This window comes from Helianthus annuus, chromosome 10 (genome assembly GCF_002127325.2).
Source record: "Helianthus annuus cultivar XRQ/B chromosome 10, HanXRQr2.0-SUNRISE, whole genome shotgun sequence".
Taxonomy (NCBI): Eukaryota; Viridiplantae; Streptophyta; class Magnoliopsida; order Asterales; family Asteraceae; genus Helianthus; species Helianthus annuus.
This window is the reverse complement of record NC_035442.2, coordinates 177,163,251-177,235,339: the sequence shown is the minus strand read 5'-3', so window position 1 is coordinate 177,235,339 and position 72,089 is coordinate 177,163,251. Positions and strand designations below refer to the sequence as shown.

The 72,089-nt window shown below is 38.4% G+C and overlaps 2 protein-coding genes and 2 long non-coding RNA genes across 4 annotated transcripts; 2 read left to right on the top strand and 2 right to left on the bottom strand.

Moving 5' to 3' along the window:
• Nucleotides 1-35,730: 35,730 nt before the first annotated feature.
• LOC118483249 lies at nt 35,731-36,882 on the bottom strand. Its single transcript, XR_004870051.1, has 3 exons — nt 36,848-36,882; nt 36,359-36,435; nt 35,731-35,958 (listed from the first exon to the last, which is right to left on the bottom strand). It is a non-coding gene; the product is annotated as an uncharacterized LOC118483249 (long non-coding RNA).
• Nucleotides 36,883-36,891: 9 nt separating this feature from the next.
• On the bottom strand, nt 36,892-38,136 carry LOC118483248. Its single transcript, XR_004870050.1, has 3 exons — nt 37,984-38,136; nt 37,115-37,144; nt 36,892-37,050 (listed from the first exon to the last, which is right to left on the bottom strand). It is a non-coding gene; the product is annotated as an uncharacterized LOC118483248 (long non-coding RNA).
• Nucleotides 38,137-44,324: 6,188 nt separating this feature from the next.
• LOC110886845 (probable inactive receptor kinase At2g26730) lies at nt 44,325-47,980 on the top strand. Its single transcript, XM_022134695.2, has 2 exons — nt 44,325-45,525; nt 47,068-47,980. The coding sequence occupies exons 1-2, from the start codon at nt 44,346-44,348 to the stop codon at nt 47,790-47,792; spliced, it is 1,905 nt and encodes a 634-aa protein (XP_021990387.1). The 5' UTR covers nt 44,325-44,345; the 3' UTR covers nt 47,793-47,980.
• Nucleotides 47,981-49,402: 1,422 nt separating this feature from the next.
• Nucleotides 49,403-52,373, top strand: LOC110886844. The gene is made up of 2 exons (XM_022134694.2): nt 49,403-52,001; nt 52,107-52,373. The coding sequence occupies exon 1, from the start codon at nt 49,632-49,634 to the stop codon at nt 51,963-51,965; it is 2,334 nt and encodes a 777-aa protein (XP_021990386.1). The 5' UTR covers nt 49,403-49,631; the 3' UTR covers nt 51,966-52,001; nt 52,107-52,373.
• Nucleotides 52,374-72,089: the final 19,716 nt, after the last annotated feature.

Here is a 72,089-nt window from a genome sequence, read left to right as displayed (position 1 = left end):
CACATGATATAAAACATAACAAATGAATACAAAACCGATTTATCCTATAAGCAAATATTTGAGTATTATATGCCGTTAAAAAAATCATACTTAACACAACATCACCTAAACTAGATGTAAGGTCATCGATTTTAATAATTAAAAGATATTGTGTTGTTGCAAAACCGTATAACCAAAATACTTTCTACAAATATGACTACCTGATCGAAACAACTTTTATAATTACAATTCTTTTCCAACGACGACAATATGTTAAAACAAAATTAGCCAGGAGCTAGATACAAACGAGCAAAACGACAATTAAAGAGACATGAAATATCTAAGGACTTTTAAGTTCTACCTATGTTTCACCCACAAATAACCAATTGATTTGCTCCTCTAGCATCTACTACAAAAGCTAGCACAATTGCACAAGTGTTTTGACTATAAAGATTATTAAATTATGACACATAAAAAAGTCGTTTAGGGACAAACAATCGATGGCTAAAAACAGATCTTGAGTCAAAAGTTCTGGAAGTTAATGTTCCAAGACAACGACCACTAAAAGGAACCTTCCTGCTTAGGGAATTTCACCAAAGAGGGTATTTTATCAATGGAGTGGTTGGTTTATTTAGAAAGACAAAGTCTTTAAATACGTGGGTTTAAGTCCTATTGACGATAATTAAAAGAAATTTGCCGTTAAAAAGGAATGATTATTGGGTCAAAAACACACAGATACGGACTGGGACTGCGAAATCAAATATACAAGAACGAATAACCGGATTGAGAGAGTGTGAGTTGATTAAGGGTAGAAACGTTTAGTATATGGGCTACAACAACAACAGTCCCAAAATTCACAATTTTTCCCAAGCTACAGATCATAAAACTCAGGGCTGTCTTCGAAAATGTTCGAAAATCTTTAAGTCCAATCATTTAATCATTTGAATATTATATATATAAAAAAATAAATATATGAAAATGAATTAATGTCATTTGAATCAACACCAATCATTTAATGTAACTTGACAAAATTAGGCAATAGATAAATATATGAAAATGAATTAATGTCATTTGAATCAACACAAATCATTTAATGTAACTTGATAAAATTAGGCAATAGATAAGAAACAAAACTGAGGACGCCCGAGATTAGAACCCGTGTCTTCTTATTATTAAAGTGACTTTCAAACCACCAAACCAAGTGCTTCAAGATGGTGTTTTTTCCGATTCATTACGTATATATTCTAACATTACAGTGTAAAACTAATGCAAAAACAAAAAAATTGGGCCCCTAATGGGTTTGGGCCCTGAGCCGTCGCCCATCCCGCACACCCTTCGGACCAGCTCTGATAAAACTCATATCAAGAAGAAGCAAGTTCCCTCACAAGTCACAAATTGGATATTTGATTTTAGGTAACAAATCAAGGATCGTTTAAACTGAGAAACAAGTTCCCTTAGAAACCTTACATGTATTCGAAGAACTATATAATTATTTTATATTATGTTGATAAATACCCAGAATAATTACAAGAATTCAAAAGAAACAGGCAAATAAATGTTAACGTGTCAGCCCAACCCGAGCAATAATAAGAAGTACCCCGTTTGACCAAAAACGTTTTAACTTGTAACCCAACCCACCAATTCTTTTTTTAAAACTCTACAAATTAAGCATAAAATTTATGCTACCTGTTGAGTCAGCACTTTGATGATGTTGTTCAAGTTCTTCAATTAATTAAAGGAATTCAAAATCCTCCCAAGTTTTGAAGGAATTCAAGTAAAGTCATTGGAATTAGGGGTGCTAAACGGGTCGTGTTCGCGGGTTGGTGGGTTCAACCCGACCCGAACCCGAAAATTTTATACGAACCCGGACCCGACCCGAACCCGAAAATTGTGTCATACCAATGAACCCAAACCCTACCCGAATATTCGTAGGTTGACCCGAACACGACCCGTTCAACCCGAAAACTTTTATTTTTTAATTTTTTACACAAATTAATGTTTTAAATTTAAAGTTTACTTAAAAACACAAATATATATATATATATATATATATATATATATATATATAATACAATTACATTTAAATTATAAAATCTTATATGAATTTCTTTTTCTTTGTTATACTTATAGCATAAAATACATACCCAATTTAATTCATAACATAAAACATATTGTAAACAAATATAATATAATATAAAGGGGTTAAACGGGTCAACCCGCCAACCTGACCAGGTTGACCCGAACCTGACCCGTTTAGCTAAACGGGTTCGCAGGTTCAACCTGAAACTGACCCGAACCCGTTTAGACTAAACCTAAACCCAAAAATTTCGTGTTAGGTTCGTGTCGTGTTTTCGGGTCGTGTCAGAAATTCACACCCCTAATTGGAATCTTCAACTGGCCGTCACCGATGTGGAAAATGTTCAGACCTTAACTAGTCGGTCGCCGACTGAAACGCCTCGCCCCGACCCGGCCCGTTACTAACCCGAAACTCTTGACACAACCCGACCCGTTACGAACTAGAAACGTCTCGAACCGACCCAACCCATTAACGACTCGAAACGTCTCAACCCGACCCAGCCCGTTAATGAACCGAAAAGTACTGAACCGACCCGACCCGATAATGACCCGAAAAGTCTTGACCCGACCCAACCTATTAAAGACCCGAAAGGTCTCGACCCGACCCAACCCAATGTGTCCTGAAACGTCTCGACTCGAACCGACCCGTTAACGGCCTGAAACGTCTTGATCCAACCCGACCCGAAACGTCTCTACCCGACCCAGCAGTTGCTGACCCGAACTGGCTCAACCGATAACGAGATGAGATCGGTAGATTCCATTTCATTTCCCAACTGAACAATCAAGAATGGAATTAAGATTCCACTTCCTATTGGAATGTTTAAATTCCAAATCCAAATCCAATTCCTTCCAATTCCATTACATTCCATGAAACGAACACAAAACACTACCTTATTGTTCTTCAAGCCTCCAATTTGTAGGTCTCATCTTTATTTCACCACAACTACGAGAGGTAATATGTTAATGGGCTAACTAGTAATAGTGCTGATGTGAACGAAATAGTATATGTTGGATCAGTTCTGTTTAAATGTAATGGAAAACATGAATAATAATACCTGATACAGCATGCAGGCCAGCAGAGAATCCAGTCAGAGACGCAGCCACGGGGTTTGACATAGTTGTCAACTTGATCTGGTTCCCCTTTAGGATGTATCTTCTTGATGGTAGTACCGAGTTCTTTAGGGTTGAAGAACTCGTAGTAATGGAGAGAGAGGGGGGGATATTGTGTGTGATGTTATGAGAGTCTAACCCTAATCCCTCTCTAGTAATCTCCTTATATACACCCAAGGGGAAACCCAATTAGTTAATTAGGGTAATCTGGCCCATCAACAATTACCAACTAATTTATTATAGGTTTTAATATATTTTGATCCATATTATATAAATGATAATGATGGCTACTAGATTAAATATAAATAAATAAATATTTAATCTTACATTCTCCCACTTAGCCGAATAATCATTTATCATGAGTATTAGATAAGTCTGATCAGAAGTTAATACTCATTTTAGCTTTAAACAAGTACTATAGCAGAGAAATACAGCCGTTGAATCATTATGCGACTCAGGACCCCCATTAGTCATACTATAGCCTTAATTTAAAACCTAACAGTTATGATCAAAATACAAACAAGCCCTTTAGCGTTTGATTTGTATTTATAGTTGTCTATATGTCATTACACCGGCAGAACATATGTAAGAGACATACAAAATCAAACTGATGAGGAAAATTAATTAATAGTTAGTCATTCATAGTACGATATGCAGTTGTACATGGTCATCTATTAAAACCCGTCTCTTTTATGAGTACTCTTAATAAGACTTATGGGTAATAGACCTTTAGTTATAGGATCCTTAAGCATATCACGAATGCATTCGATACAAAGATTTAGTTTCCTCAATTCGTTCATAAACGAATAATTAATTGCGTATCGAAATTTAATGCAGCACCTCTCGAACTGTTACTGTTCAAGGAGACATGGTAGCTGACTTTATCACAACAAGTCTTCAATATATTAATTATATGGAGTTAATAAACTTATGAGTCCACTGATAAATTTTCAACAACATTTAGTGACTATATTATGTCGTTATAACTTAGGTTGTTATTATCAGTTTATTATGACTCCTCCATAAGATAGGTTTTGTCTGCTGACATAAAGATATACCCGAAATTACATTTTATCATCTTTGAATATTACAAAGTTAGAGTAATAAACCGGTTTTAATTCTCACTTCTTCTTTAAATTATAGTCTCTCGTTTCCTTTTATAGATATTTTAATACTCCATAAGATGCTTCACATTAATCTAGACATATCTAGTGTGTTGCAATGTGAGTAATATCTAAACGAGTATAGACTTAAACTTACATAAGGCTTCTAATTAATGAAGCGTAAGAAATAATCTCATTTAGCCTATTATCCTCTAAAGGAGAGCAGTATTGTTTGTTACATATGTAAGGACCAATTTAATGTTAAACTTATGGAACGGAAGTAATGTCCCATTTGGTCTTTCTCAACATGTTATGATATCTATTATGTAAGAGATATCTCTGAGATCTATTATATCAAAGTTTGTGTTAACAATGCTTTGACTTATGTAACATATACCTGTCAAAAGAATATCATCTATATAGACAAGTTTAATTTAGTTGCTCCCACTCTTCTTGAGGTAGGTACATTAATCCACTTGGTTGTTGATGAAAATAATTACGTTAAGATTTCATCACATTATGATGTTTGCATTAACCCATACGTGGATTTTATTGGCTTATAGACAAACTGTTCTTTAACCTTAAGTTTAGAACTTTCAAGTTGTTTTATGAACATGTAAATATGTCAGCCAATTGTTAGGGAAAGTTGTTTTAATGTTCATCTAATGTAGCTTTAAACTATTATAAGCTACTAGAACAGTGATGATCCTCAAAGAAATCTTTTGTTAGATATGTAATAAAGATTCTTTAATAATATATCTCTTCCTGAGTATAACCTTTGACAATCAATCATGCTTCTTTGTGTCTTAACGTTTATATCAGGATTTGGTTTAATTATGAACACTCTTAGGTTATTCAATCAAATCCCACACGTTATGCAAACACATAAAATCAGTTTTACTAGAAAACAGTTTTATTCCATTCAGAAGATTGATTGACACTAATGGCTTAATTAGAAGAGATAGGATCGGTAAACTTTTCCAAAATCCATTTCAACTCCAAATTAGGGAGGTTATGTAATCATCAAAGTTAGTAGGTTTTTAAACCTAGATGACCTCCTGAGTTGATTATTGGGTTTGTTAGAAGTTTCAGTTTTATGGATTAGCTCTTGATTAGGTTTCTAACATTTTCAGGATTCTAAGTTTGTAAGAGTTGGTGCAGTATGGTGTACAAGAGGTGTAATCGGAGTTAAATTTGGAGTGAAATTTAATGACACTCTTCCCCCCGCCTCTTGTATTCCTTGCAAGTCATGATAAGGACTTTGACTGCTCGTACTGACCTTAGAAATCTTTAGGAACTCAGCATGCTTAGGGTCAATATTTAACGACCAAACAAATTCTAATAGAGAAAACATATTAATGAACATATTAATGACGTTAGTCGTTGTAATTTCTCTTGTTGAGGATTATGTTAGTTTAGGTGAGAAATCTAAGTGTGCCCACAATTAAACAACAATGAAACTTTTGTAAGAGTAGCATTAGATTTTATAGAGACAAGTTATGATAGAACAGTGTCAAGATGGAGCAGTGTCTTGTACAAGAGGTGTAAATTGAAGTAATATAAAGTTTTCACTCCCCACCTCTTGCAACTATTGCAAGTTATTATTAAGACACTTAATGCTCCCACTGATCTTTAATATCTCTAGAATGCTACAAGAGAAGTTTCAATGAGTTACGTGACGTGGGAACCTATCACATATACGTTAGACTTTATTTGATTCCTTTAATGTCCAGATATCATGAGAAACTTTAGGGACATATTTAATAGAAATCTTATTAAGTACATATATGAATAGATTTCTTTTAAAAACTGTGGGCAATATACGACAAATTTAGATACAAGTAAATAGTCTTTAAATGATAAATGAATTATGTCTAAATGTTTCATTTGGAATAAGTTCCACGAATGTCAATGAATGACCTATGATGGACCCATACTTATTCCTTGAGCCAAGTGATATTTAGGGCTATAACGTCATGATTTAAAAAACACTTAGAATGAGATTAGATAAGAAATCATCCTCATTAACCATGTCATGATTTCTCATGAATTTTGGTTATAATGGATGAAATTTGTAAGTCTCATTTTCCTTCTGTCAAATTTTCATTTGCATGATGACAAAAGTTGTGAAAGTGTAATGTATCATCTAGTTTTATCTTAATAATGTTTCAATCCAGGTATTTAGAACAAATAAGATGAGAGTTTAAGATAAGTGTGACCTTATGTTGACTATGCAAACCTCACAACCTTCATAACATTGCTTAATTATGATACTATATTCTGATTAATACTCAGAATATATGTACGGTATCGATAAAAACGTTGTTAGAAGATTGCTTATTATTTTTCTGATAGCCTTAATTTAATCATGTCACTAACTCTCATGTTAGTTATTTGTTTACTTCTGGTAAGGAAACGTTTAAAAACTAGAGTCAAGTAATCATGTGTTAATAGGAATATTATAATTAGTAGACTTAAATATCTTTTATAAGTGACTATCTAATTAATTCATCCAACTGTTCTTTAGAATAATGGATAGTCTCGTTGCTTATGTTTAGTCTAATGACATAATTATGCAGTGAGATTTTCCTTTGAAGAAACTTAGAGTTGGGATTTTGTACTTGTATTTTGTCAATGGACCTTAGAACAATCCTCTTTTAAAGTTTAAGTGGTTGTAGGGTGAGTAACAATTTATTTTCCAGCTTCAAACATTTATTTCTCTGTACATATGTTGCTTATCAACACACTCATTATACTTTAGTATTGTTGAGTGTTATAGTTGATTTATAAGGCATCAAATTGTACAAGTGAAAAACTTAATATGGAATGTACTGGAAAATGTACTTATTTCCATGCGTAAGCCCTTAACTTTATGGGTCATGGTATTGTACATTATTATGTATTCACATATACCACTTAACCTTATAATTTAGAATTTTAAATGAAGGCATGCATCTTAGGAGTTCTTGTAATTATTCCACAAATAATAGATTAGTCTTAGGAAAGACTTAATCTGGGATAACTTTAGTGATAGCATTATGTTAGAGAGTTCTCGATTATCATAAGAGACATCATGTTCGATTTATCCTAATCATCATGCTCTAATTTTCTTCTTTATAATCCTTATCAGAAGAGAGCAATAGGATTATCGTGTCTTAAGAAATAATCAAGGATTTAATTTAAGAGCTAATTCCAATAGAAACTTTAAATAAAGCAAACATTTTGGGTTTAGGAATTAGAGTGGATGAGATATATGTAGAAGTAAATTATAGTGAGTAAACTTATGGGTACTTAAAATAAGGCAGACGAAATGATCATAAAATTAAGTAAGGATCATTATGTGAAGTGATTGTGATATGTCTATTACTAACATCAAAATAATAGACTTAGTAAAGTCCTACTTAAACAAAGACAAATCAGCTTTGGCCAGAAGTGTAATCATTTAAGTATGTGTGCAAAGTAATCGTGACAAATCAGCTTTGGCCAGAAATGAGACAATCACTTTAGTTACGCACTTGTCAAGCATGCTAAACATAAATGAATTAAATCAGCTTTGGCCAGAATTAAGACATTTCACGTTTGTAATGCATACTCAACATAGCTTTCATAATACTTGAACAATAAATAGATGTATTAAATCAGCTTTGGCCAGAATTAATATATCAGAAGCTCATTCAAGTAAAGCTATTTTGGTTTTGCAAAAATTATCTGATTCTGATAAATTAATTTAGTTCACATTAAACAGCTAAAGTAATGAGGTTTCGAGTCTTGTGCGATCAGTAATGCCCAAATCTTGTGCGATCAGTAAAGCCCAAGTGTTGTGCGATTAGTGAGGCCCAAAACTTGTGCGATCAGTAAGGACTTGTGCGATCAGTGAGGCCCAAATAATTTGTGCAATCAGTAAGGCCCAATAACTTGTGTGATCAGTAAGGCCCAAAACTTGTGTGATCAGTAAGGCCCAAGACTTGTGGATCAGTAATGCCTTGTGCGATTAGTAAGGTCTTGTGCGATCCACAAGTATTGTGCGATTAATGAGTTGTACAAATTTTGTGCGACTGTCTTGTGCGATTAGATCATCTCTTATGTAATCTGATCTTGTGCGATTATCTTTTGCGATCAGATTATCACTTATGTGATCCAATCTTGTGCGACATGTTTAAGGCTGTTTAATTTCGAATCCTCTCTTTAAGGCTGTTTGTTGTGATAACTTAACTAAAATTCGAAAATTATGAATTTTGATAGAGTTTCCTATTATAACATTGATCTAATTTTATCATAAAATTTCGAAAATCATAATTGTTTATCTCATTAACAGATTTCGAAAACAACTTATTAGATAAAATAAGATCAAATTAGGAAAAACATTACATAATTCAAAACACATTCCAAAACATAAGGGAAATTTCGAATTTTAACTAAGAACATTATGAACCCTAAAAAAAAATAAAAACATAATTCTGGGTTCCGAAATCTTAATTTTAAGAATTTTGTTAACAGATTTCGAATATTAGGTTTGTCCATTAAGATTTCGAGTCAAAACATTAAGTCATTAACTTACGAAAACAGTGATTTCGGCAACAAAACTCGAAAACAGTCGTGACTTTTCAAGGCTTTAACAATTTCGTTTTCCAGATTTTTGATCCCAGAATAATGGATACAAAACCAGAACTGATTTATCAACATATGCTCTGATACCACATGTTGGATCAGTTCTGTTTAAATGTAATGGAAAACATGAACAATAATACCTGATACAGCATGCAGGCCAGCAGAGAATCCAGTCAGAGACGCAGCCACGGGGTTTGACATAGTTGTCAACTTGATCTGGTTCCCCTTTAGGATGTATCTTCTTGATGGTAGTACCGAGTTCTTTAGGGTTGAAGAACTCGTAGTAATGGAGAGAGAGGGGGGGATATTGTGTGTGATGTTATGAGAGTCTAACCCTAATCCCTCTCTAGTAATCTCCTTATATACACCCAAGGGGAAACCCAATTAGTTAATTAGGGTAATCTGGCCCATCAACAATTACCAACTAATTTATTATAGGTTTTAATATATTTTGATCCATATTATATAAATGATAATGATGGCTACTAGATTAAATATAAATAAATAAATATTTAATCTTACAGTATATTTACCATGTTTTCTGCAACAAAGGAATATAGCAAAAAGATTGGACTTAAAATTGTGCGTCTCATCCAAGATATTTAACCCGTTACACCAACCCGCCTGGCTGGCCCATTTGCCACCTCTAAACTGAAGCAATAAAAAGATTGCAAGACACCAACGGGAATGCCATATGTGAAACGTGGTGTCCAAAAGAAGTCCCTTTGACCCTGCAACCAAGAATTCCGGACTTCTATTGTATCACAAGATCAAAGATTTCGTCACAAATAATCACATATTAATGAACTGGTTGGCCCTGTAGTAGCTCTCATGATTTGGTGCTATTGAATCTAAATGTCCTTATAGAACAGAAAACAAAGTTAAAATATTGTACATAATGCATAGCGTTTAATAGAATATTCAAGCTGAACCATGAGGCTACACGGTATGCAACCGTCCTCCCTCCCGTTCCCACCCGGCGACGCCATGTACACCATACCGCCCCCCCCCCGCCCGTCCCCGTTCCTTTCGTTGATATTTGGACGTTGGCGATGGAACGAATTGTGGGCCCCTGCGACGAAAAGTTACCGTTTAAAAAAAAAATTAAATTTCCCTTTTCCAAAAAAAAAAAAAACAAACGGTCATATATTCAAATATATATATATTTCATTTTCATTTTCACCTCCATTCACAAATCTAACCCAAAATTTCATCTCTCTCACTTATTTTTTATAAATCTTCTTCCCACTTTTATAAACCTCATACTCTATCATGGAACCCTTCAACAACCCGAACAATCCGAAGAACCCGAACCGAAACGTTCGATGTTGAAAAAACTTCAAAACGACATCATGAAGAAGCATAATATTATTTAAGTCTATGTTTGTTTTTTTTAAGTTTATGTTTTGTTTTAAATTTATGTAATGTGGTTTTAATATTAATGAAAATATTTTGTTAGTTTATTTTTTAAATGTTAAAAAAATAGAAGATTAAAAAAAATATATAGAAATGGTGGGGAGGACTATGAGTAGGACCATCCTCCCATACCCTCTAGTTTTGGGTGATGGAGCATCCTTGGGAGGACTATGACGTGACGCCTACGTGGCAGATGGTCCTCCAAGGATGGGATGTCACCATACCCTCTAGCCTGAGTATGATATGAAATGATTTACTGGTCCCGAAATAGCTTGCTAATTTCCATAAAAATTCTTTTGAAGGCGCCATCAAGTTAAAGTTGAACCTAAATAAACCACAAATCAATTACAGATATATAATATGTATCAATAAATGAGAGTACCTATCATTCATGGCATACTTTGTTGTGAACCAAAATAACCATCCAGAGTTACTGACCGTGAGCTCAACTCGTCCTATAAAAGTGTGGATGATAGAGAACAAAGTTAATCATAAACACGAACATTTGAGGAGAAAATGAGTTGCGTAAAGTTGATTTGTGTACTCTCATTAATTCAACAATATGCATTAATATTGAACGTATTAGCATATTTATTTATGGCAACAGTATAACATTAACTCTAACTCCAGGTAGATATGTTAATTTGTACGGGTTGAGTGGGTTGGTTAACCTGTATCTGCCAAGTATTTGTTTTCAGGTTATAAAATAATTTGTCTTATATGATTAGAGAAAATATATTGTTACAACAATAAGAGTTTTTTTTTTTACATAAAGTCATTTCATAGTGAAGGGGTATGGTCCCAAAAAGCCGCGCAAACCTCCATCAAGGTTGCGCGTGGGACCATACTCCTTATCTTAATAAACTTCCTACCAAGAATCTCGCGCGAGATACACCACTTTCTACTCTACGTTGCGCGAGGTCTCGCCCACAAGAAGCTCTGATATCAACACTTAGCATACTAAAAGAGCACATGGGCATACTAACCCGCGCGGGTTAGTTAGATGCTCAGCAGGAACCGCATAGGAAGGCAGCGCAAGGCTACCTCCAGTGGTACACAAGGTACAAGTGGCAGTGAAAAGAGCCAATGAGCGTCCAGCAGGCTCTGGTCAATCGTGCGCCACGATCGTCTGACGAGAAGTACGTAAGGACGCCTACGTGGCACCAATCAGGGACGGAGACATTTGTCCCACGATCTCCACTTGTCTGCTGATGGCAGAAGAGCAGCAGGGCCGACAACAACAACACGTGGCTCCAATCAAGGTGTGCCAGCACCGAAGAACTTCTAGAAGCCACTAAACGGTCGACACTAGTGAGACAAAGAGCATATCCGTTATGTTGTCCATTTCCGGCCCAAGGCCCATCAGCCCATATCCTCTTACACCTCTCCGGCTATAAATAGAGACCTCATTCCACAGGTTAAACATTCGATTCCCTCTATTCTCACTCTTAACACTTAATTATCCTCCCAAAGCAGTCGCTTATTCTCACGCCGGAGCCCGGTTAAGAGGGAAACCCCCACATTCCCCTCTTAACGAGTAACGGTGTTCTGTTTTGCAGGATTAGACATCAAGTCGGAGCTCAAATATCCATTAGAAGATTAACCACTATGGTAGAAACATAAATCAAACTGATTCGTTTCCTTAATTAGTTCAGTGTTTCTTCATTGGCGCCCACCGGTTTTTTCTATAACCATCCTCATCTTCTTTTATTTGAGCCTTTGACATCTTTTCTTCCTTCGATCATGGCTGGTCAAGGAATCGTTCCAGAGTTCGGATTCGGAGCCAACTCTAACGCGGCGTTGGGTGAGGGAATCCAAAACTTCCAAGCCCAACAAATCGAAGAAATTGGTGAAGTCGAAGTAACCAATACTGGGGGCCCGCGCGGGAGTATCACCCGCATCACTCAGAGGGTCACCCTAGGAAACAATGGAGAAGGACCTTCGAACCCAACACCGCCTCAGAATGTTTCGGCATTACTAGGGCTACCAGAAGGCGAGACTCCAGCCTCATGGTATGCCAAGAACATCGCCACTATCAATGCAGCGTACCAGTCGCTAATTGCGCAGCAAGCAGTTTTGACGGCAGAACCGTCCTTGGTGACTCCTCATAGTCAAGGGGCGCGCCAGATGCCCCCACCGCCCAATCTCCAAGGAAGAATAAACAGGCCTCCCCTACCAGACGTTTGAGCGTACACGACACGCGCGACACAAGAGGGGAAACGGATAGTTATTACGACTATCCGTCAACCCTTCAATGAGGCCCTGTTCACAGCCGGCTCACGCCGCGCAACATGAACAACGAATGGGAAGAGACAGACCCGAACGATCCAACTTGGGTAGATGACGAGGGTTCGTCAGTCTTTAACCGCTTGCCGAAAAACCACGAGTACTTCAAGCCGAGACAGCACATCGGGTACACAGAAGAAGCTGAGAAAGATTTCCGCCTGGCATACAGACCAGCGGAAGCTGCAGAACATTCCAAGTTCATCCCGAAAATCGCACTCGCGCCGCTTTCACGAGAAAAGTTACCTCCGACCGTCGGGAATTTCAATGGATTGACGGATCCCGATGATCACGTCAGAACGTTCACAAGTGTAGGTTGCATGGGAGGTTGGAACATGCCTATGTGGTGTCACTTGTTTATTCAAACTCTTACCGGGGCTGCTCGCGCCTGGTTCGACAGCCTCCCTCTGGGAAAGATTAAATCTTGGGTAGATTTCAAGACGCGGTTTTTGAGCTACTTTAGCCAGCAGCGACGCTACCAGCGCGACACAGCTGAAGTAGAAGATATATGGCGAAGAGATGGTGAAGGTCTGGAGGACTTCATCACCCGTTTTAACAAGGAATGTTTGGAGATAGGTGGCGTAAGCGAACAACTCATGCGTTGTCATTTCAAGAAAGCCATTCGCTGTGATAGTCTCATCAGAACTATCACGGGCAAAGACGGAATGCCAAAAGAATGGGATAAACTCATGGAAGCCGCAAAGATTGTTGCGCAAACCGAAGAATCACTCGCTGGGAACAAGAGTTATTACTCTGAAGATCGATTCTCCAGAGGAAACACGCGCGATAACAACAAGCGCAACAAATACAAAAGTAACGATTGGAAGTCTGGGAGATCAAGAGGCCACGATGAAAGGCCGCGTTACAGGGAGGACGCGCTTGAAACAATTGACCGAATCGGTTACAAGAAAGCAGTCAAAGATGATAATCGTGACAAGCACTGGACTCCGCTCATAAAAACGCCAAAAGAGGTATTGATGACGGAGAACCACGATTTCAAGGCTCCCAGGCCTATGACAAACAAGAAGGGGCAAGACCCAACTTGCATTGTGATTTTCACAAAGACTCAGGGCATTTGACCGATGACTGCTATAGTTTGCGCCAAGAGATCGAGAGAGCACTTAAAAGTGGTAAGTTAAGCCACTTGGTGAAGAACGTGCGCAAAGAAACTCGCCAGCTCCAGCGCCACGATGAAGGAAATCACAAAAAAGTCCGACGCTTAGAGACCCACATGGTCAACGGACCGAGATATAGCGCAAAAGAGAAGGGCAAGCGCCCCTATGAGCCTGCATGGCAAGAGCAACAGGTCATCTTTCCGGTAGTGCGCGGCAGTCCTCGCGCCACACGACCCGTCGTCATTACCGGTATCATCGGCCATTATGAAACGGAGTACATATTCATTGATCCAGGAAGTACAGCTGACATCATTTATGAGCAGTGTTTTAACCAATTGGATGAAGAAGACAAGGCGAGACTCGAGCCAGTCGACTATCCCTTGTCTGGATTTTGCAATGAGATGGTTTTCCCACTCGGTCAGATCAGTTTCCCCGTCACACTTTCTGACGGGAAACATTCAAGAACAACAAGCGTGAATTTCATGGTGATGCCAGTGAAATCGAGGCATGATGTGTTAATTGGGAGGGAGACCCAAGGCGAGCTGAACATGGTGACTTCAACTCCCCACTCTGCGATAGGGTTCCCAACCAAAACGGGAGTAGCAATCATCTATGCCAAGAAGGAAGTAATGTCAACTGAAGAAGTGCGCCCAGCGAAAGCGGCGAAGGTTTCCACAACCGAGCCCGAGAAATGGGTTTTAAACCGCAAATACCCAGAGCAAACAGTGACAATTGGCCACGCCATTTCGTCAGACATCCGAACGCGTTTAAAGCAATTATTGTTCCGAAATATGGATATCTTTGCCTGGACCCCGGCAGACATGACCGGCGTCCCGCGCAACATAACCGAACATTGCTTAAACACTTACCCCTTTGTTGAACCAAAGGTCTAAAGAAGGCGCAGCTTAGGAGCAGACAAAACGAAAGCATGAATGAACAAGTATGCGAGCTGCTCAAGGCTGGGATCTTGCGAGAGGTACGTTATCAGAGTTGGGTCGCGAACCCGGTAATGGTTGAAAAGTCAAACGGCGGATGGCGAATGTGCGTAGACTACACCGATCTCAACAAGGCATGCCTAAAAGATTGTTATTCTTTGCCTGAAATCGACAAAAAGATAGACTCCCTAGCGCCATATAGATGGAAGTGCTTCTTAGATTGCTATAAAGGTTATCATCAAGTCCAGATGAAACTCGAAGATGAAGACAAGACAGCCTTTAGAACTGATCTTGGAATCTTTTGCTACACAAAGATGCCTTTCGGCCTGAAAAATGCTGGCGCAACATACCAACGCTTGATGGACAAGACCTTCGCAGGGGACATCGGGAAGCACATTGAGGTTTACATCGATGATCTAGTGGTTAAAAGTCCCGAAGAGGACTAAATGTTGAGGGACATCGAAAAAACGTTCAATTCATTGCGCAGTGTAAATATGAAGCTGAATCCAGCCAAATGCTCTTTTGGCATGGAAGAAGGGAAGTTTTTAGGCTTCATTGTCACAAACGGCGGTTTTAAAGTGAATCCAGAGAAAGTCCAGGCCATAGAGCGAATGCCATCGCCGCGAACAATCAAAGAGATGCAACGGTTGGCCGGCCGCCTGGCCGCGCTTAACCATTTTCTTTCCAATCATGCCGCGAAGTCGTACCCCTTTATCAGCACGTTGCGCAACTGTGTGAAGAAACAAGAATTCGAATGGACCCCCGAGGCAGAGACAGCTTTTCAGCAAATGAAAGAGTGTCTGATTGAGCTCCCTACCCTGACTGCACCGTTCGGCAAAGAACAACTCATACTGTACTTGTCTTCCTCGGATAAGGCAGTAGGGTCGGTATTATTGGTGGAGAGAAACGGAGTTCAAACTCCAATTTATTACGTCAGCAGGGTACTCACTGACCTAGAAACAAGATATTCCACGATGGAAAAATTGGTTCTCGCGCTGCTACACGCCTCCCGAAGGCTGCGCAGATATTTTACAGGGCATGTGATAACCGTGCTTACCAATTTCCACATTGGCACGATATTGCAAAAGCCAGAGACATCAGGGCGGTTAGCAAAATGGGCCATCGAGCTGGGGGGCCATAATATCTTGTACAGGTCGCGCCCAGCCATTAAGGGCCAGGTCCTAGCCGACTTCATCACAGAAGTGCCGGCCGATAAAATCAAAGAATGTGAGCTAGTGGAGACTCCCGAAAAAGACGTGACAGATGAGACTTGGATGCTTTATACTGATGGGGCCTCAAACGAGGACGGGGCGGGAGCAGGACTGCGCCTGGTGAGCCCTGAGAATCACGAATTTACTTACGCCATCAAGTTGGACTTTAAAAACACCAACAACGAGGCGGAGTATGAAGCATTTCTGGCAGGCTTACGCCTCGCCATCAAAATGGGAGCTAAAAACCTACGAGCACATGTTGATTCACTCCTGATAGCCAGCCAAGTTAATGGTATATACGATGCAAAGGGCGAAGTCATGGCCCTGTATTTAGAGCAGGCAAAAGAATTGCTTCAACAATTCAAGTCTCACAAAGTAATCCACATCAATCGCTCCGAAAACAAACCAGCTGATGCCTTGAGTAAGCTTGCTTCAACTTCTTTTCAACACCTTGCCAAAGATGTAAGAATAGAAGTACTCAAGAACCCATCAGTGTTGCTGCGACAAGTGAACGTGATTGAGATGGGGCAACCATCCTGGATGACCCCTATAATCCAATATTTGCAAGAAGGGATACTCCCTGAAAACAAAGCGGAGGCGAGGAAGATTCAAAACAACGCCCTGCACTACGAAATGAATGGCGATATTCTGTACCGAAAATCCTTCTTGGGGCCACTACTGCGCTGCGTGGACCCCCAGGATGCGAACTACTTGATCAGGGAGATCCACGAAGGGATCTGCGGCATCCATTCGAGACCACGCATGGTTGTCGCAAAGATCATGAGCGCGGGATATTACTGGCCAGGGATGCATGTCGATGCCCTGAAGGAGATCCGCAAGTGCTACTCCTGCCAGCGGCATTCTCCAAAAACCCTGCGCCCCAAGAACGACCTTATCCCTGTATCCACTGCATGGCCTTTCCAGCAGTGGGGAATCGACATGGTGGGACCCTTCCCAGAGGCTCCTAGCACCGTAAAATTTATAATAGTAGTCGTGGATTACTTCACAAAGTGGGTGGAGGCCAAAGCTCTGGCTTCAACTACAGCTATGATGGTGCGCAAGTTCATTTGGGAACACATCATCTGCAGGTTCGGCCTACCACTCAAGATTGTAACCGATAACGGTACCAACTTTGCATCTGAAGACCTCCAGAATTGGATGAAAGAGATGAAAATCGAGCACACTTCCACATCCGTTGCGCATCCTCAAGGCAACGGACAGGTAGAAAGCGTGAACAAATGTATTGTCGAGGGGATAAAGGCCTGACTGGGCACAAGGCGAAGAGGCTGGGTAGATGAGCTCCCGAGCATCTTGTGAGCTCACCGAACCATGCCAAAAACTAGTACCGGCGAGACCCCTTTTAGCCTAGTCTATGGCTCAGAAGCGGTTATCCCGGCTGAAGTTGGCCTACCCTCCCCGCGCTTGACAGCAGTCAACGCAATCGACAATGAGGCAGAGAGACGTCTTGACTTGGATTTGTTGGAAGAAAGGCGCGAAATCGCGCGAATCAGAGAAGCCAAGTACAAAACGCAACTGGAGAGGTACTACAACACAAGAGTACGCATCTGTACCTTCACTCCAGGAGAATACGTCTTCCGAGACAATGAAGCATCAAATGCCGAGCGCCCAGGGAAGCTAGCACCCAAATGGGAAGGCCCATACTTGGTCCACGAAGTGCTAGGCAAAGGGGCTTACAAGTTACGCACCCTAGATGGCCACATCTTACCGCGAACGTGGAATGCGCAACAACTGCGCAAATGCTATATGTAACTCACCTCGGCCTTGAGCCTTTAACCGCTACTATCGGCCACGCGCCTTTTTACTTTCCTATGTTGGCTATACGCCCTTTACAATTAATGTATGTTGGCCTAAGCGCCCGTTTCCAAGTCAATGAAAGCATACGACATGTTTTCTATTACTTCTTTCGTTACAAATGCATGTTAAACTTCTGATTAGCACAAAAACACTCCAGCAACTTACAAGCTCTCAAACAAGAACGCCTCCAAGGTCCTCTGCGAACAAAGCGCGAGACCGGGCAGTTCCACTTACTCGAAAAGACTTCCATTTATTCGAGCTAATTTAACCTAAGTTTTTAACAACAGTGCAATAATTGTAATGGGAAAGAACAAGCAAAATTCATTCAATATAAAACAAGCGCGACAGCGCAACGTTGTACATTCAAGGAAAGCAAAAAATTACAAGGCACAAAGCCTATCGACAAAGCCTATTCGAGTTCATGTTGATCACCATCATCATCGCCGTCATCATCGTTTCCACCGTCATCATCACCATCTCCACCATCATCGCCAGCTGGTTCCTCCTCATCTGATAACTCAACAGTCACCGGTGGATCGAGAATGGCCTTGAGACGCTGACACCAGTCGTCTTTCTTTAGAGCCTCCACAACCAAGTCCATTACAGGCAATGTAAGGTTATCATAAGCACTCTCAGCACGCGTCAACTCGGCGTTAGCCTGGTCGGTCACCGAGCAGTGGCTCACATCAAACTCTTGTCCAAACATCTCCTCAACGTGTTGGGCACATTCCAGATAGCCCCCTCGATGACCCACTGCGCGTGCAGCATCTGTCAGCGCAGCGACAGCGCGATCCAGCTCACCAGCGTTGAGGATAGAGTTGGCAACCTATAACGAAAACAGAACATTAAAGACAATTCCTAGCAAATTAAGCATATAAATATATATAAGTACAAACTTACCAGCACTACTCCGCGACTGCGCATCCACTCGGCCTCAGAGACAAGTGTATCAACGATACCTTGCGCCTCAGAGTAGTTAGTCTGCGCTACATTAAGGGCGGCGGCACTGACAGTGCGCGCCTCTTCAGCAGTGGCAGCCTTAACTTTTTCCGCTTCGAGGTCGATCTCCAAGGACTCGCATCTATCAATCTGATCATTCAGGCGACGTTTCAGCTTAGCAATTTCGATATCCTTGGCCTGTAGATCCTTATCCTTACTAGACAATTGCACCTTCACATCAGCCAACTCAACCTGAAAAGCGACAAAAGACTTAGGCTATTTTGTAAACAACATAGCAAGAAAGAAAATAAGTGGTAAGCTAACCTCAATCTGCTGCTTGGCAGCCTGTGCAGCTTGCGCATCCTCGACCTTCGCAGTGAGATCAGCAATCTTGGCTTCAAGCTCAACAATCTTGTTGCGAGCCGCGAACGCGCGCTCATTATCTTTCTCGCAGATGCGCTTAAACTCGGCCTTCTCCTTGGCCAGTTGCTGTTCGGCAGCTTGAAGTTTATTTTTCAGGCCCTCACGCCCCCATTCCTCCGCCTTCTTATCCGCATCAAACTTGGCCTTCTCATCATCAAAGGCGGCTTTGGACTTCTCAAAATCGGCGATACGCTTCAACATCCGCTCGCGATAACCCTCCCAATCCGCCCGCTCCCTAACCATCGTTCGCCACTCACGAACTATCTGATGATTCGCAGCGCGGGCATTGGCTTCCCCGATGACGTAAGTTCGATACAACATCTCATGGGTCTTCGCCCTCTGCCAGTTAACCTCGCCGGGAGTAAAAGAGTTTAAGAACCAATCGCGGCAGGGCCCAAACTCCTGAAAAGTGTCCCTTTGCTTCAAACCCCAGGGAGCTTGGTGAAGAGCGCTACCACGTTCTTCCTCGGTGTAGCTCTTATAATAGATATCACCGAGGGTATCCTTCGCCCCAATGACTTGTGGATTGTAGCCCCCAGCCCCACCAGAGCTCGCACCACTGGAAACATACCGACCCGACCCCTTGGTAGTAACTATCTTTGTGCTATCATGAGCCTCAGTATGCGCGGGGTGGGTAGGTTTCGTTACCTCAGGCTCCGTTCTCCTCTCAGGACCCTTAGTGATTTCAAAATCTGGATCGTTTACAGGCCTTTCCATAGCCTTCTTCTGCTCCCTCTCTTTCTCCAAATCAGAGGCTCTCTTCCTCTTCGCCTCTTCAGCCCGCCTCTCTTCCTCAGCCTTCTTCCTCTCCGCGTCTTCAGACCTCTTATCTTCCTCAGCTTTCCTCTTTTTCTCTTCCTCAACTCTCTTCCGACGCTCCTCAGCTTTTCTCTGCGCCTCAGCAGCCTTAGCCACATCCCCCTCAGTAACATTTTTGTCCTTAGCAGTCTGGGAAGATTTGATGGTAATCTTCGGCCTCTTCGGCTCTGGCTCAGTAAAGGTAACCCCCTTCTCAGGGGTTTTCTTCTTGATCTCTGCACGAACCAAGTGATTAAGCAAAGAAAATTACAATTAGGAAGAGAAGTCAAGAGCTTACCAGGAGAAAATCTATAGAGAGAGCGCAAGTTGCTCGTTTTCCCAACCAAGGGAATCGCACCAATCACCGATGCGGAAGCCACACCAGTGGTGGTCTCGCTTCTAACTCTTTTTCTGCTGACCAACTGTGCAGCAGGCTCCTCTTCTTCTTCAGCTTCCTCTTCTTCATGCGCGACAATGGAGGGAGTTGCACCAGCATCAGAGTTACGAGAACCCGCGCTTCCAGAGCTCCTTGAACCACCCGCTCCAGTCTTCGTCTCAGCTGTGCGCGACAAGCCTTTAAGTGAATCACTAATTATCACATAATTCTTTAAGTCACTCTGTCGAAGGCGAAGAGTACCTTTACGAGCTGCACCAGCGGTTGCGCGACTACTACCAGCCCCCTTTACTGGTCACCTCGGGATCCAAGTTGATTTTCTTCTTCTTTTTCAAGGGTTTTTTCTTCTTTTCTTCTGGGTCAACCCCCAAGTCGCGCAACACACCTGCAAAGATGTTAGACCACAGACTTAGCTCGCCGTTTGAAGACCCTACAGACTACTCGCTGGAAAGATAGAAAACCTCTTTCCCAGCAGAAGTCACAGAGCGCAAAGGACGAGGTTTAGGGAATTGCGCACCTTCGGTTGCAGTAGGCGGCGAGGCAAATGCATGAGCAACCGGGTACATGAAATTGCTTCTAATCTGCTCATACCAGCTTTCCTCATCATCGAGAAGGGGGCGCACGCCCATGGACCCCCCATAAGTAGCAAAGGCAGCTTGGTATAGTTGCGCCTCTGCGCATCAAAAAGCATAAATAAAATAAAGCAGGAGACATACAACAAGGGAAAGCAGGAAAATAACCGACCTTGATCACCAATCTTCAGAACAGGCACTTCCTTGCTGTCCGGTGACCACTGGTCACTCATGCGCGCCGCCACCAATACATTTTCCCCAAACACCCGGTTAGGGGTAGGGGTCAATTGTTGATACCACCGTTCATGTTTTGGGATCAGAAGATCCTCCTTCAGCACCGGCTCACTCCAATCCCTGAAAGGCATGGCGATCGGAAGCACTTCTTCTCGAATAAAGAAAAATTTGGGTTTCCAATCATGGAAACTCTTCGGTGGGTTCAGCAAGATCTTCTTTGCAGCACCACGGCTGGCAAACGAGAAGAAACCCATCGTCCTTTGAAGCTGATAGAAGGCCCGGAACTTCTCAACAGATGGCTCGATGCCATGAGCTCGACATAAAAACTCAAAATGACGAACCCTAACCATTCCAAGAGGACTCATCTGGGAAACATGGAAGTTGTAGTGATGCAATATACTCCCCATGAAGTTCGTCGCCGGCAGCCTAAAGTTGCCTTGAAGAAAAAAATCTTCAAACAACGTGATGTAGCCCGGCGGTGCGTCGGCTGACATCTGATTTTGAGCCGGGATCAAGGACATTAAGTTGTACTTGATTTTCTTACAAGTGTTTACTTACAAGTGGTACAGAGGTTTGTTCTGACAAAGTGATTCGCCAAGGTCATTAATTTGAACTTGATGTAATACTCATATACGTGGTTGAAAAACAAGGTGATGAACTGATCCCCGAACCTAAAAGTGATTAAAAAACAAAACTTATTTTCCAGAAAAACCATTTAGATTAAAACAAACTTAAGTGTTTTGAAATCTAAATGGGAAAATAGTTTGTTGAAAGGGGAAGTTCTGATTGTTTATGCCTAGTGGTGGGCGAATTGAAGCGATTCGACATTAGTTGTCATCTTTCTGTACAGTTTGTTTTCAAATTTCTTTAAATGTGTTTGCATTTTAGGGGGAGTAAGAATTTTCAGAAAATCCAAAAACATTAGAAAATTTGAAAAAGCCAAAAATATGATAAAACAAAAATGAGTTTTGTTGTGATAAAGAGGAAATGATAGTACATCGGTGGACTGTCACAACATGCTAAAGAAATGGAAAGCTAAAAATGTGATAAACAATCTCACTAAGGATGTGCCAGTAGTTTTTTGCACATTCAGTAGATTGTGACGAGATATAAACCTAAAATTTTGCTTATTTCGTGGGTAACATTTCTTGGATATATAGGTAACCCCTGAAATCTTGTTTGAAAGGTCCCTCTTTCTGAGATACTAGGTCTTTATACTCAGTTATATCTGGGGTATTATCTCGGGACTTCTTCTGAATGGAAATTCTGACCTAGTCCCCGTATAATACTTTCTGCAAATGCTTGAAACATAGCACCGCACTCAGCAAAATGATAAAACAATAAAATTGATAATCATTGCTGTTGAAGAAAAGATCCTCTAAAGAGGACACACCTAAAGTCGAGCCGTCATCTCTCTGCTGAACGAAAGTTCTGACCTGAGCTCTCACGGTTTCGCATCTAACCCCTTTACAGATATCATCTGTGGTATACTCACATGTAAGACTGAATATTAGGATCTGGATACGGGAGTATATTCAAGTGGTGGGACACGCGAATAGGTTTAAGTTCTTAAAACTCTAATATCGTATCTCGAAACAGTTGAACTTTGTGTGAAAATTTAAGTGGACCAATATACTGACAATCTAAGTGAATCGTTTAGAACTTAAAATGAAATGAAGCTTAACGGTGTTGGTGATTTGTCTCATAAACTGATATGATCCTCTTACACAAACTCACAAAAAGATTGTCTGTAAATATTTCTTTACTGCATTTCATATTATTCAAAAATCCAAAAAGATTGTGTTTTAGCATAAATTTTGAAAAATTCAAAAAGATTTTTGACAACTAATGTTGGAAAGCTGATTTTCAAAATTCTGAGTGCTGAACATGATGAACAGGTTTGGGACAGTTTGTTTCATAATGATCATTTTGAGGGGGAGTTGGTTAAATCTAAAAATGTTTGAATATTCTTCTGCAAGTGATCACAGATATTCTGATTGTTTTGTGTAGGAGAGTCTGAGTTGGTGCATACATGTTTAATCTTAAAATTGTTATGAAATTTATTGTGTGAAAGAGATTGTGCAGGTTTGAGTAAGAGCTGGTTTAATCAATCCTGAGAAGCTTGTGATTGGAGAAAGCCAGATTTGAATTCTGAGCACAGTATGAGCCAGGCAACGATCTTGAACCTGTGAGAGACAGATTTTGATCCTAAAGCTAATGATGCTGATGAACTTAAAGAATGCCAGCACATCAAAAGGGGAAGTCTGAAGACATCCGAGAGAAAGATAGATGATTTGTAAGAAGCCCAAAGACTGATAAAGACTAAAGATGCGAAGACTCGACACTTAAGACTCGTCAACATCTGAGGGGGAGTCTGTTGGTGCATACATCTGTCGACTTCGTCTTGTATCGAGTCTTATACTAGATATGTTAGATCAGGGCACGTTGTACGAGAAAATAAAAGTTTTAGGTGTTTATTAGGCCGATTCCGCTTGAAATAGCTGATTCCGCTTGAAATGACATGTGTCACTTTCAAGCGAAATCAACAAATAGTGATTCCGCTTGAAATGCACATTGTCATTTTAAGCGAAACCCCCATTCCTATATATAGGCAGTTCAAGCGAAATCTCTTAGTTAGTTGAAACAGTTCTGATTTTGGATACCGAGGTGCTGTCGGTTTATCCTTTGCGTGTAATTTGTGTTATATCAATCAGAAAGCTGTTTAAAGTGATTTGCAAGCTGTTTTGAAATCTATTTCTCTGTTTCCGCCTTTGAAATAGATAAAAACTCCTCTGAACGACTCGTTCGGGTCTGAAAACGATCCTACATATTTTTATCACTACACGTGGCTTATTCGTTTTTACGATTTTTGATCGATATAAAATACGTGTCGATATTCTTTTGTGCATATCAAGACTTTATTTATTAGGTTTTATCTTTCAGTTGCTATAAAGTGTCGATACCGTAATGAACCAATATAGGTAGAGTACCACGGCGTGACACACGAAACCCACTAGTTTATTTTAAAATGTAAATTATATTAATATCTATTAATAGAAGGGTGAAAATGAATAGTAGATTTTGTGTTGGTCACATACGATTGGGTTCATTTGGAGGTGGAGGCCTCATCACCGGATAAGACACGTGCTGTCTCGTCTGGAGGGAGGTGGTAGAAAACCACAAACCCTATCATGGTGGTGTCACGCGTGTAAAGAAGCAGACCCACACACAAATGACAAAACCACACACAGAAAAGTTATAGAGACAAGGGGATTGAGGTAGGAATCGTTTTAGAGTGAGGGAGAGAGAGAATCAGAGAAGAAGAAGGTCGTCCATGGTTTCCGACCGTCCGGCCATCCTGTTCTGGTTATGGTGGTTGCAGAGGTGGTTACCAGTGACGGTGACATTGAGGGTTCCGTCGGGCGCCGCCAGGGGTTGTCATTGATGTTGTTAATGGTGGTGTTTTTGATTATTGGTGTTGACAGTGGGTGGTTGTCGTTGATCCACGGGTTCTCATGACGTTCGTCGAAATCCCTGATTTTGGCATAGCATCCGGATTTTAGGGCACGACGTTTGTCGGAACCCAAGACCGGGGCATGCCCTCTGGTCGGTTTTCACTGTGACCACTCAATAATGGTTAGGGTTTCCTAGCCTGAGACGTTGGTCGTTGCCGGTGTCCGCTCAAGGGCGCCTGTGGTATCGGCTGTGTTTTCGTCTCCATGGTAATCATCTTTGTTTTCTTTTGTTGACTATGGTTTTTTTTGGGTTTCCACTGTCAGGTTTCGATGATGGCTAGGGTTTCCTATGCTGAGACTAACAGAATTTGATGAGTTGTGGTTGCTTTTATCCACGGTTTATCGATGATGATAGGTATCTTAATCTTAGCTGTTCATAATTTGATTTTGAAACCCTAAGTCACTTACGTGTTTTCTTTGCTAGTTTGGGTTTCTGCATACCACGTATATTGTATGTTTATAAATCTGTGATTTGTAGAGTTCCTTTAATGATGGAGCTACATGCATTTGGTCTGTGATTTTGTTTTTGGCATCGATGTTGTGTGACCATTATTTGGCGTTTTGGATACTGAGCTAGGCAATGATGATCGTGTGGGTGTAAATCGAGATGATGATTTAACCGTGGCGTAGCATGTTTGAGAGATGGTAGATGTTCACCAGCAGCCTCCATTGCAACCACGGTTATCTCTTTCATTGACACCCTCTGAGCCTCTGATTCTATGCAGCTTGATGTTCTGTAATTTTCTTTTCATAATGGAACTGGTCACCTTACATATATGTGTTCGGTGATGATGATCGTGTAGGTGTAAACCGTGCTATTTCCAGTCTAATATCTGTTCTATTTTCTTGAATATCATGTAGTATACACCAATGGTCCAATATTGTAGACATCCATCTTCTTGGTTGCTTCATTGGTGGTGACAGCTGAGCTATACATATAACATATACATACATACGACTACACAATCATGGCTGTCAAAAGCATCAATTGGAGGCTTGGAGCTACGCAATATTCTGGTCCATTTCTTCAACATGACTAGGTACTTCTTTATCCAAGTTCTTTATAAATATGTATTCAAGATACAAGCTTTTTGCACATGGTACAACTTTTATTAATAAAAGCATTTATAATAGTATATGAATAATTAAGAGTTAATTGCCCGGATGGTCCCTGTCGTTTCATGTTTTTCACGTTTAGTCCCCACCTTTTGGAAATAGCAGGTATGCTCCCTATGGTTTGTCATTTTGTTACTCGGATAGTCCCCTGACATTTACTCCGAGGACTATCCGAGTAACAAAATGATAAACCATAGGGAGCATACCTTCTATTTCCAAACTAACTGACATCTACACAGGGGACTATCCGAGTAATAAAATAACAAACCATAGGGAGCATACCTGCTATTTTCAAAAGGTGGGGACTAAACGTGAAAAAACGTGAAACCACAGGGACCATCCGGGCAATTAACTCAATAATTAATATGTTGATTACGATTAAAGACAATATTATTACACTAATAGTCTAAAGCTTCAAATAATAAGATTTACAAGGTTATAGGCAGTAAACAATAAAAATGTGGGTCAGTTTCAAGAAATGGGGGTGTAAATGGGTCAATTTAAACAGGCCTATACCGAGAAATAATGAAAGCCTGGATGATAACCTGTTGTAATTATTTCAGATTACATAAATGTCAAAACTCGCAGGTGTTGGTGGATCAATGATAAGGAGTAGGACGGGAGTTCTAGGTGAAGGTGGACTTGGCCGTGTTTATAGTGGTGTTCTGGTAGACGGAACAAAAATTGCGGTTAAAGTACCTAAACGTGACGATCAATAAGGCAGTCTAGAATTCTTGGCTGAAGTTGAGATGCTCAGCCCGTTGCCCATAAAAACTTGGTTTGGTTGATTGGAATAGCACAGAGGAAAGAAACCGGTATTTTGTTTATCATCTTATGACAAATGGGAGTGTTGAATCCCAATTCACAGTAATTGTATGTAACATGTTTTGCAAATTCGGGTTTAGGGAATGGGATTATGTATCATTGAAGTTGAAAAGATTATCAAAACTATCATTGGTTTATCAAGATGGTCTATATTATAGTCTAAATTTGGTTATTCAGATCGATAAGAAAACCCCACCATTGGATTGGGAGGCTTGCTTGAAGATAGCATTAGGTGTAGCCCGTTGGGCATGGGCTACCTTACCTTACCTTACTATCAAAGTATATTCAACGATTTGATTTAAGGTGCGCTTAGCGCGCGCCGCAACATGCGCTTGGTATAAATCTACTCAATTCTAATTTATATCAAGATAAGTCTTTTATATCCATATATTGGTCTCTTACACGCAGGGGCGGACCTTATGTATATCGAGCCGTAGCACGGGCTACGGCTCAACTTTTTAACGGTAGTGTAAATTTTTTTTTCGGTTTTTATACCAAGGTTACCCCTGAACAACTACGAGGACAACGCTAAAAAAGTTTGTAAGCCCAAATCAGTTGAAAATAATAAGCCCAAATCCCAATTGTCCAATATGTTAGCCCAAATCAATTGAAGATTGTAAATAATAAACCCAATTGCCCAATATGTTAGCTCAAAATAATAAAAGATTGTAATTGCCCAACTGCCCTGAAGTTTTAATGCACGGCACGACACAACTACGAGGATAACAATTAATTGAAAATAATATGCCCAAATCCCAATTGCCCATTTCGTCTATAAACGATGATGCTAAATTTGTAAACTTGAATGGAATAAGTGATCTTGCACGTGTTATGGTTGAAACGGGAACACATAGTTTCTTGTGCTTAAATTTATCGTGAAGCTAGTTTTGCTTTTACCGATTGCAACCGCAACCGTTGAAAGATGTTTTTCGAAATTGAAGCTTGTCAAGACGGATTTACGCAATTGAATGGGCCCGGGATTTTTGAACAATGCTATGGTTTGTGCGGTCGAAAAGGATTTTTTACATGAAGTAAAAGACGACGATGTGATGGAACGATTTCGAGCTATGAAAAAAAGAAGTGGACAAATCTATTAGGTATTTGTTTTACTTTATTTATTTACTAGTTTAAGAACCCGCGAGGTTTGCGGGTGGACTAAAACACAAATGAATAACTATAATTTATTCAAGTAATCGTTTGAATTAAATAAACGTTCAAGTAATAATCAATTAGTAAACTACAATGAGACAAATAATGTAATATCTCGAGATACATGATGATGCAAATTTGTGTAATATTGTGTTTATGGAACATAATAATGTTATTATGATTTTTATGGAACAGTTACACGGAATGAAAGATCGTTTGATGAATGAGTACATGGAGATCACAAGTCACGAAATACTTCTTTGTAAACTACATTTGTCGTTTTATTAGTAGGTTTGCCGTCATTGTCCAAAATTATTCAAATGCCGGAAAAAACTTCCTTGTAGACTACATTTATTGTTTTACTCCTTACATTCCCATCTTTGTCTAGTCTAAGATCCCGCGAATTTCGCGGGTGGACTAACACACAAATATTTAACTTAAAATTGTTGAAATAATCCTTTGAAAGAAATAAACGTTCAAGTAACGAAATGATCCCTCTACCCCCAGGTACGTAATGTATCCAACCCGCGGATACGTAATGCATCAAAATTAAGCAAATTCAACATACATTTAAAGGCATTCATTTCAATTAACTTAATAACAAACCTCCCACGCTTGCTATCCAACGAAGACGAAACACGTGAACTCAACCCTAAATTCTCCGCAGTGAGTAAAAGATCAGGTGAACAGAACGAAGACGATGAAAACTCCCATTTCGAATCACCTTTCTTCCAATCTTAAACCCGCTCCTCCTCTTTCTACTTCTCAACATCATCATCGTCATCGTCGTCATCATCATCCACCTTGGGTAATGTCAGTTTATTCTCAAACGCCTTGATCAAACTCATCACTCTTCCGGATCCAGTTCCTGCATCCAACAACTTCTCCCGTCTTCTCTTCTCACCTACATTAAGTTTATAAAATTTAGAAATTGATTTCTTGATTAAAATCAAGAACCTATCATTTTTATAGCATATAGCAACAAAAATTAGACGTTTCAAAAATCACATAATAATAGTAACTGATTGATTAGAAAAAAACACCACAAATAACCAATAACTACAATACCTCAATGGTTTTGACAGTGGGTTTGTTGAGGCGTTTTATGTGTTTGTGAACTTGAAACTTCTACCTTGAAGCAAGTCCAGATCCAGGAAGAACATTATTCCAAATTTTAATCCCCAAAATTCAATCAAGTTTAAATTACCAATTCAACTATTAAAATTCAAGTTTTAATCACTGTACTTCAAATTTCATTCAACATCAAAAGTCACCCGTTCGATAAAGTTTAATAAAAATCAAGTTTCATTTAACATAGTTTCACATAATGACATCTAAACTGAACTAAAATAAAAAATTTCTAGTTGGGAGAGGAAGAAAAATTAACCTGGTGTAGTGGTCATTGAGCATCCGGCTGGTCGCAACTGCAGTAGCCAGACTGCAGCCATGTAGACCAGTAGTGGCAACTGGGAGCAGTGACCAGTGGGGATGAGTTGATTGCCTCTTCGCTGTTGCTCAACTGTCGGTCTTATTTGCCTCTCTTTTTTTGTTGCTGGTTTCTTCTTCGCTTTCATTTTCCACTGTTCACTGACGGGTGGTCCATGGGACAACCCTTAAGTGTGTTAAAAGACGAGTGAATCCCTCATTTGATCATGTAATTGTCTTGAATTGGATAACTACGGTTGCTTGTGTTTCAGGTACATTTAGAGCTTAAAAGTATGGAAATAAAGCTTCGAATAGACACGACTGGATTGTAGATTGAAAGACGGAGAATAAATGAAAAAAAATAAAATTTTGGAATTGAATAATTAAGAAGATAACATGATAGAGGATGAAATTACGAGAACGTAGGCGAAAACGGTGAAGAAAACGGAGTTGAAACGAGAAAGTTATGAAGAAAACAAAAATTGATTGCTGAAGCCTACCGTAACTTACGGTGGTACCGTAATTTACGGTAGACTCTGACAAAAATTGATGCCGTAACTCAGTGTAACTCCACCATAAATCATTTTAAGCCACCGTAACTTACGGTGGTACCGTAATTTACGGTGGAGGCCAGCGTGAAACTTGTAACTCCCTCATTTAAGGTTGTTTATGGTGCATTTTCATCATCTAATCATTCCCATTCGTTTTGTAACTCCTAAGGGGCGAATTTGGGGTGTTCTAAGGTGTTCTTGAGTGATCTAAACATGAAGACTTTGTTTTTGATTCCAATGGACAAAGGTTCGATTGTGATGATGGTTCATAACACTATGAGCGGCTAGGTTTGCTTGGTGATCGTCTCGGATGTAAGGTTTTATTTGTGACAATTATGTTTGTTCTTTAATTTCTGGAATATTAGACTGTGCATGTGTTGTTAGTTTATTATGGTGTTTGATTGGTTGTTTGTAAATTGTTGATGTATGTTTGATCATAGTTCTAAACCATACGTTCTTGGTGCCGTTGGCAATCGAGATATCATGGGAGGGATTAGGGTTGGATATGTGTTGATTGGTCATCGGGTAACAACCTCGCGTTCTAGGAATCCGAGTACTTAGTTCCCTTTCATCACAAACAATTGATCTTACATGAGCCATGTCTATGTGGTTCTTTCCAGTTGAACATGAACGTTAGTTGTCCCTTAAAACCTGAAACTCGGGATGATCACTATCCTCTTATCTTGTTACAAAACTTAACCTTGATTTGTAATCTAATTTAGTTTAATTTAGTTAATTAAAACCAATCAATCCAAACATTGAAATTTATTTTTCTTTCAATTTAGTTTACTTTAGTGAAGTTAGACATACATCGAGATAACACATATTCCACAAACTCCCTGTGTTCGATACCCACTTACCGCTAGCTAATTAGTTGTAATTGGATTAAATTTGATTGTGACCGCGACATCACGTCAAATTTTGGCGCCGTTGCCGGGGAGTAGTGCGCAACGTGTGTTATCTTGTGTATTAGTTTGAAAAAAAAAATAAAAAAAAAAACCAAAAAGATTTCTTTTATGTTCATGATTTACACTTGGTAGTTGAGTTGTGTTGTGCAGGATGACAGGGCATTACACAAATTTCAGCTTATTTACGTGTAGATTATGCGGGGGTCCACGACATCCATGTATTGGTTGCCACGAGGCTCACTACAGGAGGGCACATGGAAAACCGGTGTCTTATGTTTCACAGCTTCCACCTCCATCATACGTTGACGATTATGAATCAGAAATGGAGGATGGCTATTATTCATATGGATACGAGCGGGACGAGGAAGTTTATTATGAGGCAAGGATGGATGGTCTATGTTTTTGTTGCGGTCGCGATCACACTTATGATTATGATGTGTGCCCGGTGTATTCGGAAAACCCGAAGTATTGGAATAAAAAGATGATGGAAGCGCGCATCTATAGACCGTATCAGGGATATCGACAATATCATCCCGAAGAATATTCTGAGCCCGAGGGTGTTTATGTTTATGAGACCGGGGAGGAAAAAGAGCTTGCTGTATTGGAAGTAACTTTGTCCAAACTCGAGCAATATTTAGCAACACCCAATCTGTCCGATGTAGACCGAATCAACTGCTTGGTTTCTAAGTGTCATACTTTAAAATTGAAGATAGAGATAGAAGAACGCCTCTCACCATTACCTGACGATATTAGAGATTATTCTCACATGAAGGAGGAGGTTGTGGAGGATAATACCACACCAATGAGTCCTTTATCTGATGAAGAGTCACTTGTAGATCAGACGATGTGTGCAGATTATGAGGTAGAGCAGGCTGATGGGATGGATATGTGCACCGAACCTCTTCCCATATCAATGATTCAAATTAACAAGTGTGGGGAAGAGGGTTCGAGGAACAAGATGAGAAGGGTGAAACTACCAGACATTAAGGTATATGTCATGAAGTGGACTAGCAAAGCCCGTAGGAGCAGCTTTAACATGCCAAAAATACTGACAAATCTATGGAGATGGCATGTAAATTTCCGGGCATTTGTTGGAAATGCTGCGGGTAAGTGTGCATTAAGACCACCATAACGCATATCAGGTATGGTCTGGCTGAAGACCTTTAAACTTAGCGCTCTTGGGAGGCAGCCCGAGGTTGTAGAGTATTGTATTTGTGTTTTATTTAGTTTTGTTTTGCTTTTTTTGGTTTTGTTGTGGTGTTGTGTTTGTGTTTTGGCAGGTTATTACGTTTCAATCCTCGTGGATCCAATGATTCAAGTGTGGGGATGTTTGGCAACATCCCCATTGAGATATCGGCGAATCCAAGAGATGTTTATGAACCGGTCCGATTACCGCAGCTGCATCACTACCAACACTGCTGATTTACTAATCAGGTTGTGTCTTGTTCTCATTTTGTGCACCTTTGTATATATTCATGTTTAAGTTTACGGTTGGGCGGATGGGTGGTGTTTAATGTGTTTGATGTGTTTATGGATTGTGAAAGTTGGTGGTGTTTTTAGTTATATATAAAAAAAAACCAAAAAGAAATTTGTGGTTTGAGTTGAACAGCTTTTGGGTGATGTTAAAGAGTTAAGCGATCAAATCTTCCCAAAACCGTACATTGGGGTCAATGTATCCCAAGTGTGGGGATGGGGAGAAATTTTGAGGTTTTTGAAAATTTTTAAATCAAGCTAAACAATGTGAGAATTTGAACACCGTGGATTAACCCCAAATGATGCACCGGCAACCCTTAATACCCTTTGTTCTTGGTGAGAGTTGAAGCCACACATGTAAATAAATAATACTTGTCTTGATGAGAGTGGCAACGGGTGGGGGTGCATAAGAACTTGTGGCTTAATACGGTTTGAGTCCTTAGTTGAATGTGAATGTAAAAAGGATAAGGGCAACTAGGTAGCCTCGTCTTGGTGAGTGCGAGTGTGGGATTTGGGGGGGTTGGACCTCATTAATTATATATATGAGCATGGTTGCGAGAGGGGCGGGGGTTTGGACATTTAGTTGCCCATTTTGTGCCTAAAAGCCGATCATTTGTTACCCCTTAGCTAGTTTCCCAAAAATTTACCCGACTTAACCCGGTCTTATAGTGTTAGTAGTTGTTTTAGTAGTGTGTAGATATGTTATAGTGTTATGTTGAATATTTGATTGAAAAAAAAAAGAAAAAAAAGAAAAAAAAAGAGAAAAAAAAGCAATGAAAAAAAAAAGAAAAAAAAAAGTGAAAAAGCAATGAAAAAGAAAAAAAAGTGATGTTGAGTTGTCTTGTATATAGAAGTTATGTCATGTTTATTGTTTGTTTCATTGTGTAATAAAAGACCGGGTTAAGTCCTTCGCTACTACATGTATATTCCATTTCCTACCCATACACCTAGCCACGTTACAACCTTAAAACCCTTTGATTTGCATTCATGTTTGGCACTTGTTAGGAGAAGGACCGATTTAGGTACAAGCCTATAGTTGTAAACCACCCGTTTGCCTTTTGTGTGTCTAGCTCATAGTTGCTAGTGCTTACTTGTTGCCGAGATGAGAGACATAGCGAGGGGTGCATTGGTTGGGTGTTAAAAAGGGGTTAGTAAAAGGATTGTTTGTTTTTGCTTGGTTTACATTGATCGCTTGTTTTGAAAATGATTTGTGGGTTGCTTGGGGCAAGCAACGGTTAAGTGTGGGGATGTGACGGGTGGTCCATGGGACAACCCTTAAGTGTGTTAAAAGACGAGTGAATCCCTCATTTGATCATGTAATTGTCTTGAATTGGATAACTACGGTTGCTTGTGTTTCAGGTACATTTAGAGCTTAAAAGTATGGAAATAAAGCTTCGAATAGACACGACTGGATTGTAGATTGAAAGACGGAGAATAAATGAAAAAAAATAAAATTTTGGAATTGAATAATTAAGAAGATAACATGATAGAGGATGAAATTACGAGAACGTAGGCGAAAACGGTGAAGAAAACGGAGTTGAAACGAGAAAGTTATGAAGAAAACAAAAATTGATTGCTGAAGCCTACCGTAACTTACGGTGGTACCGTAATTTACGGTAGACTCTGACAAAAATTGATGCCGTAACTCAGTGTAACTCCACCATAAATCATTTTAAGCCACCGTAACTTACGGTGGTACCGTAATTTACGGTGGAGGCCAGCGTGAAACTTGTAACTCCCTCATTTAAGGTTGTTTATGGTGCATTTTCATCATCTAATCATTCCCATTCGTTTTGTAACTCCTAAGGGGCGAATTTGGGGTGTTCTAAGGTGTTCTTGAGTGATCTAAACATGAAGACTTTGTTTTTGATTCCAATGGACAAAGGTTCGATTGTGATGATGGTTCATAACACTATGAGCGGCTAGGTTTGCTTGGTGATCGTCTCGGATGTAAGGTTTTATTTGTGACAATTATGTTTGTTCTTTAATTTCTGGAATATTAGACTGTGCATGTGTTGTTAGTTTATTATGGTGTTTGATTGGTTGTTTGTAAATTGTTGATGTATGTTTGATCATAGTTCTAAACCATACGTTCTTGGTGCCGTTGGCAATCGAGATATCATGGGAGGGATTAGGGTTGGATATGTGTTGATTGGTCATCGGGTAACAACCTCGCGTTCTAGGAATCCGAGTACTTAGTTCCCTTTCATCACAAACAATTGATCTTACATGAGCCATGTCTATGTGGTTCTTTCCAGTTGAACATGAACGTTAGTTGTCCCTTAAAACCTGAAACTCGGGATGATCACTATCCTCTTATCTTGTTACAAAACTTAACCTTGATTTGTAATCTAATTTAGTTTAATTTAGTTAATTAAAACCAATCAATCCAAACATTGAAATTTATTTTTCTTTCAATTTAGTTTACTTTAGTGAAGTTAGACATACATCGAGATAACACATATTCCACAAACTCCCTGTGTTCGATACCCACTTACCGCTAGCTAATTAGTTGTAATTGGATTAAATTTGATTGTGACCGCGACATCACGTCATTCACCCTATCAACTCTCAATAATCGGTGAGATTATGATGCAACTGCATGGGATTGAATACAGTTAGTAAGTACCAACACATGGCAGGCTTAAAAATAAAAAAAAAACCTATACCACTTGAAAGATAATGCTTGGGACAGGAAATGTGAAATTTCATACAAATACCTACCTAGAGCGGTGATTATAAACTTGATGAAGATTCATCTAATCTCTCCACATTCCATTCTTTCTATAGATATCTTTTTCCTAGTTTAGATGCATAAAATGAAATCTAGACAATCGTAACATTTTTATGGCCATTAATATTATATGTAAATGCCTTGTCTTAATCGAATCTATTATAAAGTCAAAAGAAGAATGTTTCCATAGTCGAAAGAAGATAACTGAACTCTACATGTTTGGAAGATTAAAAAACCCATTTGAGATTAAAAACCTACCTGAAATCAGCTCATTCATAAGTAAATAGGCCGCTATAAGTCCAAACTTTTCACAAGGCTAACCCTAGTGGCGGTTCACCGTGGCTAGAACCCATGAGTTGTTCGTCAAAATGCAATAGCTTATAACATTCTTGGTCTTCGAATCTTGACCCTAGACCATGTCTTCATATTTTAACTAAATTACTATGAAAACTACGTCAAAATGGAACATAATCATTTAATGCAATGCCAGCTACTCACCTACTCCAAATATCCAATGCCCTTTTGATTTTTGTTATTTTATCAAATAATCAAAAGATAGAATATACATACTCAGTAGCCTTGTTGTTGGAAGAAAAGACTTATAAACCTCAGTAGCATATTCTAGTGCCTTTTGGCACTGTATTTTTTCAACACTCTAGGAAAAGAAAATAATTGAGAAGTCTACTCTTCCTCCTCACTATCATGCTGCTGTCTCATACGCCTCTCTCTTAGTTCTCAAAGTATGTTGTTTGTTTCTTATTTCAAGAACTGTAAAAATCTTCCACCAGAAACTAAAAATCAAGATAGGAATCAAAGAAAATACATGCAATCAAAAGAGGATCAGAAGTTAAAGCCAATAACCATAAAGAAAAATACACGAAACACTTCTGTCACCGATTGTAAGTAACGTTGCTGTAAAGTTGCTTAATACAAATTTTCAATTCGGAGTCATGAGACGCCAGCGTACCACCGCTATCCACCGACTATGAAGATTTTTTAGCTTCCGTCCCTCAACAAATATAATTTTGATTATAATATAATTGAAAACTTGCAAGTTGGAATGAACTTGCAGTTCATTCTCCTAATTCATTGGTTGAAAGTGAAAGCATTAACAAACGGGGATACCTGGACGTTTGTGTTACATTAAAAGGTAACGATAGAACTCCTCTCCCGAGTATTACAATCGCTTTCAGCCAATACCATCAATATTTCAACCTCTTCTAGGTCTTATTTCCGGTGATGCTCCGCTACCTACTGCCAATGAAATCAACCAAAGAAATATTATATGAATAGTAAATCCCATTTTTTTACGATTTGATCAATGTTTTCATCGCAATTAAATCTTAGAACATCAAACATATTATGATTCATGATCCAAAAGTCAAAACCAAAACATAACGAAACCCAATATAAAATAAGACCAAATCTTCCTAATTGTACATCATTAAAATATCCAAATTTGCTTTTAATCACCAGCTAATTAGTCTATTATCCAAATAGCAACAAATATATAAAGGGGCAAACTATAAAGTTTCTAAATTTATCAAAATTTAAAGAAATTAAAAGCAAAATAAACAAAAACAGACAAACCCCAGATGAAAAAGATGACAAAAAATTACAAAAACATATGATGAATCAAGAAAGATCATACCTTTGTTCATGGGTTTTCAAGAAATTCTATTTCAAGATTCTTTAAATCTTCATATGGTGTGTTAATAAGAAGACTTTCTGTTACAGAGAATTCACAATCACAATGTTGTTTTATTAAATTAAAATAAAAAGGGTAAATTTGTAGAGAGAGAAACATTGCAGAGAGGAGAGAGGAGAGTCAAAAGAGCGGAGATTGTACGTGCAAAGAGGAGAGAAGAGAGTCAATGCATTTCACTACACTGATATCTTAAACAATTTCATTAGAATTAGTTTCTTAAGCGTGAATATGAAGCAAATCTCGAGACTAATTTCAAGCAGAAACAATCATAGAGAGTTTCTAGACTCCGTTACCTACTTATAGTCAAACAGAAACATTTTACTTAACACAGTAAACCTAACATTTAGTAAATATCATCCGTCCATATCCAAAACATAAATTAGGACTAATCATAGACAATAAAGACATCAAAATCTAAACAGAAACCAATACCTTCACATCGATCATCTCATTAAACCTAAGATGCATCTGAATCGCCTTGTCTTTCGTGTTACACAGTCGTAATGAACTCGGACAACTTTATGCTCCAACGCCTTTGCTCGAGCAGTCGAGCCGCTGACTCTTCGGTTGTATTTCGTTGTATTCAGAATCATCTATGCTTAAGGTTCTTCAACGCCTCTGTTTTCTGCAATTAACTATTAATGGGAGCAATTTATAAAAATATCAGAATGTATATATAATAGATAATTTAATTATTACCAGTTCAGTCTTTGAAACTCCCAATACAATCTTCAAGAATCCAGGAACCATCGTTGTTGAAGAAAAATAACATTAACATCAGGCAACAAATACTACTTAATGGAGTAATAAACCATGGTATGTATTCAAACATCACTAAATTTTCACACCGTGCATAATGTTTGTGTTAGAGCGGATCATATTATTAACATCAGATGAGAATGCATAACAATTTTTAATATGTTGTTCAAATTCTTTGGATTCATATAATAATGCTATGCTAAAACTAAAACACCAATATAGGGAAACATACATCATAAATCCATGAGTTCTGTATCATATAATTGTAAGACAAAAACAATAAATCGATTATTATATATGTCTGAATGGATAATGGTTTCGGATACACTATGACACTTAGACAAAACTATGATTTTGAATTTCGGATAACTAAATAAGCTTTAAACCACAAATATAGGAAAACAAACATCATAACTTAATGAAAACTGTATCAAATCATACACCACCAACTTAGTAATAAAAACAAAAAATGATTAACTTATTCGACTTTGAAATCATATAATTGCAATTAAAACCCTAAAACACAACAAAAAACGGCTGCTGCTAATCAAGAAATAAGACTACACGAAGACAACAATTAAAACCCTAAAAAAACATAATCCGCCAAACATCATAATCGTCTATTACAAATCCTAATGAACAAACTGTAAACAAAAACAACATCAATCGGCGTTTCACTTTCAATATTGAGTATCGACGGTCAATGTATTCATCAACAAATGGAATCAAAAACATAGAATCAATAAACAACAAAACCGTTAATGAATCGTTCAATCAACCATAAAAGAAGAAGATATCAGGATCATTACCATCGATGATGATCACTATTGACTATTTGAAGATTGAATAAACCTCGTCACACAGGATAGAATCAGAGCGAAGGAAGGCGAATCAGCGATTTAGGGTTTCGGAGTATGATGAACGATTATGTGAGAATGAGAGAGAGAGAGAGAGAGAGTATAGAAAAGCATATGTGAGAAGCCAACTTTAACCAAGCCCTATTAGCTACGCCATGTTGAATCAATTGGAGCGGGGGGTACAATCAAAGTGAAATAGGGAAGTGAATCGACCAATTGCCGCCCAAAGAAGAAATCTGTCTACTATTAACTTGACAGGTGGCAAAAAATGGTTTAAGGATATGCCAAGTGGCCAAAATTGTTTTGTTTTAATATAAGTAATAGATTTATTGTCATTTTTTTAATATTGTACGATTACACGGTGAAAAAAAATTGGGATACCCCTGAGTTAATGTTCTAGTTCCGCCACTGCTTACACGTGTCAAAAAGTGGCTCCAAATCATTAGAAGTTACAAGTTAAAGTTTTAGCAAAATCACACCTCCCTTTTTAAATATTCTTCCCTCCTTCCCACTAACATGGCCACCACCTGTCGTTGGAAACCATCAAAATAGCCACTTTTACTTTATATCTCTAGTGTTCCATCAACCACAAACAAAATCACACATCATTTCTTCCTATGGCTCCTGTAACCCTTTTTACAGCTTTCATTTTTTATTCTTCCACTAGCAAACGAGTCTAAACTCGACGATCCAGGCAGGCGCTCATTAACCAAACATCGATACTAGTATTCGTGTTTTTTTAATAGTTTTCCATAGATATAAAACACTGTTGATACATATCATAACTTTATTTTGTGAGATTCTCTCTTTTTAATTTGCTATAGCGAATGCCGTTATCATACCTACAAATTTTCAGCTGCATCACGACCAGTGGCGGATCCAGGATTTTTTTCCTATGGGTTCAAATTTTTCGGTAGTCAGGTTTTTCACAACCGAACATTGGAATTTTGGGTCGGGTCGGTTGAGTCGGACACAACAATTCATGGTCAAACCGATGTTGCCGTTTATACCTCATAAAAAACCGATGTTGCCGTTTTATACCTCATAAAAAAAATTCCTTACAATCCTTTATGCGACGTTTTAGGCTACTTAGTGCACTAAAAACTTAAATTATAAAATACTGGTATAACTAATAGTTTCTACCATAAAGTATAAAAAGATTTTATGGAAATGCATACGTCAAATATTCACTTTTATATAAACCAAAACACTTTACTTATTTGTTCATGATTTCCAGTTTCCTCGATGCACCTTGCTTCATAAATTTGCCCAAAAAGTATGTTAATTGCTCAGATTGTTATTTGAACTCTAATATCATGTTTTATGCTTTTATAGTTTTATGTGATCATGTTTCTGCTTTTGTTATTTGGTCGACCATGACCATATAAAACAATTGGTTTCACATACGAAGACTTTACATTCTGGAATTAAAAAAAAAAGAAAGAAATGGGAATCGAACCTACCACCTCATGGCTGAAAGCAAATAGCTTTTCCACTGTAATAGCTTTTCAATTTTTGTTATGGGTTCATCTCTTAATTTATTTATGGGTTCAGTTCAGGTTTTTATATATGTTTTCTATAAAAGTTTCGATACTCATTGGGTTCGCGTGAACCCGTAACGATGCATATAGATCCGCCCCTGATCACGACTAATCCCACTAGCTAATTTATATCTAAACAACCACCTAAGTTTTTAATTAAAAGATAAAAGAAACCATGTACGTCATAAAATGCTACGTAAGCAAAACAACAAGTGCAACCAGCTTTAAGTTCTTTTTTTTATATTAAAATAAAGTTAACAACTATGTTTTGAATTTACCAAAGTCATTTTTTTATATTAAAATAAAGTTAACAACTATGTTTAAATTTATCAAATTCAGTTAGTTTAAACATAAAAAACTGAGTTGAGGTACTAGTATGTAAAAAAAAGCTTCTTTGGTTTTTGCCCTTTTTTAATTTATGTAAAGACAAGTTTAATTTATAGGGTTAGGTTAACGTACAATATCTCTTATCATACAATACGTACGCGCTCATATCAGCTGCCCGATCGTCCGATCTGGTGCGAATTCAATTTTGAACATGCGATTTATGTTGAAAAACCAACATGCGAAATTGCTTTATATACCTACATGCGATTTCATCATATTTACCAACATGCGAAATTGCTACAAAAAAAAACATGCCTTTTCATAAAAAAAAACCAACATGCGATTTCCAACATGCTTTTTTATAACATGCGATTTCATTATATCGTACGTATTGTACGTTAAGGGATATTGTATTTTACACTTTCACTATATATATATAGGAATGGGATCAGGAGAAAACGATTTGAAGTGTGAGAAGAATGAGAGGTTAATGTACAATATCTCTTATCGTACAATATGTACTCGCTCATCTCAACCGTCCGATCTGGTGCGAATTCAATTTTGAACATGCGGTTTATGCTGAAAAACCAATATGCGAAATTGCTTTATATACCAACATGCGATTTCATCATATTTACCAACATGCGAAATTGCTACAAAAAAAAACATGTGATTTCATCAAAAAACCAACATGCGATTGCCAACATGCTTTTTTATAACATGCGATTTCACTATATCGTACGTATTGTACGTTAAGTGATATTGTATTTTACACTTTCACTATATATATATATATATATATATATATATATATATATATATATATATATATATATATATATATATATATATATATATATATATATATAAGAATGGGATCAGGAGAAAACGATTTGAAGTGTGAGAACAGTGATAACGATTTTCAGCCAAAGGATTGTGATTTGTGCCTAAGATGATGCGGTGACATTTTGTAAATAATGGGAACCTTATAACTACCGGGAGGGGTAAAATTGGAAGATCCAAACAAGGGTGCACATGCTAATCACATGCCATTTTCCCCCATCATATTTAAACGCCATTAACTTTTTTTATACGTGATTATTTTTCTAAAAAAATTACATCATAAAACTCAACGTTTTTTATCTTTCCAACGAGTATACTATTGATATACTTTTCGAAAAAAAATGAACTGGGTTTTATGCCTTTTTCTGGACTGAGTGTTTTATGGCGTTTAAGACTAGATATTTTCATGGTGTTTTTCTGAACTATGTGTTTTTATGGCGTTTTAACTAGGTATTTTCATGACGTTTTTTCTGAACTGGGTGTTTTATGGCGTTTTTAATTGGGTATTTTCATGTCTTTTCTGAATTGGGTGTTTTTATGGCATTTTATTTGAATACCTAGTTCATGTGAGTGAGTTTTTTTGACAATATTACCCCTTAGTGTAATTTAGCAACAATGCCACATATCACCACCAAAATCGTTCTCACCGTTCTCACACTTTTCACCGTTTTCTCTAAATCCTGACCCTATACATACATACATACATACATACATACATACATACATACATACATACATACATACATACATACATACATACATACATACATACATACATACATACATACATACATACATACATACATACATACATACATACATACATACATACATACATACATACATACATACATACATACATACATACATACATACGTACGTACGTACGTACGTACGTACGTACGTACGTACGTACGTACATACATACATACATACATACATACATACATACATACATACATACATACATACATACATACATACATACATACGTACGCACGCACGCACGTACATACGTACGTACGTGCGTGCGTACGTGCGTGCGTACGTGCGTGCGTACGTGCGTGCGTACGTGCGTGCGTGCGTGCGTGCGTGCGTGCGTACGTACTTACGTGCGTGCTTGCGTGCGTGCGTGCGTACGTACGTGCGTGCGTGCGTACGTGCGTACGTGCGTGCGTGCGTACGTACGATGTGCTACATACATACATACATACATACATACATACATACATACATACATACATACATACATACATACATACATACATACATACATACATACATACATACATACATACATTTAAATTATTACAATCCAAAGGTTATGCATAGTAATATTATTACCCCGAGATCTATGAATATAGCTTTTAAAAGACTTAGTTTTGCAATTCACAAATAAATATCGACGCAATTTGATGGCTGTTTATAGAGTTGTCCTTTATTATCCGAAACCTGAAAACCGAGCCGGATTCGAAGTCATCCGACGAATTAAAGAATAATCGAAAAACCCGAATAGCCCAAGCCTAACCAATCCGAACCTTAAAAGTGTCGATTATTTGGTCACTTTTTCCCAACCAAAAACCCAAACAACCCGATCCGAATAACCCGAAACTTGAAATCGGATAAAAATTAATTGTCTTTTTTATAGATGCGATTTGATTTGAATGTTTTGTATTTGAAACATTAAGTTCCGATACTTTTGAATATTATCATACCATATTGTTAAATGATGCTTGAATTGTGATGATATATTTTTAACAACATGATATATTTAATGATACCTTGTGAGGAAAAAACATTCTTTTTTTTTTTCATTTTACATCTAAACATGAAAATCGAACAAACCGACCCGAACTAACCCGAAACAGAATAACCAATACCCGAATAACCCAAACATTAAATGGGTCAGTAAGCAGGTCACTTTTTATTAGCAAAAAACTCAAACAATAAGAGCGAAAAACCCGAAATAATCTGAAGAACACCCTACCCGATTGATATAATTTTCATTTAGAAATTTAAATATTTGGTAATTAACCTTTTATTAATAAAAAAGAGTAAATTACTATTTTGGCCTCTGTGGTTTAATCAGTTTAACTCTTTCAGTCCAAAAAAGAATCTTTTAACATATTAGACCCTAAGATTGCATTTTATAACGGTTTTGGCCCATAACGCTACCCATGTTACTCTTTTCTAGTTTTTCCTAAGGGTATTATGGTCCTTTTATAGATTAGGGGTTGTTTATGTAAGTAATAAAGTCCTTTTAATATTTTTATTTGTGTAATGACTTAATTTCTTTATTTCACAATTATTATTTAACAACATACGTTTTAAATATTTAAATAAATATATATTTCTTTAACAATTTGTTTTTTTTAAATGTGGTTTTTAAAATAATTGGTTTTAACCTTTTTAAAACCGTTTATCGTTTTTAAAATCGTTCCTTTTTAAAATGTTATTTTTTAAAATCATTCCTTTTTAAGTCCTCGCTTTTTTATAAATTGAGCAGTTCATTTTTACTATTCTTTTTAAAACCATATATTTTTTTTAAACAATTCATTTTTAAAACCGTATATTTTTAAAGCGTTTCTTTTAGAACCGTTTTTGTAAAGCGTTACTTTTATTTTTAAATCGTTATTTGAATCGTTTATCCTTTTTAAAGTCCTCCATTTTTGAACTGTTTGTTTATTCGAAATTCGTTTATTTTTTAAACCTTCTTTGTACTAAAGTCATCCGCTTTTTAAAACCTTATGTTTTTAACATAATAAAATTATTCACTTTTTAAAACCTTATATGTTTAACAAAACAAACGATATTAAAAATTATGTTAAAAACATAAGGTTTTAAAAAGCGATTGAATTTAGTATACAAAAGGTTTAAAAAGTAAACAAATTTCGAAAAAACAAACAACCCAAAAATGGAGGAGTTTAAGAAAAGATAACGATTCAAATAACGCTTTAAAAAATAAAAATAACGCTTTACAAAAAAGCTTCTAAAAGAAACTCTATAAAAATAAACGGTTTTAAAAATGAACGACTTAAAAAATTTAAAAAGAATGGTAAAAATGAACCGTTCAAATTATACAAAAAAACGGGGACTTAAAAAGAACGGTTTCAGAAACAAACAATTTAAAAAACGATAAACGGTTTTAAAAAGGGTAAAAACGATTTTTTAAACGACATTTACAAAAAACAAAATTTTAAGGAAATATGTATTTATTTGTATATTTAAAACGTATTTTTAATAAGAGTCGTTAAATAGAGAAATAAAAAAATAAGTAATTACATATATAAAAATATTAAAAGAACTTTATAACTTATATAAACAACCCCTAAACTATAAAAAGGAGCATAATACCCTTAGACTTAACTAGAAAACAGTAACATAGTTAGTGTTAGAGGTCAAAACCGTTATAACATGCAATGTTAAAGTCTGATATGTCAAAATTTTTTTTTTTGAACTAAAAGGGTTAAACTGGTTAATTCAAAGGGGCCAAAATAGTAATTTACTGTAAAAAAAAATTATTACCGGTTACCTAAACTTCCTTTTATAAATACACCTCCTTTATCTTTATCCACTCATTGATCACATTCTCACTCACTAAAAATGTTGACCACCGGTCGCCGGAAACCTTCCTCTTCTCCGTTAGCCGTCTTCCTATTTTCACTTCTTATTCTCCCACTACAAAAGCACGAGTGTGCTGAACCACCCAAAGATGAATCGCTAAATCCGGACGAGAGGCAAGCGCTTCTCGACTTCTTGGACAAGGTTAGCCACAATAAATTAAAACTCAACTGGGACGAGTCCAAACTCGCTTGCACTTGGAAAGGCGTTACTTGCGCCCCTCCCGACAACAAAACTGTCATGTATCTCCAGTTACCTGCCAAGAGCTTTGTAGGTCCAATACCATACAACACAATTGGAAGGTTAACTAGCCTTCGCAGCCTATCCCTTCGTGTTAACAAATTCAGCGGTGAACTCCCTCCTGATTTCGCCAACCTCACCTTTCTTACCCGCCTTTCGTTGAATAACAACAGCTTTAGTGGCACCATCCCGGAGTACTTCTCCTATTTCAGGAGCCTTGTTCGCTTAACCTTAAACAACAATACCTTCACGGGCCAGATTCCCTACATACACTCAGAAAAGTTAGTTAAGTTTGATGTCTCCTTTAACAAATTAGTGGGTTCGATTCCACCTTCACTTTCTAAGTTCGCAGTAGCTAACTTCACCAAAAACATTTACCTTTGTGGTCTTCCTACCAAAAATAAATGCAATGGGTCATTTCCAGCTCCGGATGATCCTTTAAAACAAAAGGAAAAAGATAAAAAGACACCCGAAATTCTTGGTATTTCGATTGGATCGGGGGTGGTGTTACTCATTATCCTATGTTGTGTACGGAGGAAGATGTGTACGCAGATGCCAAAACCGCCATTAGAAGCGCTAGCTGACGCGAAAGTGGAGAGAAAGAAGTTGGTGTTGTTCGACCACCATGGGGTTCATAGTTTTGATTTGGAGGATTTGTTGAATGTGTCCGCGGAGGTTCTTGGGGAAGGGAGTGTTGGGAGGTCGTATAAACAGGTGCTCGAGGGAAAGAATGTGACGGTGGTCGTGAAAAGATTGAAACGTGTGGTGGTGACGGAGAACGAGTTTAGAACAAGAATGGAGGTTTTGGGGAAGATGAAGAACAAAAATGTGGTGCCATTGATAGGTTATTATTATTCACAAGATGAGAAATGGGTTGTTTATGGTTACATCGATGGTGGTAGCTTATATGATCGTCTTCATGGTAATTTCTCCAATCTTTATTCTAATTACTATGGGATTCTAATTACTATGGTGTGCTAAACGTATCCCTCTCTATATTTTTATTCCTTGCATTTTTCTCGCTAAATTTTTGCACCGCTACTATTCGACAAAGGGTGTTTAGCCAAGTGGTTTCATATGCTTAGGCCACAGGGTGTGGGTGTGGCTTAACGCCACCCCGCCACCTCAACATTTATGGCGCCCTGGAGCGCCAACCACCATCCGTCACAGTTAAGAGGGGGCGCTATAAGCTGTCCGCCATGGTGCATCAGCTTCGCCAGCTGAGACAGCTTAGATTTAGTCTATACTTTTTTGGTAAAAAGGATCGGCAAAAGCCTACAGTTAGATGAAAAGTACCGGCTCAACCCGCTCTCATTCTTTTTGTTTTTTTTTTGAAAAGTGGTCATTTTGTTTCTGTTTAATCAAAAATCACGAATCACGTGAATCATAATTTTATGCTTTATTGCCAATGATGAGTTGGGTACAGCCCTACTAATGCATATGCTATAAAGATTTGTACTTTTTTTTAACTAGTGAAATACCCGGGCGTTGCGGTGGAATTTCGACCGGTATCGGTTTGATTTTCTACGGTATCGATGTGGTAGCGACATCTAGTATTGCAACCGAAAATAAAACCCAAAAAATAAATGTTTTCCATCAATCGAAAACCATAAAAATAAATATCGGTCATTTTTCCGATAGTCCTGAAGTTGTTCGGTCGGAATCTATTCGCGGTTTGTTACGGCAGCGGTACATTACCGACACTCATTATAAAGCAAATATGATCAAAAGTAATTATAAGTATAAAATAATAAGTTTGTGTTTCAATCATTTTTCTGATAGTCCTTAATTCTTGTATACTGATGATGTAATTAGGAATAATTATGAATTTTACATATTTGGGTTAAATCAAACATTTTATGGTGATGTTGATATATATATTTAAAAAAAAATAGAATTATATAAAATTTAAAATGAAAAAGTTATGTCCTTGAATATCCTAAAGTTATTTTTTTAGTTAATAAGTATACCTGATAACTATAGGTATTTGGTCGTTTTTAAGCTATAGATAGTCATTCCCATATATTTATTATAACTAAGCTGTATAGTAAGCACCTTTCAATACCAATCAGCCCCCTATATATGTCAAAACACAATAAGTTGATGGGTTTGGACATATTCATGTATGTATAACCTTTCATCATTAGCTCTTTTTCTTATTCAAAACTAATACTAATAAATCTATGGTGTTACGATTAATAGTGGGGTATATTAATGCTCAAAATGTTTTCCTTTTTTTGCTGCTGGTCATTGGTTGCCAGAATCTTTTGACATGTGTGGCCTTTATTATATTTCTGTATTACCAACTTTCATCATATGTTCACATTCTACAAAAAAAAATGAACAAGCAGCCAATTTTGAATAACTAAAAGTTATTTATATTATAACGACTACTACTGCTACACTTTTAGCTTGTAAATGATAGGATCCATTGATCAAAGTAGCGTAAGCGATTTTTTTACAGGAAGTATAGCTTCGGGACAAACGACACAATTCGATTGGGACCATCGGATGAGAGTTGCATTGAGTGCTGCTAGGGGACTGGCATACTTACATGAAGACAAAAAAGGCGAAGATGGAGAAATATCAGTTGTTCACGGAAACATCAATTCATCTAACATCCTCATCCGACAAGAACCCAATAGTGAAGCGTTCGTGTCTGACTATGGTCTCAACACGCTTTTTGACGCTTCAAGCTCCCAGGACCATCATGTTAACGGTTACTGGGCCCCAGAAGTTAGGGATACCCGAGAAGTCACATTGAAATCTGACGTGTATAGCTTTGGGGTTTTGTTATTGGAGCTTTTAACGGGTAAAACTCCAAAGCAAGCCTCATTGGGCAGTGAAGGGGTCCACTTTTCTAAGTTGCTCGAGTCAGGTGCGCTCGAGGAACAGAAGGATGATACATTTGATGTGGAGTTAAGGATGGTTCCTAATAATGTCAAGGAGATGATGAAGGAGTTTTTGGAAATAGCAAAGGATTGTGTATCGGAAGTGCCAGAACAACGACCAATAATGCAGGATGTGGTGAGCAAGATTGAAAAAATGTGGTTGAGACAATCGTCCGATGACCACTCTAAGGTATATGATTATATGCCTTCAACAGAGACCCAGGACACACCGAGTACGATCACGCTCGATACACCGAGTACCATCACACTCGATACACCGAGTACCATTACACCATAAACCCATATGTATGATGTCATGTTTCTTTTTATTTATGTTACTAATCTTGTGTGTGAGTTTTATGGGTTAGGCAAGTTTCCATTGGGTTGATTGTAAATTAGTTGCTTGTAGGTTGTTTTCTCTGCACTTCTATGGATTCTGTAACGTACTTTTTAGATGAATAAATTATTAAATGTAATGTCAGAAAACAGAAGCAAAATGCAACTTGCAAAACGTGTAGTGTTGTTCTAAAATGGATGTGTTTGACACGACATTTCAACCTAAACACCATACATTTAAGTAAATGTGTCATCTACTTAATCAATAGCACGGACATAGTTAATAAGCGGATTACACGACATGTTTAACATGATAATCTTATCTATAACCAATTCACTAATAACACGACACGTTTAACATGGTTAAATCTAAAGAGTTCAAAACAAGAGTGGCATGACATGTTTAACAGGATATCAAGAAATTATTTAAAAATTATTGTCTTTGCATTAGACATTTGCTGTCTCCTTCTTTCTGGTGTTTCATATTGTTGGGTAACATCATCATCATGCTCAATAATGGATATGGATTTATCCCCAAAATCCAAGCTCTTCATCGTGTAATCATGTTTCACAGAATCATCCTACAACAACATATACATTTTCTAGCCAATACACCCCAAAAGAGGAGTAACCAAGGACCAACGGTTATATAGATATTGCCCTAAGCTTCTATTCATGAATTTTTGTTTTTCTTTCTTTGGGGCATTCTTTTGGGACCAAGACCTTAGCGACACTATGTTCATCCTGTAATCTATTGTTCTAACAACATAACATTTTGAAATAAAAATTTAAATCCATTAAACCCTAAACCACCACTAATCCTGCTTAAATAAAAAACACCGTACGTCAAGTATAATAATCAAACATATGCCAACCATAAAAAACCTCACAAATACAAGTATAATAATCAAGCAAAACAAAAGTGAACCATAATTGGTACGTATATTTTAGCAAACATTTTAAATTGGTACATTATCTTAAATGCATAATTGAATAAAAGATTCTATAATTGAAAAAAATCAAATGCAATCCACTTTTATAAAGCACTAGCTTTCAAGAGTTGTTTTCCACAATTATTGAAAATAAAGTTTCATGGGTGTCCCTGGTGATGCTATGAAATAATGGATTCCGATTAAAAAATAAAAAAAAGCCCCACAAATTATTATGCATCTACTTATCGTGTCACACTCATAGGTTTTGCTAAGACCAAAATAATGTCCCCACTATGGGGCATTATTCGACATGTGGAAGTCCAGTCAGCATGAGACGTTATTGCAAAAGTGACGTAGTGGGAATAATGCCCAAATAATGCCCCTTCCAATTATTAAACAATTATTTTTGAGGTTAAAAAAAAAAGGAAACTACAAGTGCCCCAAACCCATTGGCTAGTCAACATGGTTGGCCGGATCTTGAGCGTTGTTTTAAAAACGCTAAACAAATTTTTTTCAAAAATAATGCCCCATGTAATGGGTTGGGGACGTTTTTAAGCGTTTTTTTTTTTCAATTTTTTTAAAAACCACGGCCCACTACTGGTGTTATAACACTGTGTGAATTTGATATCTTTATTCATGCAGCAGCTTTATGGAAGAGCATGATTCATGTGTTTCCGGTTGTATATTTATATAGTTACCGTCCGTAAATAAACCTATCCTTGTTTCTATCAAGTTAAGTCTTTCTCAACACAAAATCCAGTCCTAAGCTCTACCCACAGTGTTACCCTCATCGATCTTCCTACACCCAACTTCAGTTCACTATATCTCCATCAAATAAATTTAAAACATCAGTTTCTTTCCCTGAAGTTATGAGTTACAACTTAACAACAGAGTATCTACAACTTGTAGATGAACTCGTCGATGACTATAATATTCCTAAGCATATTATATATTCGTTGTTGGCTTACGTGAAGCCTCTATACCGATCAGATCTGGAAAACAATTACAGCACACCTATGGTTTGGATTGGGATGTGTATCGTGTTTGCATCTCTAGTTTGCATCCTTGCTATGGTGGCTGACTTATTACATGGTATACGTAGCAGAAAGCTATGGTTTCCGTGTAAATACTTTAGAATGAATGCGGCTTTTCTCTCTATAATGTTTGTCGCGATGAAGTTGCCAGTGGATCTAAGTGGTGTGATACCTGGTGACATGGATGAAGCCGGAAAGCTCGGAAGCATGGCTTTCATGTGCACCATGATGGCCAATATATTGCCATCTTTAGCTACCATGGGTAGCAATGAACTTTTGTCAAACATCACAGCTTTGTGTGTTCTTGTATTCACCTTGGTTTTGAATGTTTGCATTCAGATTCAATCGGGAGTTGTATCCTACAATGAAGATTCTGTTATGCAAATGATTTCACCTAAATATGATGTTCAATCACTGGGCATAAGCAAGCATCGCAATACCTTACTAGCAACAATCTATATGATTTTGTTAGTTGTATTGTTGATAATACATGTATGTTCATCTTTGGCGATTCTAAAATCCAAAAAGATTATAGAATTGAAGTACCGACAAGGTCATAATATAGCTTCAAAAGACATTCAACAATCACCAGAAGAAGTATTGACAGTTGAGAAGTTGCAAAAGCATGTGAGAAACCACTGGATTATGGCAGAAAGCGGTAGCCCCCAATTCATAACCGCTTGCTTTCATACGACATCTGCTTCTGGGGTAATATGTGTTTTAGTCATTCTCTTACACACTCTCACCATGTCTTGGATTATGAAAGATATTTTGAGGAAGGACTATAACTCGGATTATTGTTGGTCCATGCTAGTAATTCTCACAGTACAATCTATTGGTGTTGTGATTGGTACAGTCGCACCGCTTTCTAGATGTTTTGCAGTCTTAAACTTCAAAGTGTCTTTACAAATGATTTCAAAACATTTTAAGGTCTTTGAAGTAGAAAGCTACTGGACTCAGAAGTTATACGATTGGAAACATGCTAGTATAAGACTCCCATTACGTAGCGACAAACTTAAGGGGGTTACCCAGATCTTGAAAAGGCTAACTCTCAGCTTTTGTATCGAACTCCAGGAAGGAGTTGTGGTGGTGTGCAAGATAATAGCTTTGATCCCATTTTCATTTATGCTATGTGTCTTGTATTGTTTGAAACCGGTAAAGGTCGTGTTTTGTTCAGCGGGACAAAAGACTGACAACTTGGAACCAAGTAAAGATCTTCGCCCATATGTTTTGCAACTTGAAGATGAGACAGAGCTTGCCGAGAGAACAATGGAAGGCCTTACAAAATCTGTGAACCAGTTGATCCAGAAGGGCGAAGAAAACCAACCAAACAATCTCATAAAGCTGATTTTGGAAAAACCTACTTGTGGTTTTCAAGGAGTTAAAATGTTTGACAACATGGATCATCAGGTTCCATCTTCACTATTAAAAGTAGAATATCAAGATTGTTGGAGCATACCAGTGGTAACCCTAACAACCATCGCCACTTCTCTTCCCAAAATCGAAAAGAAGGAAGTTGATAGCTTGTTGAAAAGCGTGAGGGAAGGCTTAGTATACGTCACACATGTGGAAGAAAACCTCAATGCTACTGATGACTATGCAACCCTTCAAGAGGCTGCAAGAACTTTGTGGCAAGAAGTTGATGTCTACCACAATTGGTTAGGATACAAGTTGCAAGACCCTGCTCTCCAAGAGAATAGAGCTGGACAGATTGTTGAATGGTTCAGGGATACAGCTAAAAGAATAATTCACACGAAGGACGATACTGAAGGCCGAAATGAAAATTCCATACATGGAGGAACATGTAAGGATGAATGCATTAGCAGGTCTATTTGTGCCAACTCAATGTATGGTATAACCACAACTATCCTGCGAACCTACCAAACCGACATTGATGACAAGGTTAGCCAAAAGAAACTATTCGATAATTTATCATCAATGATCACTGATGTAATGGCCGCTTGTCTCACCAACTTACCACAAGTCATAACAATGAAATGCCACACTGGTGTGATAGAGAAAAGGGAAGGTAATGTCAAACATGCAGCCCAACTTCTTGGTGAGACTACACAAATAATCAAAACCCTTCAAGATCAAGGAATTCCAAGAATGAATTCAAGTGACTTGCCATTTATGGGCAAATGGCGTGCCTATTTAGTGGAGCCGTGATTCCTCAAAAACAAATGTCGTTCTTCAAATAATAGGGTAAGTTCATTTGCCAGACTATAATGTCTTGTTTATTTGTTTTCCTCCTTTGTTGATTTCCTCCTATTATACATAGTTGTATTTACACTTGCGTATGAACCGCAGGGTCAAGCTAATATGATTTTCATGGATAAACACCACTGCTCAAAGTAATCCAATGTGAGATTGAGATCGAATATGTTGCTTGAAGAATTTGATTTGCACCATTAGCATCTACGAAGTATGATGATTAAGTCCTTGGGTCTTATAATTTGTATTGTTTCCTAGTTTACTAGCTTGTAAATTATTGTATCAATATTTACTTTTTGGTGTGGTTTGAGGAATGTTTGAATGCATTTTCTTATGGGTTTGATTGCTCATATGATCTTACTCTCCGTTGGTGTTCATAGTTTTAACAATTTACCTAAGTTATTATTGAAAAAGCAAAATTAAGGAGACCCAAAAATATAAACGTACACTCTCCGTTTGTGTTCATAGTTTTAACAATTTACCTAACAATTGTTGAAAAAGCAAAATTAAGGAGATCCAAAAATTTAAACGTACACTATAATGTGAAATGGAATGCTCATTCATATCTCTACAACCAACAATTCTAGTGAATAGTACATTTGGATAAATTCTAAGTAATTTTTTTTTAAGTTGTAGTATCCTAATTTACCTATAATAGTTTCATCACATCTTATATATAATATATTTTGTTTGAATTTAATTATAATTTAAATTTGTAGCTCTTAGGATCTGAGTTTGATTGTTGTGACAGTTTAAGATTGAAACAATGAATGAAGATAAAACAAATATGGAAATATGCAACAGAATAATAACTTTTCAATCACAACAATGAAAAGATTGCTTTCATCATCATGCCTTTATAAAGATTGCAATTACATTGTATACGTATGCATGAGAATTACAAACTCCCCTCAGCTTGATCACTCCTAGTTTGTTCGTACAAAAATGTCAAGAGGAAAGTGATAAATAGAACAGTACATGCACTGTTCTATTTGTAGTACAAACCAAACACATTTGAAGCATCTAAGCTGACGTCACCTAGACAACGACATTTAACCGCCTAACAAACTCCTAACATCTGCTATAGTCTAAGCACTGTTACATTGATAATAAAGGAAAACTCTGTTGATCAATCATCTTTTGAATAATCATTTGTTGATCTTTAACATCTCTTGAGCCATAGCAGACGTTAGCTTTTACAGACTTTGTCTTCATCAGCAGAGGTTCACTTTGTCAGACCTAAGGATCAACAGACCTTGTCTCAAACAGATGTTCTCTTAGGCAGACCTTTGGCTTTAGCAGACTTTAGAGAAAGCAGATGTTAAGTGTTTGTCATTAGGAGGAGCACATCTTCAAAGCGTTGTTATTCATGATCAGATGTTGTAGACTATTTTGGCTTTTCAATCATTTGTTCTTTTATGAGGTCCACTAGATCCAACAATCCCCCCTAGAACAGATGATGCCAAAACACTTCTTTATTTTTGATCTTTCTTTCTCATCAGCATCTCCCTTATTTGGCCTTTGAATTGTAACTCAAAGTACATGGAGACCATGTATTCAAAATCCCTTTCAAGTTCAAGGTTCAACAGATCTTGGAGGTCACCTGCATCCAGACAATATGCATCTTCCATTTTTAGCCTTTGAACACTACCATCTGATCTGAGCAAAGTCAATGCGTAGGTGTCTGAGGATGACTTCCACTTTAGAATTTTTGAATCAGAGGGTTTTCTTGGGTGAAGAGTTATTCTTGATGAGTTGGGTGACTGTGGCCTGCTGACAAGATTTGCAAGTGTTTCTCTTAATTTGTCACTGGCAGGATTTTTGTGGTATAACAGCTGGTATTTGAGTCCCTCTTTTCTGTAATAGTCATACATTTGTTCATCAGCCTCAGCCATCTGCTTCTGCCATTTTGCTTGATTCAAGGTAGCTATGAATAAGCCAAATGCTAAGGGCAACTTTTTAGATGTAAGGGTCTGTTGAGGGACAACCACTGTTGGATATAATGGCTTTTTAGGAACTGTAGGATCCTTTTTTCTCAGCTATTCCAGTCTTTTGTATGTTTCAACAATCTTGGATTCAGACCATCTGGCAACAGACCTTGCATTACCATAATTTGTAGCAACGAGCTCTACTCTCATTCTCTTCAGCTTCAATGCCTTACTTTGATCAATTTGTTTGCCTTTCTTCCAATCCGGTGGAGTTGGGTTTTGTGAATGGTCATTGAGCATTTTTTGAATTCTTTCTATTTCTTCTTTGAGAGCATCTATTGACCAATCTTTGAATTGTGCTTTATTTTCTTTGTATGGTTTATGTTTCATGATATGATCAAGGTAATCCTGTTTCAGTTCCTTATCAAGCTCATCAATAATTGGCTTCTTACACATGGACTTGCTTAGGTCCTTAGCATAATCTTCTATCTTGCTTACTTTGCTAAGTTCTAGTGACAAGATTCCCTGAGTAATCCTGTCATCCATCCCTTTACACTTCTCCTTTCGAATATATTCAGCCTGTTTAGCCTTTAAATTCAAATATTCATATAAGTTTCTAGGCTTTCTATAACCAAGGAGAGATAGGAAGGTAAGTTGTGATGTATCCTCTGTTGAATAAAAAGATTTAATTTCTCCTTTGATTACATGAATCTCCTGAGGATACTGAACAGCCAGTGGGAAGATTGATGGTTATGGTGCAATGGGTGGAAGTAAAGTGGATCTAAATGGAAATGATGAGAGTGGTGTGGCTTGAATGAGGGCAGATGATAAGGAAATTGGTGGTTGAATCTCTTCATCATCTTCTTGCACAACAAAAGTTTTTCTTTTGCGTGTAAATTTAAGTTTTGGTGAAGGTGGGTGTGTTGGGATTCTTGGTGGTGTGGGCATTGGTTGAGTTGTTATTGGTGTGGGAAAAATGATAATGGCAGTGGTTTGGGTAACATCTGTTGGTACAACTGTTGTACCAACAGTGGTTTGTGGAACATCTGCTGATACATCTGTTGTACCAGCATCTGTTGGTTGTATTGGTGATGGTGGTGGTGATGGTTTCTTTTTGTTTCTTTTGAGGTGGTTTTTGTGGTGAGAGATTTGTTTTGGGTTCACCAAAGGATACACCTTTTGTATACCCAACAATGGTTTTATGAGGGGTGATGATTGGCTGTCTAACATTTCTTGTTAACTTTCTCCTTTTTGATGTGCCAATATCCTCCTTTTTCCTTTGCTCTGTCTGTTCTTGCTCAATTAAGCTGGAAGCTTTGGCTTCAAGTGAATCTTGCCTCTTCTGCTTTTCTAAGACAATTTCTTCAGCTTTCTTGTTCAGGGTCTCATCAATCCCTTTTTGACTTCCAGCATCTAGCATCTGATGCCTTAGCAGAGGTTTTGGTTGGAACATACTCTGGCTTTCGTTGTTGCACCTTTGGTTTTGCTTGTGATGAAGGCTGCAACTTTCTTAGCTTATTATTTTCCCCAATTTTGGCATCATCTTCAACTTCTTCTTGAAGTACTGTTGGAGGGGCAGAGCTCGTAGTCTTTAACTAGTGTTCCATAATGGCCTTAATCTCTGCCTGTGTAACCTTGTATCTTGCCTCAACCATATTTCTGATTAACTCCATGCGAGTATTGTGGTTGATATCAGCCAAATTCCTTTGAGTTTGGATAAATGGTTATACTGATTTCCATAGCTCATTAGGAATTTGCTGAGTAGAAGGTTGACTTTTAGAATGCTCCATCATCTGTTTCATCATGTCTTTCATTTCTGCCATTGAAGACTCCATGGATGTCATTCTTTCCGTCAATTCCTTGTATCTTAATTCATCACCCAACTTAATAGGATCATCTGAATCCCTACCAGATGTAGTTTGATTTGGTTTCATAACAGGAGAATTCTGCAAATTATCAGAACCAAATGCCCCTTTGTCTTGGTACTGGGAACTTCCAACTGCAACAGAGGTTACAATTGTACCCCCAACTGTTGTTGCCTTCAAGGAAGACTTATAGATGTAACCACAGTCCAACTGAAAAACTGGTGTTTCATCAATTGTAGTGACTGCTTCACTTAAACTACCAACAAGAGTTACATGTAACTCATGGGGTGTAGCCACCTCAGCTGTTTGTGGGCTAGCATATTGATTTTCCTCAGACTCAGTCATTTGTGGAAGTTTGCTATCTTTAATGGGTGAGTGAGTGGGACTGAATTGTGTCTGAGTTGTATCAATTGCATCAAACAGAGGTAAAAATGTAGGTGGAATTGGAGTGGAGGGTTGTGGATTTGAAAGAGAAATAGCCCTAGAAGAGGGGGTTAGAAAAAGACTTTCAAGTGAAATGTCTGCTTCTTTTGTGGTGTCCCTGTGCTTACAACTTGATCCTTTTGCAAGGATTCAAGAGGAGTTTGGATGGGTGGAGATATTCCAAATCTTGTGGGGAAGTAGCAACAGTGGTTTCTAGTGGCTTTTGTTTTGTCACATGGTTATCCTCTTGGATCCCATCTTCCAGAGGTACCTTTTTGTGTTGTTTTGTTTTGGTGGGCTTTTTGGATGTGGGGGGTTTCATTTTGGATTTTACTGGTGTGGGTTTCACAACACCGGTTGTGGTGTCATGATCACCAGGAGTAGTGGGCTCAACAATAGAGGTTTGAGCAACAGACGTGGACTCATCTAAAACAGGCTCATCCCCCTTTGTTTATGTTTTAGAAACTTTTGACTCTTTGTTAGCATTCTTGTAAAAGTTTCATTTGTAAGACTTTTCATTTTAAAAGCTATACCTTGTTGAAAATCTTTTTGAGACACTTGTTTTTGAAGGTAATAGCTTAAAAGTCTAGGATACATGAGAAAAGCATTGTTTGATCCCTTTTTAACATAATTCACATTTGCTACTAAGTCCGAGAACAATGCATGGGAAAGATTATAATCAGATTTTGTCAAAATGCCATATCCCAAAACTTGAACCTTTTGTGGAATCTCATTGAATGAGGTGGTCTTGGCAGAGAGACATATCAGTAGGGTATGGAAAAAATATTTCATTTCAGTAGGCAATTTTCGTTTGAAAATTGTAACTCCTGTCAGTTGACCCTCACACCCCACTTCTATGAACTCTGTGTGAATTTCCTGTTTTTCAAAAGAAGTTTTACCTGCTTGGTCGTTTAAAGAAAATATTGTGGATATGGAAGATATGGATATTTGGACAATGTTGCCTTCGACTTTTGATGTTATACCAAAGGGCTTCTTATTTTAAGATTGAATTTCAGCATTGGCCCAGAATTGTCGGAGGGTATCCACATGTATTGGTGCATCGGCAGTAAGAATGGTTTTGTATTTTGATGACGTCAAAACATCAATTATTGAGTGGAAAGCTGTATTTTTGTTCGTTTTCTCGAAGTACGGAAGGTAGTTATGGGGAGTTTTTATTTGTAGAGCCATGATTGAAGATGAAAGAGGAGTAGGGTTGAAGAGGATGATAGTGGAAACCACTTTGATGAATTTTGAATTTGAGATGGCAGTGTAAGCTCTGTTTGGATGGAACAGGGAGATTTATAGGGTGGAAAAGTGAAAGCTGGCATGACATCTTTTTCAAAGATCTGATGGCTAACATTTGTCCACGTGGCAATCTCTGTTGGTGATAATGGATGACAGTTGTAAGGAAACCTCTGTTGGAAAGCAACAGAGTTTGGGAACAGTGGATATGAATAGTAGCTGATTTTAGTCTATCAGAGGATAGACATCAGAGGTTGTGAATAGTGGTTGATTTTTGTCTATCAGAGGATAGACATCAGTGGTTAGGATAAACAGATGCTATGAACAGTGGTGTATGAGAACAGAGGATACCTTTCAGTAGTGGATGAATTTTTAGCCAAACAGAGGTTTTAGAAAACAGTGGTTTGGAACAGATTTTAAGGATTTTTTGAAAAAAATTTCAATCAAAGCTATTTTTAAGGATGGATTTTTGATTTTCTGAAGACATTTTAATGCTTTTTTATTTATGGAAAACAAAATTTTGCTCTTAATTCATGTTTAGCATGCCAATCCTAGAGATTAAGCTTTCAAAGGTGGATGTGTCTAAAGCTTTTGTCAATACATCTGCCAGCTGATCCTTAGTTGGAACATGATGCAGAGAAATCAAACCTTTTTCATAGCTATCCCTCACAAAGTGATGTCTGATGTCAATGTGCTTGGTTGTTGAATGAGAAACTGGATTTTTATTGATGTTTTCAGCTACTTGACTATCCAACATGAGAGGAGTCTTTAGAGCAGTCACACCAAAGTCCAGCAACAAATTTTGAAGCCATAGGAGTTGGGCTGTACAGCTTGCAACAACAATATATTCAGCTTCTGCTGTTGATGTTGAAACCGCTGCATGCTTTTTGCTTTGCCAAGAAACCAAGCAATTGCCAAGAAACTGGCACCCTCCTGAAGTGGACTTCCTTGTAGTATGACAACCAACAAAGTCACTATCTGAATAACCTGAAAGCTCAATATTCTCATTAGCAGGGTACCAGATACCAAGTGTGGGAGCACCTTTTATGTAGCTGAATATCCTTTTCACAGCTATAAGGTTGGACTTTCTAGGTGCTGACTAGGATCTTGCACAGACACATGTTGCAAACATGATGTCTAGCCTAGATGCAGTTAGGTACAATAAAGACCCAATCATGCTTCTGTAAAGTGTTTGATCAACCAAGTCATCTTTGTCATAAACAGTGACTAGCTTTGTGGTTGCCATGGGTGTACTACATGGTTTACAATTGTTCATATCAGATTTTGTTAACAGTTCTTTGACATAGTTGCTTTGATGAATGAATGTACCATTTTGTAATTGCTTAACTTGGAGACCAAGAAAGCATTGAAGTTCACCCCATGGTACTCATCTCAAATTCTGCTGTCATGAGTTCTCTAAAATCTTCACACATGGAATTGCATGTGGACCCAAAAATCATGTGATCCACATAAATCTGGACAATAATCAAATCATTTCCTTTCCATTTTAAAAACATTGTTTTATCAATTTTACCTCTTGTAAAGCCTATGGATGAGAGAAAGGTGGATAGAGTTCCATACCAGGCCCTTGGTGCTTGTTTCAAGCCATACAAAGATTTATGAAGCTTGTAGACATGATATGGATAAATGGCATCTTCAAAACCAGGTGGTTGGCATACATATACCTTTTCCTGGATCTTACCATAAAGGAATGCACATTTGATATCCATTTGATACACCTTGATGTTGTGGTTGACAATAAAGGCTAAGAACAATCTGATGGCTTCGAATCTTGCTACATGAGCAAATGTTTCATCATAATCAATGCCTTCTTCTTGTCTAAAGCCTTGAACCACAAGCCTAGCTTTGTTCTTGACAACAATGCTCTTTCATCTGCTTTGTTCTTGAAGACCCATTTTGTGCTAATTGGACATACATCCTTAGGCAATGCTACAAGTTCCCATACTTGTTGTCTCTTGAACTGTTGGAGCTCTTCCTACATGGCCTTTACCTAACTGTTGTCTTTCAGTGCCTCTTGGTACTTGACATATTGTGTGAGTGATAGAAAACCAACAAAAAGACAAATGTTTTAGGATTGACTTCTTGTGAGAATCCATTCATTGATGTTGCCAATAACTTGGTCTGGTGGATAACTTTTAAGTTAGATTAGATCTCCATTGTATGGAATGATGGCATTGAGAGGTGAAGGCTGCAGATGTGAATCATCTGAGCTAACATCTGTTGGAAATTTTGAAGAGTCAACATATGTTTGAAATGGAGGTGGAGGTATGGGTGGAATAGGTATGAAAGTGGGTTGACTTTTATCCAGTGTTGTAAAAGTCGCTAGGCAGTCCCTAGTCGGTCGACTGGGGAGTTGGGAGTAATCGGAGTACTCGGAGAGTACTCGGGGAGTACGCGGACATGGTAAATATGAAGAAAATTAATTGTTATATATTATTTATGTGTTAAAATAAGCATAATTCATGTCAACTAAGTATAATTTAAAATGAAACATGTTTAAAGTTCAAATATTCTGAATACAAGTCCGACTAGTCTGAGTACAAGGCCGAGTAGTCCGAGTACAAGGCCGAGTAGGACGATTTTAACCGAGTTTGACCGATTAAAAGTCAACAAACCACGTTGACCGCCTAGACCGACTAGGCCGACTACGTCCGACTAGGCCGACTAGGCACCGAGTACTCCCGAGTAATCCCGAGGCCGACTAATTGAGACCGCCTAGGAGGAAGTCGCCTCGGAGGGGGTCCGAGGACCGAGTACTCGCCGAGTACTCGGTCGAGTTATCCGACTTTTACAACACTGCTTTTATCCATAGAGGATGGACTTTTGTCAGTAGTGGTTTGACTGGATGAGGTGGTAGAGGCTTGAGGATCAACAACTACTGATGCAGAAGTGGCAGAGTTTCGACAACTGTTTTGAACATCTGTGTCTCTGGTGGTGGAAATGACTTTGTTTGTGGGATCACATTGTCAAATCCATAATCTTATTGGGAAGACTCTGCCGTACCTTCATGGCTAGTCTTAACAGATACATCTTCTAATGTAAATTTATCTAAGTTAAACAATTCAGCAGGATTTGCTGGGATTTTCAAAGAAGAAAGTTCATTGACCTTTACATTAGTCTCTTCTACACACCTAGTCCTCGTGTTAAACACTTTGTAGGCCTTAGTAGTAGTTGAGTATCTGAGGAAATAACCACAATCTACTTTGGCTGCAAATTTTGAAATTGAATCTTTTAAGTTTAAAATGAAACATGGGCAACCAAAGATTTTGAAATAAGAGATCGGTGGTTTGATCTTGAATAGAGTTTCATAAGCAATCTTTTGATGTCTAGGGTTGATTAAAACTCTGTTTTGCACATAGCAACTAGTGTTTACAACCTCTAACCAAAAAGACAAGGGTAAACCTAAATCAGCAAGCATTGTTCTTGCAGCCTCAATTAAGGTCCTGTTCTTTCTTTCAACCACCCCATTTTATTCTAGTGTTCTTGGGATGCTGTACTACCTTACAATCCCTTTTGACACACAGAAGTCATCCAACTCCTTATTTTTAAACTCTGTTCCATTGTCAACCCTGGAGATTTTTACTGGCAGATCAAATTGCTTTTCAACTTTTTTACAAAGTCCTGCAAAATACCTACAGTCTCGTCTTTGATGTGCAAAAAGTAAGTCCATGTAAACCTTGAAAATAATCAATTATGACAAGACAATACCTCTTCATTTTATGAATCATGATTTTAATAGGGCCAAACAAGTCCATGTACAACAATTGTAAACACTGACTAGTTTTGGACTCATCAATGGATTTCAATGAACTGTTATGTTGTTTACCTTTTAGACAGGAAACACAATGTTCATCACATGTGAAAAGTTTTGGTGGAAGGCCTCTAACAAGAACTTGTTTTGAGAGTGGTGATAATTTTGAGATTTGTGTGACCAAGTATTCTATGCCACAGTACCGTCTCTTTGGTAGAGGCAGCTGAGAACAAACAAGAATCAGACATTAGATTATCTTTCTACATATCAACCACATACACATTGCCACTCCTTTGAGCAACAAGTTGTGTATTGTTCCCGGCTATGATTTCTTCAATCTTTTTCACCACATCTGGCCCAACAATCTTACAAGTTTCCTTAGTGAAGAATGACCCATAACCTTTGTCACTCATTTGAGACACACTAAGGAGATTATATTTAAGATTGTCAATTAGATTGAAATGTTCAAACTTGAGTTTCCCTGCTTGGATTGTCCCTGATCCCAACAGCTTTCCTTTTGAGTTATTTCCAAAGGATATATCACCCCTCCCTGTTTTATGAAGTGTTTGAGAAGGGTTCTCCGTCCTGTCATGTGCCTCGAGCCTCAACAATGTACATACCATAAATTATCAAGGCAAGTAGAAGCTCCCTTATTAGCAGCCATCATGGCACAATGACATTCTCCTTCACAAACACTAGACTCCCATGGGTTGGACAGAGGTTTCATTAGTTCTTCACCAACCTTTTCTTCTGAAACAGATGTTTCAACATTATCATAAACCTCATCAGAATTGGACACGACTTCCTCAGACTCAACCCCTTCCTCTATTATGAGGATCGTATTCAGAGGCAAGCTGATTTTATGAGGATCACGAAAAATGATCAAATCAGTCAACAGGTGGAAATAAATCAGTTGAAGTCCACTGTTGGTCAACAACAAACTGTGATAGAGCGCCAACAAGCTGAGATTGAACTACTCAAAGCTGAACATGTACGATTGAAAGCTCCAGATACAGAGAGAGAAAGACGTAGTTCTATACTTCAAAAGCTGGCTGAAGATCTTAAAGGAAGATGTGACTTCATGAAAGATTGGTACGAGTCACGAAATACAACGATAGCTAAGGGAGTTAGAAAGATAATTGTTGGCTATGAGTTGATTCGAAAGCAGGTTGCTACTCTGTGGGATGATCGATGTAAGCAACAAGAAGTTATGAAGAAAAGGGATGATGATCCTGAAGATCAAGGGAATCCTGATCCTTCTACTACATCACAACAGCCGATAGCCGCTACATCTTCTACAATTGTTGTTGTTCAGCCGCCAGCGATCGAATCTACTCAAGGAACCTCTTTTGGAACAGTTGAAGAAATACAACAGATAGAAGGTACATCTTCTGTTCCTAGCAGTGCTGATCTTGCATTGTAGGTTATTCATCCAATCACTGGGGATTTACTTGAAGAAGGTGAAATTATCGAGGATCTTTTACATGAGCAATTGATTGCTCTAAACGCAATGAGAGAGATTGATGACGCTGAGATTGATAAGATGCCGAGTGAGCCTGAAACAACAAATGTTGACGATATCGAAGAAATTGTATTTGAAGGAAATGAGAAGAAGTCTTCATATGTTCGACAAGACGGGACTGAATTCGCCCCTTTCGATGAAGAATGGCTAAAAGAGAATGTGTAAGTCATTGAAGAGCATTTAAAGAACCGTGATACATCTGAAAATGCCACAGATGCGTTCTCCGCGTGGCGACAACAGTTCTTATCGAAGGTTTCCAAGCCGGTGCCAGAGGCTGCTCAAGTTGATTACTTACGATTCGAGAAAGCGAAGCCGAGTGGGCGAATCCTCTGTTGGATGTTCGTCAAGGAAATACATTGTGTCGCCATCAAACGAGAATTTGGTATTCAATACTTCCGGTCGTTGCTGAGCATTCTATCTTTTCCTTTTTATGATGTGGCAGAATTGACGAAGAATGAAATCATAAATCGCTCAAACTTTGATGGTGCAACTTTATTCGAGCGACTGATAAAGATGAACAAAAAGTCTGTCTGGAAAGACAAGTTGTACAAACCTCAGTTCCCTATTTATCAACAAATCAAGCTTACTCTTGATCCGACAACCAACACTGGCAGATACAAGCTTGTTTATGAGCCAGCGAAAGTGGTGGATAAGATACCCTTGATGCCGATGAAGCAGGACTTTCTTGGAGAAATGAGGTTATGGTGTTATGACTCCGACACGCATGAGGCAGTGATTGTTTTTGATGGCGATCGTGAAAATTTCAGAATGTTGGATCCGATGTGGATCGTTAACATGTCCGCGTCCGACATTGACAAATTGTATAGGCACGACATTTTCTACGAAGACAAGGACGCGCATCAAGCGTTGAAATTTCAGCGCCTCACTTGCTTCTGCTACTACCGGGGAATGCGGGCAGTTTGTGGTCCGAACAACACTAAAGATAGAAGATTTGAAGACCGAAGACGAGTAACAGACAAGGGGTAGTTTGTTGGTGCACCTTTTGTGTCTTTAACTAGTCTTGTATTTACGATGTATTTAGTACGATCTTTTTTCATTTATCGAGTCTGTCATTGCCGTCGACCAAGTCGGATATCCTCCTATCCGATTGTGTCGGACTTATTTGTCTCCTTTTGGTATGTAATGATAACACGAACAATGCATGTTGCATATAAGGGTAAATCTGTCAATATTTGTGTTTGTTTGTGGTTTGCTGCAACTGTCTGTTTGCAGCAAACAATTTTTTTGCAGCCTTCGACGAAACAGATTGTTTTGTCGAACACATAATGACGAAACGGACTTTGGACATTTGATCTTGTTTCGTCGTGATCAGCGACGAAACAGACTTGTTTCGTCGTCTGATTGGGCTTCTTCAGGCCTAAATATCTGGCCTATTGTGTTTCGTCGAGCCCATGTTGGTTTCGTCGATGTCTGGCCCAGGGCTGCTATATAAACACATTGTAAATACAAGACTAGTTACAGACACAAAAAGGTGCACCAACATTGTTTGAATTCATCATCAAATACACCTTCATCGATTATACCTTGCTTTTCTTTTAACCCAATCTCCTCTTCCCTCGTCAATCCACTTGCCTCATTAACCGAATTATTCATCGGAACCGAGAACATGGGAAAGATTCTGCACGTATCACCATCTTTGTTGACAGTGAATCCTTGCATAGTCAATTGATCCATGCTCAACATATTTCGATCTAATTCCGGAGAGTAAAAGACACTTTGAATTCTCATAATTTCGTTACTTGTTTTAATGTCTACTGATCCAACCCCCTTGTAAACAAGAAATTGTTTTCACCCGATTGTGTATCAACCCCAATAATGTGTTTAATGCGTTTGAACACATTCAAGTTTCCGGCTATGTGATGTTTAAACACAGAACTAACGTACCATATGTCGCTCCATAGCCTCCTTCGGTACCAACAACAATCATCTCTTGATGATCTCTGACTCCCTCTTCTTTGTTCTGTATCCTCATATTCACTGCTTGCCAGATTAGTTGGGTTGCCTCATCTATTTCTTTCTTCAGGCATGAAGAAATTTGGTGCCCGGGTGTTCGACAGTAAAAACATGTCTTCTCCCGATGACGTTGTTTATTCTTGCCGCTTATCTCGTCTGAACAATGTTGGCATGGTAAGAGAGTGGATGTTGATCGAATTCCAGTCGTCTTCTTCTTTCCCGTTGATGCTCTGATACCACTATGTTGGGGATCAGAAGACAAGTTTGCAGCAGAATGTGATTGTGCAGTGGAATTGAAAGTGGGATTTGTGTTATCATGTGTAAGTGATCCGAATTGGATATGCATGATGAAAGGGTATCGATGAACAAGTGCAGAGGATTAAAAGGACAATTCTTGCAGTGATTAAGAATGTCTTGATATCCGACATAGTTCGGTCAACTTGAATATATACACGGTGTTTGGCGGGTAACTGCCGAAGGCAGTTATTTGAATTGTTTACCCGCTTATCACACCGATTATTACATAAACTTATCATCTACTAACCGAGTTCATATCATACGTATTACTACTTACAAATTCGAATAATTAAAACATAAACTTATAAACATAACAAAGTTTAATAATTCCAACAAAAATTTTGACTTAGTCGTCATGGAAATTGGTTGGTATAGCTTTGTGCATTCCGATTCTTCAGTGGTGAATCCTTGCAGGATGGAGCTGGAGGAAGCACCTATCGGAGCAAATCCAGTAAAACCCTGCAAGGAATTTATTCCGTATGGAGAATGGAGAGGAGTGGAGGTATCAATAGTGGGGACGGTAAGCGATACTGAAATAGCAAAACCATTATTTATGACAACGTTTTCTTCGCTAAACAGCATGGTTCGTAAATCAAGGATCGTTCTTCTCTAGCCCGCTGAGCATTCAAGCATCGTAGGAGGCTGGCATTTGTTGCAATGAACACATCATTGAACTCCCCTGAGGATGGAGTATCAACCAACACAAAAAGGGAGCGTGGTGCTAGGCCCTGAGCTCAGCGGACCAGTAACGGTAGAGGCTACAACTATAGTTTGTAGGTCCCTTTTCTCGGAGGATCGAGAACAACCTAAACCTTGTTATACTAACCCACTAGCGAGTGCGGAATCCAAGCTAGTAGGCAAACCGGGATGAAGCAAGAACAAACACAAGAACACAAGATTTCACCGATTAACACCACTGTATTAATACGTATGAAGGTTTACGGTTACAAGCACAAGGTTTACAATCTGTTTGCAAACTCTCTAAAGTGTGTGTGTGTGTGTGTTTTCCAGCAGAGTTTCTCTAACTCTCTATGTGTGCATCTCTTAGTGTCTCCCTAAACCACAACACACTGCATGGATATAAATACCCATACACAGCAGGTCTTGGTCGAAGGATTGATAGATGGTCCGAAGGATCATCTATCGATGACAGGGAGCTCGAACGATCAGCATGGACATCGAAGGATCATCCTTCGATGTCTAATGGTCGAACCATATCTTTCGAGCACCTCGAAGGATCAGTTGTATCCTTCGAGGCTATCCTTCGATCCAGACAACATCATGTTGTCCAAGTCAAACTAGGAGGATAGTTGACTTGGTCAACTTACAGACTGACTTTGGACATCGTTTACATACAGACCGAATACAGACAAAGTACAGACACAAGTGCACCAACAAACTCCCCCTTGGCTGTAGCTTTGTCTTTATCTTCTATAGTTGCAGACTCGTCTTGAACTTCGACGGTCTTTGGTCTTCGAGTTACCAAAACTCTGATGTCCTTTCAAGTCTTCAATGTCGGAGGATCTTCAAAGTCTTCACGTCTTGAAAGCAGAGAGTGTATCAACAAACTACCCGTATCATGTAGGAAGTGTGTTGACAAACTCCCCCTTAACATAAGCTCCCCCTTGAGTTATGCTCGTGAATGGACTTTATCTTTATGAAGTGAGATCCTTGTGGTGTTGAGGATGGCCAACGGCAACACGATCATTTTCATCACTTGAGCGCCTTCTCGTCGTGTCTTCATTCCGAAGCTTGTCATCGACCATGTTCTCCTAACCTTTAGAATCTGCACATGCAAGAAATCTAAACGCATAATGAGAACAACTGCTTGGAATATAGTATAAACAAATGACACACGAATGACCATGTCACAATCAAACACCGTCCGACAGTTTGAAAGTTTAATAAATTTGTCAATTTAAGTCTTTAACTTTCAAAACCATGCAAATTTCGACCGTTTATGAAGATTTAGTCAGTTCAGTTTTCGTTCAGGTTTCAGGTAACGAAGACTCGAGCTCCAACATCGTACGATCGAAAATAAAGCAGAAATAAAATCTTTTTGGCTTTTATAAAGTTTATATTAAAACACAGATTTTAGAAATTAAAAGACAACAATTTAAAATCCTTTGAGTGTTATCAAACGACATCACCGCTAATGTCGTGCTGATATGCACCAAACGACGAAACTGTTTAAAAGAAGACAATAAAAGTTAAGCAGTAACTAAACATATATACAGACATTCTTTTTGTGAGTTTCGAGGGTAAGAGAATCATATCAGTGTACGGTCATGCCAAAACACTCTTGTTGTTCAGTTAGTTAATATTAAGATAAGCATCCTATAACAATTATCGGTATTGTTGTCCACTTAAGCTCAACTTATCAGATGTAATCATGGCGAGGGTATACGTTAAGGTATGATTTATACTTACCGACCGGTGTTCATCCACATCACGACACATTCCCGTATCAAGGTATGCACGAGGGTTCATCTTACCGGTGAGTATACCGATTATCATCTGTTTGACCGTATAAAATGTGAGATACTCACTTATTTTGATTTGAAAACAAGCCCTATGTGATATAATCACTTATTGATGAGGAACTTGATTTTCGTATGCATGAGGGCACAGGTGCAAGTCCGTGAACAGGTCAGTACTTTCGTACAGCAAAGAGACGAACTTGACACCCGGATAAATGTGATATTTTTATCACTTATTTGATTTGGACATGTGATTGTTTATCACTTATTGAGGTCGAATGCAGTATGTAATATGTACACGTATGTATAGTATCATGGAAGATCTAGACTTGCGTCCCCGTTATTTTTTCGGTAAAAGATACAACCATGATACCCAGATGATAAGCAGCATAAAGACCGAATATCTCAGAACCTCGGCAATCTATCAAACGAAATTTCGGTACTAAGACCATATGCCAATGAATGGTTCCCACCTGGTCTTCAGTCGATTAAGATTTATATCACCCTGCACACTTTAAAATGATTGTGAGCCTACCGATACATCTTATATAGAGCTGCTTATCGTTTTGCATTTAAGGTTTAAAGAGGTTTGGATAGACCACTGATGTACTATCATTTTCTCTTTTGCTCGCCAGGAAACTCATTTTTGTTTTTCTATTGTTTTTGTGTTTTTGAAGTTTTTCGATGTTTTTGTATTTTCCGATTTTTGGAATTACTCCCCCTAAAATCAACAAACTAAGATAAATTTAAAAAAACACACAAAGATATTTACAAAAATGATTTTCCGATGTTGGTTTACTCTTGCTTGACCTTAATGCCATTTACCAATAATAAGAAGTCAAATCTAGATTTGTCAAAAGCTTTGGTAAATAAGTCGGCACGTTGGTCATCGGTGTGGACCTTAACAACATCGATTAGCCTTTTCTCAAAGCAATCACGTATGAAGTGATATTTGATTTCGATGTGTTTGGTCTTTGAATGCTGCACAGGATTTTTAGTGATATCTAAAGCAGCAGAATTATCAACGTATATAGGAGTAGTTAGGAATTCAAAACCGTAGTCCCGCAATTGTTGTTGGATCCAGAGAACTTGTGAGCAACAACTTGAGGCAGCAATGTATTCAGCTTCGCATGTTGATGTAGCGACACACGTTTGCTTCTTGCACTGCCATGTGACTAGGCGATTTCCTAAAAACTGACATCCAGCCGTTGTGGATTTGCCGTCGATTTTACATCCGCCAAAATCAGAATCACTGAATGCGACCAAGTCAAAGTTATTATCCCTAGGATACCACAGACCGGTGTCTGGATAAGCCTTCAAATAACGAAAAATCCTTTTGACAGCTGCAAGATGTGAGGCCTTCGGGTTAACTTGATATCTGGCAAGCAGGCACGTTGGGTACATTATATCTGGCCTTGATGCTGTGAGGTACATAAGGGATCCAATCATCGCGCGATAGTATGAAGGGCTAACAGGTTCACCCTTCAAGTCAGGAGTAATTCCATGATTAGTTGGCAATGGGGTACCAATGGGCGTTGCATCGGACATCTGGAACCGGCTCAAGATGTCTCCAACATATTTAGTCTGATGGATGAATATCCCAGACTCCGTTTGTTGCACTTGTAGGCCCAAAAAGAAATTCATTTCCCCCATAGCACTCATCTCGAACTTATCCTGCATAATTCGCTCGAAATTCCTACACAAAGCATCATTAGTAGAACCAAAAATAATATCATCAACATATACCTGAACCAGAAGAAGATCTCCATCTTGTTCTTTGATGAAGAGAGTACAATCGATAAGACCTCTTCAAAAACCGTTCTCCAGCAGATATGTAGATAAGGTTGCATACCAAGCTCGTGGCGCTTGATGAAGACCATAGAGAGCTTTGTTGAGCAACCAAACCCGATCGGGATGAACAGGATCTTCAAAACCTGGAGGCTGTTCGACATATACCTCTTCTTCAACCACACCATGTAGAAATGCACTTTTGACGTCCATCTGGTAAACCTTGAATCCTTTGAATGAGGCATAAGCCAGAAAGATCCGAATAGCTTCCAGACGTGCAACAGGTGCATAGACTTCGTTATAGTCGATCCCTTCTATCTGACGAAAACCTTGAACGACTAAACGAGCTTTGTTTCGAATAACCACTCCACGGTCGTCTTTCTTGCATTTGAAGACCCATCGAGTGTCAATCTTCTTGTAGTTCTCAGGCTTTTCAACAAGCTTCCAAACACCAAGCTTGTGAAATTGCTGTAATTCTTCCTGCATGGCTTCAACCCAAGCACTGTCTTTCAAAGCGTCTTTCCACGACTTTGGTTCTTCTTGTGACACGTAACACGCGAAGGACCAGTCATTTTGTTGACCAGATTCTCTTATAGCTGAATACAAACCAGCATTCCGGTTGTTTCTCAGCTGATTACGCGTCTGCACACCGCGATGGACATCTCCTATTATATTCTGCTGGGGATGGGTATCGTGAATCCTCATTTCAGGATTATCTGGCACACGAGCATTGATACCCAAGTTATTCAGATTAAGATCAACAACCAACTCTACACCTGGAATGTGGGTAGAAGTGGATGCATTCCCTTCAGCAGTATCTATATTCTGCGTATGAGGTGTATCACCAGAGGCACCTTGAACAGGAGCAGCTGGAGCTGAAGATCCTTCGGCTGCATCATGATATTCATCATCTTCAGAAGAGTCATTATAATCAGCAGCATCTTCAAAAACCTCATTTTGAACCATATTGTTGACTGACGTAGAAGCTTGAGGGTCAACAACAATAGGTCTGACCAATGGCGAGACAGTAGCGTTGTCACTTTCCAACAACATCCGAGCCGCTGCTGATTCTTCGTCAAAGGTTGGCAGATTGAAGGAGTCAAATAATCCATCATAATCGAACATCCACGGATCACCCGGAGCCCTAACAGGACTCGTGTACCTTTGAACCCTAACTTCGCTCCAAAGCTCAATCTTTTTAGTAGCTAGATTCCAAACACGGAAATTCGGAGTAGCATATCCAAGAAAGAAACCCTCGATAGCTTTTGCACCAAACTTTCCATCTGGCTCAATCATAGTACAAGGAGCACCAAACGGTTCAAGGTAAGAAAGATCCGGTTTCCTTCTCTGAAGGAGTTCGAAGCAAGTCTTGCCATGTCTCTTTACTGTAAGAACTCTGTTTAACGTGTAGCAAGCAGCCGATACAGCCTCTCCCCAGAATTGAATAGGGAGTTCCGACTCTACTAACATTGTTCTTGCAGTTTCAATAATAGTTCGATTCTTCCTCTCAGCGACACCATTTTGTTGTGGAGTATAACGAGAACTGTACTCATGAAGAATGCCTTTAGAAGTACAAAACTCATCCATAACTTGATTCTTGAATTCAGTTCCATTGTCGCTTCGGATCCTTTTCACTTTCAATGTATAGAGATTCTCCAACATTGTAAGAAGATCCTTGAGGATGCCAGGAGTTTCACTCTTGTGTGCCATAAAAGATACCCAAGAAAATCTAGAGTAGTCATCAGTAACTACTAAACAATAAGCATCACCAAACGTTGTCTTGTGTTTCATAGGTCCAAAAAGGTCCATATGAAGACGTTCGAGAGGCATGCTGACAGTGTTGATTTTCTTCAAAGGGTGAGACTTCTTTGTTTGCTTTCCCTTTTGGCACGAGACACAAATATCTTGCAAATGAAAACTTCTTACAGGCACACCATTCACAAGATTATTTTTCACCAAATGGTTCATCTTTCTCAAGTGAATGTGTCCCATTCTTCTGTGCCAAGATATAGACTCCTTTTCTGTGGCTTTTGAGACAAAACAAGTAACTTGTGCAGAGGTTGTAATCGCCTGGCTCATGTCGAGAATATAAAGATCATTAACTCTCGGAGCCGATAAGAGAATCCATTCTTGTGGAATTTTGAATCCAGGTTTCAGCACATAGCAGCCAGCATCATCAAAAATCACTGAGAACTTTTTATCGCAGATTTGCGACACACTGAGAAGATTGTGATCAATTTGCTTCACATAATTGATCTTATCAAAGCACACGATGCCATTGGAGATACTTCCTTCTCCAGTGATGTATCCTCCTTTATCACCCGCAAAAGCAACATACCCTCCTCTAATATTTCTCACGTCATACAGGAGCCGTAAGTCGCCAGTCATGTGCCTGGATGCTCCACTATCAACAATCCAATGACTATTAATAGTTCCTCCTAGAACATCCTGCACATGTCAAATAAACACATCAGTTGAGAATGGGGACCCAAGCCTTAGTGGTCTTGGGTCGTCCCTTGGCATCACGATATGTAAGCTCTATCTCTTGATGGTTTTCAAGAACAACTGCTCCCCCTGAATTGTCACCCGACTTAGGTAACCAAGTTTGTCTGTGCCTACCAGTTTTTGAAGATTCTGGTTTTACAGGTTGTGATACTCTTGGTTCCTTCTGAACTGTTTTAACTTCAGATTTTAAAGCTTTTTCAACAGTTTTTATGTTCTTACGTCGTTGTTTAGTTTCTTGTTCTTTTACAGTTCGTTTATCTTGTTTAGGTGAAACTGACCGACG

Coding starts and splice junctions, on each gene's coding strand:
- LOC110886844 (XM_022134694.2), top strand. CDS start 49,632: ATGAGTTACAACTTAACAACAGAGTATCTACAACTTGTAGATGAACTC.
- LOC110886845 (XM_022134695.2), top strand. CDS start 44,346: ATGTTGACCACCGGTCGCCGGAAACCTTCCTCTTCTCCGTTAGCCGTC. Junction 45,526..47,067: donor CTTATATGATCGTCTTCATG/GTAATTTCTCCA, acceptor ATTTTTTTACAG/GAAGTATAGCTTCGGGACAA.